Source organism: Bufo gargarizans, unplaced genomic scaffold (assembly GCF_014858855.1).
Source record: "Bufo gargarizans isolate SCDJY-AF-19 unplaced genomic scaffold, ASM1485885v1 original_scaffold_1762_pilon, whole genome shotgun sequence".
Classification (NCBI taxonomy): Eukaryota; Metazoa; Chordata; class Amphibia; order Anura; family Bufonidae; genus Bufo; species Bufo gargarizans.
The window spans coordinates 134,336-206,424 of NW_025334501.1; the positions used below are offsets into that span (position 1 = coordinate 134,336).

Below are 72,089 nucleotides of genomic sequence, written 5' to 3' on the forward strand. Positions count from 1 at the left end.
ACTGGAGACAGCATCTGGATAAAATTCAATTTTTTTGGACGTGCTGTCTCCAGTTTTTATTTTTACCTAAACATACAGATTTAGCCAGTATTACCTTGACTCTAGGTGCAGCGGTATAGTCACTTTATACGGTATAAGTTTATGATGGCAGTGTGTGGCGGCACTATATCACAACATGCAGATATAGCCAGCATTACCTTGACTCCAGACACAGCAGGATGGACACTTTATACGGTATAAGTTAATGATTGCAGTGTGTGGCGGCACTATATCACAGCATACAGATGTAGCCAGCATTATATTGACTCCAGGCGCACCAGGATGGACACTTTATACGGTATAAGTTAATGATTGCACAGTGTGGCGGCACTATATCACAACGTAAAGATATAGCCAGCATTATATTGACTCCAGGCGCAGCAGGATGGACACTTTATACAGTATAAGTTAATGATTGCAGTGTGTGGCGGCACTATATCAAAACGTAAAGATATAGCCAGCATTACCTTGACTCCAGACGCAGTAGGATGGACACTTTATATGGTATAAATTAATGATTGCAGTGTGTGGCGGCACTACATCACAGCATACAGATGTAGCCAGCATTATATTGACTCCAGGCGCACCAGCATGGTCACTAAATAAGGTGTAAGTTAATGATTGCAGTGTGTGGCGGCACTATAGCATAATATAGCAGGTGTCATCTATTCTAGAGGAAGAATCCAGGTAAGGCCTCATGCACACGACCGTTGTGTGCATCCGTGGCCGTTGTGCCGTTTTCCGTAATTTTTCACGGACCCATTGACTTTCAATGGGTCTGTGAAAAAAATCGGAAAATGCACCGTTTGGCAGCCGCATCCGTGATCCGTGTTTCCTGGCCGTGAAAAAAATAGGACCTGTCCTATTTTTTTCACGGCCAACGGTTCACGGACCCATTCAAGTCAATGGGTCCGTGAAAAATCACGGATGCACACAAGATTGTCATCCGTGTCCGTGATCCGTGTCCGTTTTTTCCTATAATTTCAATGGCAAACTTGACTTAGATTTTTTTTTCATTTTTCATGTCCGTGGATCCTCCAAAAATCACGGAAGACCCACGGACGAAAAAACGGTCACGGATCACGGACCTACGGACCCCGGACCTTAAAAAAAAACGGTCGTGTGCATGAGGCCTAAACCGGATACATTCTATCATGTCTAGTGCGGGGCCGAGGGGGCGGCGTATAACACAATGCAGACTGCACTATATTGCGGCGCACACTGTCTGACGACTCTGGACACGGCGGTCGGGCACCAGGATGATGGCGCAGGTCGTCTTGGGCTCGGCGTTCCTTTCAAATCACCAGGTCTGTTCAGGGCTCGGAGCTGCAGATGTGTCGGGCGCCTTTCTTCTCTGTCGGTGATTTATGAATAATTTGCATTGTTTTACGGTGAAATACATTCTGAATAGATAATGAAGAGCAATTAGCGGTAATTACGAGAAGTTCTGACGTTCTGCACGTGGGGATTTTAATGAGCGCTATGGGCAACTGAAAACATATACGACATGCAAAGCGAATGTACTAAGAATAACTTACCCAATATCCCCCCTCTGCACCGACAATGGCTGACTACACAGCGGCCGCTACAGGAGACATCTGGTACTACAAGGTGACCATGCCATGTAATCTGTGGTCGGGTGGAGTCCTCTAGTGCGGGATCTGCTCTCCACTGGGGGGTTCTCAAGCAGGTAACCCCCACCCCAATGACATTCAGAATGGGGCAGCCTCATTTAATGAGCCAGTTTAAGAAAGTATTCCCATCTCAAACATTGATGACATAGCTAAAGGAAATGTCATCAATATCAGAGAGGTGCGGGTCCCACCTCTGAAGCCCAATTCTATCTCCAGACTGGGCCCCTTGAAGTGAAGGGAGAACAGCCGAGCATGCATGGTCCTCGCCACCCACAGATTGTATCCTACACATGTTTATGTCCAACCAAGAGCCGCATCCCAGGGTCAGCACATCCAGGAGAGAGGTCTCCGCTCCGCGCCTCCAGTCCTCATCTGCGGCCACATTAATATTTGGCGCTGCGCCTCACAATGGAATATTGATCCGGCAGCACATTGGTAATCATGATTAACGCCGCGGCATTGATTCGAAACGTTATGATGAATGGAGTCATAATGAGAAAGACATCCTTGTTTGTACTTTAAAGGCTTCATAGATTTCTAGTAAAATTGATACATTTCATAGAGAAAGGATACAAGTTTGCACATTGTATCCCGGGTCCATTATTAAAGGGGCTTCTCTGTGTCACACTAGCGCTTGGGATCCGGCTGTTTCCGTGTTCCGGCAGGGAACAGTCTGCCGCATCTCCCAGCATAGCGGCATTGCCCGAAGCTTAAACGTCGCTGAGACTCGGCGGCAACCTGCCAAATATGCCGAAATTTGGCCAGAAGAAAATCGCTGCTCGTGTTACTGGTCTCCGGCAGAGAACACCATGCAGGAGCTCTCTCAATCCGGCAGACAGATGTGACCACAATGGCCGCCAGCCCCTTTGTCTTTAATGGGATCTGGGGGAGATCAGGCCGTTACTCGGCAAATATGACAGGATTTGACTGGACAAAAACCGGTGCGAGCCCTAATCACAACATGCCGGTCCATATACGCGTCCAACCGGTGACAGGAACAAGGGCGCCCAAAGCTCATGGATTCCTGTCCGGTCCGATCCCACAGAAGAGCTACTGCAACCGTTCCTGCAGGACACCTCTGGGGTCTGGTGGAGTCCACGCCTCAACAGATCAGTTATGGAGGCACCAGGGAGATGTACGTGATAGTTTAAAGGGGTTCTGTGGGCATTTTGTCTAATTAGTAGTTGTATCTAATTAGGGAATGAGTGAACCCGTAGAAATTCGGAACTTGACCCTGAACCCGAACCCCATTGAAGTCAATGGGGACCCAAACTTCACTTTATTATTTTCCGTTATAGCAGAAAATAATAGCATTCTTAAGACAGAATGCAAAAGAGTATGGCAATTTAGGGGTTAAAAAACAAAACAAAAGAACTCACTTCGTCCACTTGATCGCGCTGCAGAAGCTTCTTCTATCTTCACTGAACAGGACCTGCCTTATGCGTGATGACGTCACCATGTGGGAGAGCGCGGTGACATCATCCTGGGCACTTTACAGTGACGCTCCGCCTCCTGGACACTTCACAATAAATCTCCGCCTCCTGGGCACTTCACATTGATGCTCCGCCTTCTGGGCACTTCACAGTGACGCTCCATCTCCTGGGCACTTCACAGTGACGCTCCGCCTCCTGGGCACTTCACAGTGACGCTCCGCCTCCTGGGCACTTCACAGTGACACTCCGCCTCCTGGGCACTTCACAGTGACGCTCCGCCTCCTGGGCACTTCACAGTGACGCTCCGCCTCCTGGGCACTTCACAGTGACGCTCCGCCTCCTGGGCACTTTACAGTGACGCTCCGCCTCCTGGGCACTTTACAGTGACGCTCCGCCTCCTGGACACTTCACAGTGACGTTTCGTCTCCTGGACACTTGCAGAACCTGGCAGAATAAAATTTCATATTCACACTACTTCTGATAAGAAAAGCTCATAAAACTTATTTTCCCAGCTCTCCACAGCCCCCACCGAGTGCTGTCAGCAGTTTAGCATTATAAAAACTGCTGACAGAGGCTGTCCATAATATCAGAACCATGGAAATGGTGGGATATTTTCAAACTAAACCCAAGTATCGTTCATAAAATATTCCCTCGTGTTATTTATAATCTTTTTCCTATTTTCCAAGGACTGAATAATTATTTAACCCCTTGCTGACCGCTCGTTGATTATATATGTCCGGGTGGTCGGCGCATATCTTTGCAGGGACATTTTATAAAGTCCTTGCAGAGGTCGCAGCTGCTAATTGTACATATAGAAATAAAGACATTTTTGGGTTTGTCACATTAGCCTCCTTTACGTGAATGCAAAATCTCATTGCAATCCGACATGTCAGATAATAAATCTGTTTCATTCAGTGCAATTACCCGGTAAATTAGCGAGGTGCGGGCAGATGCCTCTCCCATGGTGAAGCCTCCGATTCCCGTGAAATATTTTTGTTGCAATTGTAAACGTTTATAAATATTATTTCCTAAGTGTTTCCAATTAAACAAAGCAGAATCTGTTACATTGTTACTGTTTTATTCTTTTACTTTATTAGAATTTTTATTTTTTGGGGAGCCTCAGATTGATGAAGAATGCCCCATCAGATCAGTGATTTGTCACACAGGGTCCCTAACAGTTGGGTCCTCCAAGGCTGCGTCACATAGTCGTACAGAGGAAAGGGTTATGGGGTTTATAAACGACCAGCTTCAGATTCACTCCCCACCTTCTGGGCTCACGTCCATTCATTAAACAGAGGCTCCATTGATTTTAATGGGAAGGGTGTGATGCTTTGTTTCACTGCAGGAAAACTGAACACTTGGCGTTAGATTTGCACAAAAATTACAGATGATCCATGAGGAATTGAGCAATTTAGAGGAGTATCCAAAGTGGACCGCCCCTTTAACTACAGGGAGATTCAATGCCTAAGCTGCAATACTGAAGAATCCCTTTAACACATTGGGTCTTATTGCAATCTCCTTAAAGAGCACCTGTCAGCAGGATCAACCTTATTAAACCAGAAAGACTGTCTGGTAGGGTCGATCCTGCTCAGTACAGTGACCACTGTCTTGTGAAAAATCGGTTGTAGCGTTCCCAAGTAAGGGCTCATGCAAACGACCGTATGTATTTTGCAGTCTGCAAAAATGGATCTGCAAAAAAATACGTATGACATCCATGTGCATTCCATATTTTGCGGAACGGAATCCTTGTCCGTAATGCAGACATTACTAGGGCAAGTTCTATCTTTTAGGCCTCTTGCACACAAACGTATTTTCTTTTCGTGTCCGTTCCGGTTTTTTTGTAGACCGTGAACGCGGAACCATTCATTTCAACAGGTCCGCAAAAAAACAAAAGTTACTCCGCCTGCATTCCGTTTCCATATGTCCGTATTTACGTTCCGCAAAAGAATAGAACATGTCCTATTATTGTCCGCATTACAGACAAGGATAAGACGGTTCTATCAGGGGCCGGCTGTTCTGTTCCGCAAAAGGTGGAATGCGCACGGATGTCATCCGTATTTTTCACTGTTCCTTTTTCTGCGGACCGCAAAATGCATACGGTCGTCTGCAAGAGGCCTTAGCGGAACGGATATATGGAAATACAGAAACGGAATGCGCACGGAGAACCTTACCGCAAAAAAAAAAAATGGTACGGACACGGAAAGAAAATACGTTAGTGTGCAACGGATTTTTACAAGACAGGTATTGTTTTAATCGGCAGGATCAACCCTACTAGACAATACACCTGGTTAGGGTTGTTCCTGCTGGCAGGTGCTCTTTAAATCCTTTTTTACTCGGATCCATCGTTACGTAATATTTAGCCTCCTCTTGTAGGATTTTCCAGAGCTGAAATCCCAGAATAAAATTATTTTTTTAAATTGAGTAATCAATTAAGCGGGAATCACGGCGCCGTTATAAATGTCCACTAGGAAGAGCCATAATGAAGATTAATACGACCCACGACTCAACTCTACAGTCTTCAATTTTCTCAGGACTGCCCGCAATCATAAATCAATCTCCACCGTCCTCCAAGGAATCGCTGACACCTTTCTAGCTGCAAAGCCGAACCCGGAGCGACCGCGGAGAAGGAAACGTCCGCTGCACCGAGGGGAGAGGGGCTCACAGACGGGGGGCTTCTTCTTCCTGGATCTTTTTCAGCAGACCTGTGCAAGCATCTATTTCACATTTTAGCTTCAGTCAGAAATCTTGTGCACATTTGGTGTCGTTTTCCTTCCCTCTACTGCAGGCATCTCAAACTGCGGCCCTCCAGCTGTTGTATAACTACAACCCCCATAATGCCCTGCTGTAGGCTGTTTGGGCATGCTAGGAGTTGTAGTTTTGCAACAGCTGGAGGGCCGCAGTTTGAGGATGCCTGCTCTACTGGTTCCTCCCTCCATGCCATGTCCCGGTGTGATAGAAGATCTGTATGGGGTGCTCCCACTGAGAAGCTGCAGCTACATCCCCCTCCTCCCCCTCCTCATGTCTTCCATACATTGCTTTAGAGGGATTCTCAGGGGCGGAGGAGTTATTAATCCTAAGACATATATTCACATTGGACTGCTGACGTACGGCATTAGGTCTGGTGTCATAGGGTTGATCCTGCTGACAGGTTCCCTTTTTGAAAATATATATTTTGACCACTGGGGGGGGGGGGGGGGGAGGCGGACATGAGACCTCCATGCTCATGGTCTGTGGGGGTCCCAGTTACCCTGCGGATAGGCGATGAATGTCAATTCTGGGAAAATCCCTTTAAACGATAACTCTACCCACAGGTCATCTTTCCTGAGCTGGCAGCCGTTGTGGACGCCGAGGAGACGCCCCATAATGTCTGAAACCACCAAACTCTAACAACCCTACAGATTGAATGACAGGGTGAGAATACTACACAGGAACCTGGCCCTGTCAATCAAGAAGAAGAGGGAGGGGCTGGAAGCAGTGCACGGAATAGCTTGGGCCCGCCTTCGCTGCACTTAACTGTTCATTTGCATACGGACTAAAAGTCATGTTTTTTCTCCAGAATGAATCAACGGATCACTAAATGAAAGATATCCTAACATTCAGCCGAGCGAGCCCTACAGGGCATGGATAGCAGCGAGTTTCCTAGTGACGGGTCCCTTTAAATCCTTGTGCACATTCATACTTTGATTATCCTGATTGTTTCAGTAGACGATTAAAAATGTCCTATTGCTATTGGCTACAGCTCCAATGCTGACCTATGTGTCTCCATGGTAACAGACTACAAACCTAATTCTGTGTAGTCAGATGCTGCAGCCACGCTCCCTTCCATCGGTACCCCAATGGGGTATGTTTGCATACGAGCCGCCCCCTTTCTCGGGATAGTCCGGAGGCTGCTCCTAATTATTATTCTTTCTTTGTGAGGCTCTGTTTGGGCACTACATCCCGCTAATAAAGGGGTCCTCTGCTTTGGACAATCCCTACTTGTTAGAAGGGTCGCTCCGCAGTAAGCGATCACAGCGATCACCCTGCAATAAGCGCTACATTTCTCTGCAGCGCCACCCCTGGAGTAATGAGGTCTTACATGGGGTTAATGCAGGACAGGACTTGCAGAGCGAGAGACGCTATGTGACCAAGAGATGGGGACCCTGAACGGAACAGAGGACCCCCCCCCCCCAATACGGTTTATAAAATGGGTTTAAACTCCTTTAACCAGATGTATGCCAAGAGTAATGAAAATCATAGTCACCCAGAAGAAACCATCAAAACAAACCAAGTATTACAACTCTCATCATCAGCCTGCTTAGTGACAGCGTGAACGACCCCCTCCCCAGAAAAGCTCTCGCTCCGTGTGAACGGCGGTCAATCAATATTGCGCAGCCGGAGCCTGGCACGAGAGGCGAGAAGTGCTCTCATATACGGTATAATTAGCCACTGAGCCCAACGAAAGACGTTCGGTTGATTCTGTACTTAGCCTTAAGCTGGCGGCCGATGGGGGGGGGGGGGCTTTAATTGCAGATCTGGCAGTGCAGGCACCGCCACAAAATGCTGGAAATAAGGGCCATTGGAGGCCCGATGGTATAATCCATTTGCACAGCAACAAGATTACATCACTTAGAAAATGGAACATAACATTTCAGGCGTGACACCATGCTGCACCTGGGATAATAATGCATTTCTATTCCCTGCCCCTTCTCATAGCAGCGCTAATCTCTCCATGCTGCTGGCGGTGGAGTCATACTGCCACCTGCCTCTGTACACCGACGGCAGCAGCTCACTGCCAATCTGGACTGATCTTAAATGATACAAAATACTGTAATACAAAATGATACATGTTATAAAATACTATAATACAATAGGTCTTAAAATACTAAATACTGTAACATAAAATGATACGATACAAAAATGATACAAAATACTATAATGGCTCGTTCACACAAGCGTATTTTGCGTTCCGTATACGGAACCATTCATTTCAATGGGTCCGCAAAAGATGCAGACAGCGTTCTGTGTGCTGTCCGCATCCGATGCTCCGTTCCGTGGCCCCTTTCCTATTCTTGTCCGTTTTGCGGACAAGAATAGGCATTTCTATAATGGGCCTCCTGTTCCGTTCCACACATTGCAGAAGGCGCACGGGCGGCATCCGTGTTTTGCAATTTGCAGACTGCAAAAAAACGGCACGGTCGTGTGGATGAGCCCTAACGCTGTATTGTGCTAATAAGACAGCCATGTGTTATATCATATTGCATGTTGCGTATTTTGGCTCGGGGTGCACTTACTTTTTATTTTTCAGTGCTAGAGTGTGAGAATCACTTTGTAGATACATTTATTCACTTAGCCTGCGCAAATCTTTTGAATTCACGTTACATTACAAACACAAAATGATACAAAATACTGTAATAAAAAAAATATATACAAAAAATACTATAATACAAAATGATAATAAAAGGTCATAAAATAAAATGATACAAAATGTTATAAAATTTACTGCAAGAACGGTTACTGATAAACCGTCTGCATCCGTTATGTTAAAGATAATACAAGCGGATCATATCAGTCATGAACTCCAATTAAAGTCACGGGATCCGTTTTCTATTGTGTCAGAGAAAACGGATCCGTCCCCATTGACTTGCATTGTGGGTCATGCCGGATCCGTCTTGCTCTCCGCATGCTGCGGTTTGCTCTCCGGTATGAGAACGCAACCAAACGGAACGGAATGCATTTTGGAGCATTCAGTTACGTTTTGTCCCCATTGACAATGAATGGGGACAAAACAGAAACGTTTCCCCCCCCCCGGTATTGAGACCCTAGGACGGATCTCAATACCGAAAAATATTAACCCTAGTGTGAAAGTAGCCTAAGACGGTGGCGCCCCTTTAATTAACTAATCAGTAATTGAGCAAATTGGATTTTTACAGCCCCATCTAATTGCCTTCCCCAACTTGCATATTCATCTTGGTCAAAGCAAATGAATGGACCATAGGGAGCGGGTCCACAGCTTTAGGTGGAAGCATAAATGGTTAAAAATGTGGAGATAAAGGGTTTGTACAGGATTAAAAGAAACGTTGCCTCTACTTCTAAAAACAGCGCCACGTCCGCCTGTAACCTGAATGCAAAAGATTCCAGAATTAATACTCTGACGCTAAGTGACTAAAGAGATTTACTAAGTGCGATCAGTGGCGTTGCTAGGGCTGGTGTCACCCGGTGCGGTAGAAAATGGTGTCACCCCCCCTGGGTGACACCTGACAGTGTAGGCTATATGTATATAACAAACATATTTCATATGAAAACTTACAGTTACTTGGCCCTTGGGGATCTCGGACGCCACTTCCACACTTTGGCCGGGGGCTCGGTGGAGCTGATGATGTGTTTTATCCTAATGAGAAAGATTTCATAAGTATTTGGAGAAGGGGCAGAGGGATAGCAGAGCAGGGAGAGGCTGGTGCTGCTACTAGGGGGTCATACCATGGGGGAGTAATAACACCCACCATAATGCCCCCCCCCCCCAGTAGAAATAATTCTCCTTATAATGTGTCAGTGCAAAAAATACCCCCCTGTAATGTCCCCAGTTGAGCTAATGTCCCCATAATGTGCCAGTATAAAATACCCCTATATAGTGACCCCAGTAAATGCCCCCATAGTGCTCCTCTCCCCCCTAGTGCCCCCATAATGTACCAGTATAAAATGCCCGATATATAGTGCGCCAGTAGATGCCCTCAGTGTCCCCCATAATTTGTAAGCATAAAATACCCCTTCTCAGTGCCCCGTAGTAGTCCTCTCCCCCCTTCCTCATAGTACCCAACACAATGTGTCCCAGTATAAAATGCCCCTATACAGAGCCCCCATATAAAATAACCGTTCTTTGTGGCCTCAGTAGATGCCCCTATAGTGCCACCAATAATGTGCCAGTAAGAAGTGCCCCCATAGATGTCCCCCAATAATGTGCCAGTGAAATGTGCCGTCATAGATGCCCCTTAATCATGTGCCAGTAGCCTAAGCCCCCCATCAACATGTGCCAGTAGCCATAGGCGCCCCCCCTATCATGTGCCAGTAGCCATAGGGCCCCTCTATCATGTGCCAGTAGCCATAGGGCCCCCTATCATGTGCCAGTAGCCATAGGGCCCCTCTATCATGTGCCAGTAGCCATAGGGCCCCCTATCATGTGCCAGTAGCCATAGGGCCCCCCTATCATGTGCCAGTAGCCATAGGGCCCCCCTATCATGTGCCAGTAGCCATAGGCCCACCTATCATGTGCCAGTAGCCATAGGCGGCCCCCCCTATCATGTGCCACTAGCCATAGGGCCCCTCTATCATGTGCCAGTAGCCATAGGGCCCCCTATCATGTGCCAGTAGCCATAGGGCCCCTCTATCATGTGCCAGTAGCCATAGGGCCCCCTATCATGTGCCAGTAGCCATAGGGCCCCCCTATCATGTGCCAGTAGCCATAGGGCCCCCCTATCATGTGCCAGTAGCCATAGGGCCCCCCTATCATGTGCCAGTAGCCATAGGCCCACCTATCATGTGCCAGTAGCCATAGGCGGCCCCCCCTATCATGTGCCACTAGCCATAGGGCCTCTCCTAACATGTGCCACTAGCCATCAGTATTGTACAGAAAAAAAAAAAAAAAAAAAAAAAAAAAGGAAAAAAACACTTACCTCTTTGGCAGCGATGCGATGCAGGCCTCTTCTGGCCTGTGTCCCGCGCTGTGTACGGCTCAGGGCTTAGGCGGCGCGATTACGTCATCGGCGCCGCCTGTGCCGGCCTCTGATAGCAGGGCTCCAGACTATAAAAAATACCTAGTAGCCATTGGCTCCTGAACTGAAAAATTTAGGAGCCAAATTACATTTTTAGTCGCCAAATCAAAACCGAATGAAAATTTTGGTATCGTGACAACGCTACGCCGATCAGATCGGCGTAGGGTTGTTTCAATACCAAAATTTTGATTCGCTTTCATCACCATAAAAAAGTATTGCGATACTCGATACCAAGCAAAAAAGCCACGTGCATTTCGCATTTTATGAAACGTTCGTCCCATAATAGAGCAGTCCTATCCTATTTTTTGGGGTGACAAGGTGACTAAAAAATGGCGACTGCTCACCGCATAGGAGATATTTTTTAATAATTTAATAGTTTGGACTTTTCGGACGCAGCGCTATGTAATATGTTTATTGTATATATTTTTTATATGTAAAATTGGGAAAGGGGGGATTTAAACTTAATATTTTAGGGTACTTTCACACTAGTGTTTTTCTTTTCCGGCATAGAGTTCCGTCACAGGGGCTCAATACCGGAAAATAACTGATCAGGCAGATCCCCATGCATTCTGAATGGAGAGTAATCCGTCCAGGATGCATCAGGATGTCTTCAGTTCAGTCATTTTGACTGATCAGGCAAAAGATAAAACCGCAGCATGCTACGGTTTTATCTCCGGCGGAAAAAACTGAAGACTTGCCTGAATGCCGGATCTGGCATTTTTTCCCATAGGAACGTATTAGTGCCAGATCCGGCATTCAAAATACCGGAATGCAGGATCCGTCCTTCCGGTCTGCGCATGCCGGTAAAAATGTGTAAAAAGATACAAGACGGATCCGTCTGTCTGCATGACAAGCGGAGACATGGATTCATTCTTGCAATGCATTTGTGAGATGGATCCGCATCCGGATGCATCTCATAAATGCTTTCAGTCACATCAAGATCGGCGGATCTGGCAGGCAGTTCTGACAACGGAACTGCTTGCCGCATCACACTGCCGCAAGTATGAAAGTAGCCTTAGTGTTTGTGTTTTATTTTCACTTACTATTAGCCCCCTTAGGGGCTGGAACCCTTGTCCTATTCACCCTTAGGCCCCTTTCACATGGGTGAGTTTTCTGCGCGGGTGCAATGCGTGAGGTGAACGCATTGCACCCGCACTGAATCCGGACCCATTCACTTCTATGGGGCTGTGCAGATGAGCGGTGATTTTCACGCATCACTTGTGCGCTGCATGAAAATCGCAACATGCTTTATGTTGTGCGTTTTCATGCAACGCAGACCCCATAGAAGTTAATGGGGCTGCGTGAAAATCGCATTGTATCCGCAAGCAAGTGCGGATGCGGTGCGATTTTCACGCTTGGTTGCTAAGATGAAAGTCTATTCACTGTGTTATTTTCCCTTATAACATGGTTATAAGGGAAAATAATAGCATTCTGAATGCTTAGTAGAAGGTCAATATAATAAACATTGAGTGCGCCCCCCCAGTATAATAAACATTGAGTGCGCCCCCCCAGTATAATAAACATTGAGAGCACCCCCCCAGTATAATAAACATTGAGTGCGCCCCCCAGTATAATAAACATTGAGTGCGCCCCCCAGTATAATAAACATTGAGTGCGCCCCCCCAGTATAATAAACATTGAGAGCGCCCCCCCCAGTATATCAAACATTGAGAGCGCCCCCCCAGTATAATATACATTGAGAGCGCCCCCCCAGTATATCAAACATTGAGAGCGCCCCCCCCCAGTATAATATACATTGAGAGCGCCCCCCCCCCCACAGTATAATAAACATTGAGTGCGGCCACCCCCCCAGTATAATATACATTGAGAGCGCCCCCCCCAGTATAATATACATTGAGAGCGCCCCCCCCCCCAGTATAATATACATTGAGAGCGCCCCCCCCCCAGTATAATATACATTGAGAGCGCCCCCCCCCCCAGTATAATATACATTGAGAGCGCCCCCCCCCCAGTATAATATACATTGAGAGCGCCCCCCCCAGTATAATATACATTGAGTGCGGCCACCCCCCCAGTATAATATACATTGAGAGCGCCCCCCCCCCAGTATAATATACATTGAGAGCGCCCCCCCCCAGTATAATATACATTGAGTGCGGCACCCTCCCAGTATAATATACATTGAGAGCGCCCCCCCCCAGTATAATATACATTGAGTGCGGCACCCTCCCAGTATAATATACATTGAGAGCGCCCCCCCCCCCCAGTATAATATACATTGGTGGCGCAGTGGGAAGTGCCAATGAGGGTTAAAAAAATAAATAAAAATTAACTCACCTCCTCCAATTGATCGCATAGCTGCCGGTCTCCTGTTCTATCTTCAGGACCTGTGAAAGGACCTGTGGTGACATCACTGTGGTCATCACATGGTACATCATATGATCCATCACCATGGTAATGGACCATGTGATTAGCTCAGTGACGTCACCACAGGTCCTGAAGATAGAACAGGAGACCGGCAGCTACGGGATCAATTGGAGGAGGTGAGTTCATTTTTTATTTATTTTTTTAACCCTCATTGGCACTTCCCACTGCGCCACCAATGTTAATTATACTGGGGGGGGGGGGGGGGTGCACAAAATGGTAATTATACTGGGGGGGGGGGTGCACAAAATGTTTATTATACTGGGGGGGGGGGGGCGCACTCAATGTTAATACAAATACAGGAGGCGGGTGCCGGAATGAAATAGCCGGCACCCGACCTCTATGATAGGGGGCTGCGATCAGTGGCAGTTAACCCCTCAGGTGCCGCTCACTGTCATAGAGGTCGGGTGCCGGCTATTTGATTCCGGCACCCGCCTCCTGTATTTGTATTACAGGTCAGTTTTCTTCATTGGTGGCGCAGTGGCCACAGCCCCTCCCCTCCTCCTCCCATCCCTCTTCTCATTGGCGGAGGCAGCGGCAGCAGCAGCACAGGGGGAGGGAGAGAGCCCCCCGCCCCCTCCCTGCCTCTATGGAAGTTAGTTAGGAGAACTCCGGCGGCCGGCGGGTGACACCCCATCAGACTGGTGTCACCCGGTGCGGCCCGCACCCCCCGCACCCCCCTCGCAACGCCACTGAGTGCGATCAAATATAAGACAACAGACAAGTCACACACAGAGTAATAAAAAGTATATAAACATCACTAGCCTAGGGGTCCGAGCATCCACGTTATAACACGACCAACACGATAGGGTGTACAAGAGATAGGGCCAATCAACACTTACCGTACATCCTCCCTAGGATGAAGTTCCAGGTGGAGTCCCCCCTAATGTAGGGGTGTAACCAGAGTTATACACCTCGGACCCGTCCCCCGGTGTGCATCACGTGTGTCCTGAGAGGTGTCTCTGGGGTGACTACTCAGGAATGGGGTCTTATCAACAGAATGGGGGGGGGGGGGGGGTACTACATTACAGGGGATATCCTTACACAAAGTAACTTAAACTAATATAAAAGTCAAAATTACAGGGGACGGAACCAATCAGTACTTTAAATACCCTTACAATACACTGTCCACGGGTTGTGTCAGGTACGGCAGCTCAGCCACCTTCATGTCAATGGAGCTGAACACCGGACACAACCCATGGACAGGTGAAACCATTTGTGAAGCAGGACAACCTGAACTGTAAGGCCCCTTTCACACGGGCGGGTATTCCGCGCGGATGCGATGCGTGAGGTGAACGCATTGCACCCGCACTGAATCCGGACCCATTCACTTCTATGGGGGCTGTTCACATGAGCGGTGATTTTCACGCATCACTTGTGCGTTGTGTGAAAATCGCAGCATTCTCTATTTTTTGCGTTTTTCACGTAACGCAGGCCCCATAAAAATGAATGGGGTTGCGTGAAAAAAATCGCAAGCAAGTGCGAATACGGTGCAATTTTCACGCACGGTTGCTAGGAGACGATTGGGATGGAGACCCGATCACTATTATTTTCCCTTATAACATGGTTATAAGGGAAAATAATAGCATTCTGAATACAGACTGTATAGTACAATAGCGCTGGAGGGGTTAAAAAAAATAAAATAAATTTAACTCACCTTAATCCAGTTGATCGCGCAGCCGGCATCTCGTCTGTCTCCTTTGCTGAACAGAACCTGTGGTGACGTCACTCCGGTCATCACATGGTTCATCACATGATCTTTTACCATAGTGATGGATCATGTGATGACCGGAGTGACGTCACCACAGGTCCTGTTCAGCAAAGGAGACAGAAGGAGATGCCGGCTGCGCGATCAAGTGGATTAAGGTGAGTTAAATTTATTTTATTATTTTTAACCCCTCCAGCGCTATTGTACTATGCAGTCTGTATTCAGAATGCTATTATTTTCCCTTATAACCATGTTAGAAGGGAAAATAATAGAATCTACAGAACACCGATCCCAAGCCCGAACTTCTGTGAAGAAGTCCGGGTTCGGGTACCAAACATGCGCGATTTTTCTCACGCGAGTGCAAAACGCATTACAATGTTTTGCACTCGCGCTGAAAAATCACGTGTGTTCCCGCAACGCACCCGCACCTTTTCCCACAACGCCCGTCTGAAAGAGGCCTAAGGGTGAATTCACACCTGCAGAACTGCTGTGGATGTATTGGGTCCTCCAGAGTGAAAGGCTCTGCGGAGGACACTGACCTGCACGGTAAGTGCCTATAGGTGGCACTAGAGACGACCTCCTTCCTTCTGCAGGGAGATGATTTGCATACGTTTCCCAGGGAGCATTGCTCCAGGGACTCCCGACCACCTGGGTCCTCCAGGACAATCAGCCCAAGTAGTAACAGTCCCGGCAGTTATTATACTGGGGTCATCCGATCTGTCGGCCCCCGGAATATAATGTCTCTTCATCAGTCGTGTTCGCTGCAGGATCCATGTCTCCAGCCGTCCATCCCCATCACCAAACTGTAATTAGCCGAAACGCGCGGCAAATGCCGACCAGTAAATGGTGCTGCGCAGTGAACGAGGTTGCTCTCTCTGCAACTGCCGCGCTCTCTGCACATTGATTTGACAGGGCGGGGAGTAATGATGCTTTCACTGCCTGGACCTGTCAAAGTGCAGAGGGCGTGGTAGGTGCAGAGAGAGCAGATCCTCTAGGTGTAACAGTAACGCCCCCATTGCTCCTAGAGGCTCATTTGCATATATTAAAACATCATTTTTCTCAGTCATGCGGGCACATGTGGAGGCACAAAGGGGGCTTATCTAGGGGCACTATGGCACAAAGGGGGCATCTTTGCTATGTAGGGGATTAGAATCGTAGATTAATCATGCGCCACCCCAGTGACCAGCTACGCCCTTTAAGGTGGAATTGCCCTTTAAGTCGCTCACTTTACAGATATAGAACATCTGCATAAATCCTTCATCTCCCGTCATCGCTGCTGCCTGAGCATTAGATTCCTGAATAATGGATGTGGTTATTATTTCATTGTAAACAATCTGCGTCTTGGTGAGAAATTGTATAAGTTCTCACCGTGTAGAGGCCGCGGCGGACAGATAAACCGGCAGAGACGGCAGCGTCTCCGTTCTGCGCGAGTGACATGTCAGACCTCTCTGCAGGCCTTATCACAGCCACGCATTCTAACCCGAGAGTCATTACCGCCATCGGGGGTCGCCCTTTATGGAAAAGGATCGTGTTACAGGTCATTGATGCCCGCCCCCCAGAACTTAGAAACCTCTTTAAGAATGCCATACACTAACATGCCGGGGATCCCACGAGGAACCCCCCCCCCGAGACGTCAGGCAAGGCAGGACACGGCAAAACAGGCTACGGAACATGGACACTAAAATGCAAGGTAATAGAAGCACATAACTATGACTAACGTGACGCAGAGTACCCGGACTTCACTAGAGCCACTTATGGTGGAGATAGGGTAGCTGCCACTCCAGAGCCGCACCTGTACAGTAGCAACTGGTCAGGAGGACCTATAAAGGTATCTACAGTAGTACAGGCATGACACAGCCAGAAGCAGTTACCTGCACCGCGAGCAGTGGGAGCTAAGCGGCCCCAGGCAGAGCTGCACACAGATGGCGATTCCCCCTCCGGGGAAACTTGGACCCCACTTCTGCAGGCGGAAAAACAGACATGAACAGAAGCAGAATAAACTGCCACAAACAAGAACAGTAACAGACAAGCTCTGCTAGGCTATGGACAGAACATGGCATACAAACAGAACGAAAACAACAATGCAGAGCAAGGTGGAACCGCACCAAAGTATGGCAGACAGAACCCAAAGGAACAGAACCAGGAAGACTGACCCAGAAACACACGTACACAGACAGGTTCACACCAGATACCGCAGCCAGCAACCAGCCCCTAGCAACCAGCCTCCACAGGATTTCGGCCTGCAGCCAGTACGCCAGGACGCATGCAGCCAGCCTGCTCGGCATCACACGGCACGGTGAACCGCAATGTGACATACACATTAGGTACTGTGGCTGGTAGGGGGCAGTGTGACTGGTAGGGGGCAGTGTGACTGGTAGGGGGCACTAAGACTGGTAGGGGGCACTGTGGCTGGTAGGGGGCAGTGTGACTGGTAGGGGGCACTAAGACTGGTAGGGGGCACTGTAGCTGGTAGGGGGCAGTGTGACTGGTAGGGGGCACTAAGACTGGTAGGGGGCACTAAGACTGGTAGGGGGCACTGTGGCTGGTAGGGGGCAGTGTGACTGGTAGGGGGCACTAAGACTGGTAGGGGGCACTGTGACTGGTCGGCGGCACTGTGACTGATTGGGGCACTGTGACTTGTAGGGGGCACTGTAACTGATAGGGGGCAGTGTGACTGGTAGGGGGCACTAAGACTGGTAGGGGCACTGTTACTGGTAGGGAGCACTGAGATTGGGAGGAGGGACTGTGACTGGTAGGGGGCACTGTGACTGGTAGGGGGTACTGTGGCTGGTAGGGGGCAGTGTGACTGGTAGGGGGCAGTGTGACTGGTAGGGGGCACTAAGACTGGTCGGCGGCACTGAGACTGATAGGGGCACTGTGACTGGTAGGGGCAAAGAGACTGATAGGAGGCACTGTGACTGATAGAGGGCACTGGTAGGGGGCACTGAGACTGGTAGGGGGCAGTGTGACTGGTAGGAGACAATGAGAATGGTAGGGGGCACTGTGACTGGAAGGAGGCACTGGTAGGGGGCACTGAGACTGGTAGGGGCAGTGTGACTGGTAGGGGGCACTGAGACTGGTAGGGGATACTGTGACTGGTAGGGGGCCCTGAGACTGGTAGGGGGCAGTGTGACTGGTAGGGGGCACTGTGACTTTTAGGGGGCAGTGTGACTGGTAGGGGGCACTGTGACTGATAGGGGGTAGTGTGACTGGTAGGGGGTAGTGTGACTGGTAGGGGGCACTGAGACTGGTAGGGGGCACTGAGACTGGTAGGGGGCACTGAGACTGGTGGGGGCATTGTGACTGGTAGGGGCACTGTGACTAGTAGGGGGTAGTGTGACTGGTAGGGGGCACTGTGACTGTTAGGGGGCATTGTGACTGGTAGGGTCACTGTGACTGTTAGGGAGCATTGTGACTGGTAGGGGGCACTCTACCTATGATGGGACACATCAGCTGTAATGGGGACACTGTTGCTAAGTACGCTACAGGATTAAAGTGTTTTTTGCACAGATAGATCCTCCATGATCTACATGCATATTTCATAGAAGTTACCCAAATTTGTCAATTAGATTAATTGCTTTATCGTGGCTCTACAGAAAATTATATAATATGTTACGTTGCCTAGTTTGCAATTGTATTTGCAGGCACTAGATGACGCTGGTATGCGTGCTGCCTGTATGTGGACGGTAGGTGTCGCTGGTGTCCCATGATATGTCAGCCCTATCTAGCTAGAGCTTTAGTAACTCCGATCGACTTTACTCATTTGTAACACCAGGTGTCGCTGGTGCTTAAGGATCTGTATATGAGAGCCGCTGCAGATGAGAACTGGGAGCGGGAATACTGATGTCCAACACCAGGTGTCGCTGCTGCCCCTGCAACCAGACCTCTGTATCATTAACCCCTTTAGAGCTGAGCAAAACCAAACCTCTGCATTATTAACCCCTGCAGTGCTGAGCAAAACCAGACCTCTGTATTATTAACCCCTGCAGTGCTGATCAAAACCAGACCTCTGTGTTATTAACCCCTGCAGTGACGGGTGAGACCCATAACTTTATATTAACCCCCTGCAGTGCTGATCAAAACCAGACCTCTGTATTATTAACCCCTACAGTAACGAGCGAGACCCAAAAATTATATTAACCCCTGCAGTGCAGAGCAAAACCAGACCTCTGTATTAACTCCTGCAGTGCAGGAGCGAGACCCAGACCTCTGTATCAATAGCCCCTGCTGTGCCAAGCAAGACCTAGACCTTTATATTATTAACCCCTGGAGTGTCGAGTGAGACCCAGACCCCCAATATTATTAACCCCTGCAGTGGCAAGCAAGACAGACCTCTATCTTATTAACCCCTGCAGTTCAAGAAAGACCAGACCTCTATATTAACCCCTGCACTGCAGAGCAAGACCATACCTTTTTATTATGAACCCCTGCAGTGCTGAGTGGGACACAAACCTCTATATTATTAACCCCTGCAGTGCTGAACAAAACCCAGACCACTGTATTATTAACCCCTGCAGTGCTGAGTAGTCTGGACACCACAACAAAAACCAGACTATTAGGCGAGGGCTACACGACGACATGTGTCGCGCGACATTGTTTATAATGATAGCCTATGGGGGGCGCACTGCGACATGTGACATGCTGCGACAGTCACAGAAAAATCCATTTTGGATGGATTTTTTGCGACTGTTGTGTCGCAGTCGCAGCATGTCACATATCGCAGTGCGACACCATAGGCTATCATTATAAACATTGTCGCGTGACATGTTGTAGTTGTGCCCTATGTGTCGCGTAGCCCTCGCCTTAATATTAAAACTGTTTTATTCAATGTAATTTTCAGATATATATTTTTTTAAATCTATTTTGTTTAACCCCTTAATGACTGGGCATTTTATATGATACCACATATGTATAGTTTTTCTTGTGCTCTAAGGCTGGGTTCACACCTGAGCGTTTTACAGCACGTTCCTGCGCGCTGTAAAACGCACAACAGGCAAGAACCAATGCTTCCCTATGGGAATGGTTCTCACCTGGGCGTCTTACAGCGCGTACGATCGCGCTGTAAAACGCCCGACGCTCAAACAAGTGCTTGAGCCTTTTTTTGGGCGTTTGTCGCGCGTTCCCGCACATAGATATTCGGGAACGCGCGACAATGTGTGCACGCCTGTCTCTGTATGCGCGATTGTAAACGCCCGTACAATCGCGCATACAGAGCGCTCGTTTCAGAACGCTCAGGTCTGAACCCAGCCTTATACTCAAAAAAACATAAAACTTTGGGGGAAAAAACAAATATATATATTTTTTTGCATCACCATATTTTTACCCACCCCCATTACTTTTTTATGTGTACGCACCCAGAAGCTGTGGCACCCACTGCCATCTCAGGCGGGCGCCATATTTAAACCGCCGATGTATATATTTGTAAGGTGTTCAGGAGAGGGTTAAATAATTAAAATCTTTTTTTAATTTATCTCATTATATCCCTGGTGATTCCGTCCCCGCAATGTGTCCAGAACATACAGCCTTAAAAGGGAAGGCCGGTCACTTACAAAAAAACTGCTCAAAATGATATAAAATAAAATACTTTCCTGATCCCTGACATCATGGACATGTGACCACTGCAGCCAATCGCTGACTGTAGCAGGTCACATGCCTGACATCATTGACATGTGACCACTGCAGCCAATCGCTGACTGTAGCAGGTCACATGCCTGACATCATGGACATGTGACCACTGCAGCCAATCGCTGACTGTAGCAGGTCACACCCCTGACATCATGGACATGTGACCACTGCAGCCAATCGCTGACTGTAGCAGGTCACACCCCTGACATCATGGACATGTGACCACTGCAGCCAATCGCTGACTGTAGCAGGTCACACCCCTGACATCATGGACATGTGACCACTGCAGCCAATCGCTGACTGTAGCAGGTCACATCCCTGACATCACGGACATGTGACCACCGCAGCCAATCGCTGACTGTAGCAGGTCACATGTTCATGTCGAGCAGGACCAGGAAGTACGGAGACTGGTGACAAAACTAGGAAACGTAACAGGAAAGGCGGGGATCGGTGAGATATTACTACTTTTACGATATTACACCATCCTGAGTGCTTCAAGAAAGAAAATTAAGTTTCCGGACAACCCCTTTAAGGAACTGCTCACATGACATCTTCGGCCTCCGTTAGCGGCACATGCCTGAAAAGGTCCCCGTATACAGGTATAGAGTGGGATAAATCATCCATAGGGTCTCATTGTCCCAAAAAAAAAATGCATAGCACGCAGTGAACCGTACAACGTGACCTATCCCGAGATATGTGCAGTGCCCGGGTGTCACCAGGTGTTGCTGCTCTCTGAGAGGATGGGAGGGCATGGTGATATCTATTTTAGTCTCTACAATTTGAGTCTATCATAGACTTGTATAGAGCTCCAATGCAAGTCTATGGGAATGAATAAGCAGTTTTTCCAGACGTAAAGAACAGAACTAAACCAGACGGTCAGGTCAGTGGGAGACATTTCCTAACCATGTTGTGCCAAAATAAGTCCGGAGAGTCGGGGTCTGCAGTAACCAGGGGGCTTCTTTACTGGAGGAATTCAGGTGCAAAACAATACAGGTGAGGCATAGGGCCGGCGTCTCCAGTCTCCTCCCTAGGACGAGGCATAGGGCTGGCGTCTCCAGTCTCCTCCCTAGGACGAGGCATTGGGCTGGCGTCTCCAGTCTCCTCCCTAGGACGAGGCATGGGGCTGGCGTCTCCAGTCTCCTCCCTAGGACGAGGCATAGGGCTGGCGTCTCCAGTCTCCTCCCTAGGACGAGGCATAGGGCCGGCGTCTCCAGTCTCCTCCCTAGGACGAGGCATGGGGCTGGCGTCTCCAGTCTCCTCCCTAGGACGAGGCATGGGGCCGGCGTCTCCAGTCTCCTCCCTAGGACGAGGCATAGGGCTGGCGTCTCCAGTCTCCTCCCTTGGACGAGGCATGGGGCTGGCGTCTCCAGTCTCCTCCCTAGGACGAGGCATGGGGCTGGCGTCTCCAGTCTCCTCCCTAGGACGAGGCATGGGGCCGGCGTCTCCAGTCTCCTCCCTAGGACGAGGAATAGGGCCGGCGTCTCCAGTCTCCTCCCTAGGACGAGGCATGGGGCCGGCGTCTCCAGTCTCCTCCCTAGGACGAGGCATGGGGCCGGCGTCTCCAGTCTTCTCCCTAGGACGAGGCATGGGGCTGGCGTCTCCAGTCTCCTCCCTAGGACGAGGCATGGGGCTGGCGTCTCCAGTCTCCTCCCTAGGACGAGGCATAGGGCCGGCGTCTCCAGTCTCCTCCCTAGGACGAGGCATGGGGCTGGCGTCTCCAGTCTCCTCCCTAGGACGAGGCATAGGGCCGGCGTCTCCAGTCTCCTCCCTAGGACGAGGCATGGGGCCGGCGTCTCCAGTCTCCTCCCTAGGACGAGGCATGGGGCCGGCGTCTCCAGTCTTCTCCCTAGGACGAGGCATGGGGCTGGCGTCTCCAGTCTCCTCCCTAGGACGAGGCATGGGGCTGGCGTCTCCAGTCTCCTCCCTAGGACGAGGCATAGGGCCGGCGTCTCCAGTCTCCTCCCTAGGACGAGGCATGGGGCTGGCGTCTCCAGTCTCCTCCCTAGGACGAGGCATGGGGCCGGCGTCTCCAGTCTCCTCCCTAGGACAAGGCATAGGGCTGGCGTCTCCAGTCTCCTCCCTAGGACGAGGCATAGGGCCGGCGTCTCCAGTCTCCTCCCTAGGACGAGGCATGGGGCTGGCGTCTCCAGTCTCCTCCCTAGGACGAGGCATAGGGCTGGCGTCTCCAGTCTCCTCCCTAGGACGAGGCATAGGGCCGGCGTCTCCAGTCTCCTCCCTGGCAGAGGAAAGTTCAGTGCTGAGGTCTGAGCTAGCTGTCTCTCTCTCAGAAAGCTGGCGACCAGTGGTCAGTGACAGAGTATCCCCACCTCCGCGTCTTCTTCTGGTCACTCAGCAGTCTGGCAGAGTCTCTTCTATCAAATTGGTCCCTATCTGCAGACAACTAGGGGCTCTGACTGCTCTCCCTATATACAGCTAATCTAAAACTTTCTATTGGGTGGGGTGAAGTGGAGAAGCACAGCCTAAACAGATACAATGTTACAATTTCTTTCTATCATAGAATTGTACGTCTCCAGTGCAAGTCTATGGGAATGAATAAGCAGTTTTTCCAGACATAAACAAGTCTTTAGATGTAAAGAACAGAACTAAACCAGTCGGTCAGGTCAGTGGGAGACATTTACTAACCATGTTGCGCCAAATATATTGTTTTCTCCAGAATTTTCACCATAGAGAATGCATCATGCCAGAAATGAGTTAGAAAGTTGGCGGGGCTATCAAATTGGTGCATGTTACACCTCATTTATCATCCCCTTATCAGCAGAAGTGGCTGAGATCGCTGCGGACAATGAAACCAGCTCGCACCAGTTTGATAACTCTCCTCCTGTCAGGTGAATGGATCCCTGTGGTTACAGGAGGAGCTCTTCTCAGCTGCACAACCTGATGTGATCAGCCCCTCACTCCGGTGTAAGCAGCGCTCACGGCCGCTAGGAGCCGCTGCTGGGCACACAACTACATTTCCCATGATGCCCGGAGAAAATAATGGGCGTGGCAAAGCAAGGAGACGCACGGGCGTCGCGACGTTGACGTATTCCAGAACGTTGCTGTGGTAGCGGCGGGCGCCATGTTGGGACAGACGGGAAGCGTTTAGGCGGCAGGTTCCGGTCGCTCATTGTTGTCCTCCAAGCCGGGTTTGTTGTGGAGAGCGCCGGCTTCCTCATGCCCAGGATCGGCCGGCGGCGGGCGGAGTGAGGTCACCATGCCTTTGTGAGTAGCCGGGTGGGGATAATGAGCGGGAATGACGTCATTAGCTGCTCCTGCGGGTGACCCGGCTGTGAGGTACTGGGCGCAGGCTCCCCCGGGGCCCACAGTGCTGCCGCCCCCTCACCTCTATACACACACCTAGAGCTATATACCTACCGGCTGTGGTCACCTGACTGCTCCGCCATTGTGTCCCTGCTCTCGTCCAATCACACAGCAGCTCCCATTAATACCCACAGGTATATCTGAATGTAATGCTGCCATCATGGTGTCTATGGCGACAGACTGCGCGTCTGACCGCAGAGGGTCTGTATTCACTGGTGTCGCGGCGTTAGTATGAAGGCCACTGAGGGGTTTTCATTTGTGACAATTTTCTCTTTGATCAGGTATTCCTAATGTCGGGGTCTGCATCGCTTTATGAGGGGCCCCGCCACCGATCGCATCACTTTATGATCAGGGGAGGGGTCCTGAGAATTAAAGGGGGTTCTCCGCTTTTCCTGTATTGATGACATGGCCTCGGGTTAGGTCATCAATATCAGATCTGCGTGATCCCGCGAGGACCTCCGCTGATTGGCGCGGCTTGCCGATATAACATTGATGACCTATCCTGAGGCTGTGCCATCAATATAGGAAAAGTGGAGAACCCCTTTAAGGCTACTTTCACACTCGCGTCAGAGTGGTCCGCCAATCTGCATGGAAACGGACAGCATTTGTATGCAGATCCGGATGTCATCCAGAGAAACGGATCCGTTATATATATATTTTTTCACATTACCGGTCTGCGCAAGGACAGAGACGGCATTGCAGTATTTTTAATGCCGCACCTGGCACTAATACATTTCAATGTAAACTAATGCCAGAGCCGGCATTCCGGCAAGTGATCAGTATTTTGGACGGAGATAATACTGCAGCATGCTGCGGTATTTCCTCCGTCCAAAACGCCGTTCAGTGACTGAGCTGAAGACGTCCTGATGCATCCTGAATGGATCGCTCTCCAGTCAGAATGCATGGGGATAAAACTGATCAGTTCTTTTCTGGTATTGAGCCCCTAGGATGGAACTCTATGCCGGAAAAGAATAACGCTGGTGTGAAAGTACTCCTAACTGACCACATCTCTTCATTGTGAGCATCAGTGGTGGCTGGGTGACGATAAAGTGATGGTATCAGCGGTGTGGCCCCTAAATTATCGGGACCCCCACTGATCATAAAGTAAGGGCACTTTCACACTTGCGTTTTCTTTTCTGGCACTGAGTTCCGTCCTAGGGACTCAATACTGGAAAGAAATGATCAGTTTTATCCTAATGCATTCTGAATGGAGAGCGATCAGTTCAGTCCCTCTTATGTTTTTTAGCCAGAGAAAATACCGCAGCATGCAGCAGTTTTCTCTCCGGCCAAAAATGCTGATCACTCGCCGGAATCCCGGATCCAGCATTCATTTACGTTGAAGTGTGTTAGTGCCGGATCCGGCTTTCCCGTCTAAACATGCGCAGACCTTTAAAAATGCAAAAAAAATAATACCACCTCCGTTTTTCCAGATGACACCGGAGAGACGGATCTGGTATTTCAATGCATTGGATCCGTCTGACAAATGCCGTCAGTTTGCGGCCGTATTGACGGATCCGGCAGGCAGTTCCGGCGACGGAACTGCCTGCTGGAATTTTTCCGTAAGTGTGAAAGTACTCTTAGAAGAGTTTTGAAATGGTCTCATGTAATCGCCGTTTGGAGTTCTGCTTGCTGTCAGTGAATGGTAGCTATTGTTTACACCCAGAGCCTGACAAGTGCAAGTCTCCGGACGGGAAATCTCCGAAATGCTGTTATGAGCCCTGCATCGGCTAGAAATGATCCACATGGGTTTGAGGCCTATGTATGTATGTATTTATTTATTTATAACATTTGCATTCACTGACAGCAAGCTGAAATCTAAAAATGGTGAGAAGTTGATCTCTATGCACCCATGGGTAACCCAATAAATTCATTAAGGTGTCACATCGCTGACCAGCCCAATCTTACATTGTGCATGAAGAGACCTGGCCCCACGCAGGACTGTGCAGTAGTCACAATACCTGCCAGGGGCCCGGCACGTTACCTGTGGCCCCGGGGGACAGTGTCTGTGTGGTATACTTCAATAGGGAAGTGGGTAACTTTTATTAGAAAACTGAATGGACAGTCTGTCCTGAGCAGACACTGAAGACGACTAGCTGCAAGACTGGCGGGTTTCTCAGCCTGCCTTCCTGCATGTGTTCAGTGATTCCCCGCAAGAGGCGTTAGAAGGCGCTTGTACAGTCATTGTTTTTTGGTCATGTACACATTACTCATCTCAAGATGCTGGGGCAGCCAAACAAAAAGGCCTAAAAAAACACCAGACTTAATGTTTTTGCTCAGCCTGTAATATTTCCCGCAGACTTCAGTGCATTGTCTGTTTTTTGCCTAAAAAAGCTGCTAAAAACTCAAGAAAACCCCAGTTTGTGACGGCAGCCGCTGAAGGTGCGGGGTTCTGTCAGTAGTTTAGGCTACTTTCACACTTGTGTTTTGGCTTTCCGTTTCTGAGATCCGTCATGGGCTCACAAGCGGTCACAAACGGATCAGTTTGGTCCTAATGCATTCTGAATGGAAAAGGATCAGTTTGCCTCCGTTCCATCTCCATTCCGTCTCACGAAACGGAGCAAAACGGATCTGTCCTGGCACACAATGTAAGTCAATGGGGACGGATCCGTTTTCTCTGGCACAATAGAAAACGGATCCGTCCCCCATTGACTTTCAATGGTGTTCAAGACGGATCCCTCATGGCTATGTCACAGATAAGGCTTCGTTCACATCACCGGTTAGCCTTTCCGTTCTCCTGCTCCGTTTAGGGGCAGGAGAACGGAAAGGACGGATAAGCACATAACTGACACCAAACGGAGCCTGAGGACCCCATAGACCAGGGGTCGGCAACCTTTTTTGGATGGAGTGCCGATAAAAAAAAAAAAATCAAAGTTGAAGCACTCAGTGTGCCAGACAATACAGAAAAGTCTTATAAAACAAACTGTATGTGACAAAAAACTAATAATCAGTTTACCTTACTACTCAATGCGACCCTTGTTCCTGAATTTCTTTGCAAAGACGATCCAGCTTTAGTTCATATAAGAAGACTTTTAGGTCCCTTTGGCAGTCACATATAGGCTCACTAAAGTGTCAGAAGCTTGCTGCCCATCCCCCCATTAGCAATAATATGTAGGCTCACTATCCTCCACACCCCCTAAAGTTGTCAGAAGCTTGCTACCCATCCCCCCCTCCAGCAATCACATGTAGGCTCACTATTCTCCACCCCCCCAAAGTTGTCAGAAGCTTGTTCCCCATTCCTACCAGCAATCACATGTAGGCTCACTATCCTCCACACCCCCTAAAGTTGTCAGAAGCTTGTCCCCCCATTTTCCCCAGCAGTTACATGCAGGCTCACCATTCTCCCACTCCCCAAAGTTGTCAGAAGCTTGCTCCATATTGTCCCCCCATAACCCCTAGCAGTCACATGCAGACTCACCATCCTAAACCCACCGCCAATTTAGTCACAAAGCTTCTCCCATTCTCCAAGCTCCCTATCAACTTTCCATCTGACTGCCCCATCACACCATCCCCTGCTGCCACCTGTGCCACTACTACTCCTAACCCTCTGCTGTCACCTGTGCCACTACTACTCCTAACCCTCTGCTGTCACCTATGCCACTACTACTCCTAACCCTCTGCTGTCACCTGTGCCACTACTACTCCTAACCCTCTGCTGTCACCTGTGCCACTACTACTCCTAACCCTCTGCTGTCACCTGTGCCACTACTACTCCTAACCCTCTGCTGTCACCTATGCCACTACTACTCCTAACCCTCTGCTGTCACCTGTGCCACTACTACTCCTAACCCTCTGCTGTCACCTGTGCCACTACTACTCCTAACCCTCTGCTGTCACCTATGCCACTACTACTCCTAACCCTCTGCTGTCACCTATGCCACTACTACTCCTAACCCTCTGCTGTCACCTATGCCACTACTACTCCTAACCCTCTGCTGTCACCTATGCCACTACTACTCCTAACCCTCTGCTGTCACCTGTGCCACTACTACTCCTAACCCTCTGCTGTCACCTAGTGCCACTACTACTCCTAACCCTCTGCTGTCACCTATGCCACTACTACTCCTAACCCTCTGCTGTCACCTATGCCACTACTACTCCTAACCCTCTGCTGTCACCTATGCCACTACTACTCCTAACCCTCTGCTGTCACCTGTGCCACTACTACTCCTAACCCTCTGCTGTCACCTATGCCACTACTACTCCTAACCCTCTGCTGTCACCTATGCCATTACTACTCCTGCAACAAGCAAAATTCTGGGAGTTGTAGTTTCCCAGGCGGCAGTGCCCTCTGCCAGCCGGCCACTACATCCAGTCACACACACCATAATAATGGTATCTGGTGGATGACAGTCCGCTTCCAGGCTGCACATGTGGGCTCAAGTCACTAACAGGAAGTTCCAAGGGGAGACAAACACACATCCTGCTGCACGGGAACCAATGTCACAGTCAGAACGGCCCCCTGGATACAACATACGGTTTCTCTAGTTCCGCGGCCAGGAGTTCCCAGTGGAGTCTGGTAGCTGGTTGGCACTGCGGGAAGCATGTGGGGCGAGCCTAGTAGATGCACCCGAATTTAAAAAAATTTAAAGGTGCAATGCGTCGTGGTGCGTGCCAGTCAAATATGACCTGCGTGCCATCTCTGGCACGCGTGCCGGGGGTTGCCGACCCCTGCCATAGACTATAATGGGGTCCGTTATGTTTCCGCTCAGAAGATCATTTTTAAGCGGAGACAAAAGTTGTGCATGCAGGACTTTTGTCTCCGCTTAAAAATCATCTTCTGAGCGGAAACATAATGGACCCCATTATAGTCTATGGGGTCCTCAGGCTCCGTTTGACTCGGTTTGGTGTCAGTTATGTGCTTATCCGTCCTTTCCGTTCTCCTGCCCCTAAACGGAAAGGCTAACCGGTGATGTAAACGGATCATGACGGATGCAGGCGGTTGTATTATCTGAACGGATCCGTACAAAACGCGAGTGTGGAAGTAGCCTTAGTTGTACCACGGTTTATTTAGAAACGCCGATATTGCTGAACGTTCTGCTGTCCACCATAGAAGTCTAGCAATGATCCTTCGTGGGTTTTGTGTGAAAATTCTGCAGATTTCACCCGGTTTGGAATATTCTTTTTGTGCTCTGACCCTCGGATAAAGGATGTTTTACAAGGGCAGAAAAATTGGCCGCCGCGGATCGATACGGGTTTACTTGCGTTTACAGAAGTTAGGTTTTTTCGTACATGGGATCTTTTGTGCGGTTTCCAGCAGAGGCCTGTGTGTACGTGAGGGGACGTGCGGACAACATAAAAGACGTGGTCCGTGAAGAGCGAGTGATTGTGTGGAGAGCCGTCGGGGTGCGCCCACGCGGTTCAGCCCGGCCACAGGATCTGCAGGCACTTTACTGCTAATTGTTTGAAATAGCAGCCCGGCCATTAGCGGTACCTGCTCGGCCGTACTGTATTTGGGCAGCGTAAATATTAGATTGGTGGGTATTGAAATCTTTTTAGAGGCGCAGCGTCCTCTTCGTGGTTTACTGAACACAGCTCCGTACCGTCAGTAGTGGCTGTGCCTGGTATTGCAGCTTACGACCACTTTGGCCTATGCAAGTCAATGGAGCTGATCTTCTGCCAGACATGCGAAGCCGTGCCTGGTGTATAGCTGATCGGCATCAGTGCCAGGAGTTGGATCCCCATCGGCTTATTTTAAGAATAGCCTATTGGTTTCAAAGAGCTGGGAACCCCTTTTAAATGCCTTGTGATCGCCGGTGAATAAGCAGCTGCTCACCCCGGGTGTCGCGGTATTGCGGAGGTGGTAAAGCTGAGGTTTTACGTGGTCTGATCTGCTTCTCCAGCCTGTCCCTTCCTTGGTGGGGAGTTTGGTGATTTCAGTAGCAGGGCCCCGGAGTCCCTCTGATACGGACTATCCCGACCCTAGATCGCTGTGGCCCTGTAGTCGCTGCTTGGAGGGAGGAGAACATTCTCTGCTTTTCTCAGGATTGGGGTTCTGTACTAACAATATATCGAGGATAGTCCATCTTTTTGTGGGTCTCCCGCTGGGACCCTGTCAGTCACTAGGATTATAAACTGACTGGATTGTGTATATGAGAACTCAGGACCTGTTCACATCGCCGTCTCCGCTGACAGGATTTTTCGGTAGAATGGCGCTTCACTCTTCCCATGAAATGATGGAAACTACAGAAGAACCTGACAAACTCCATTATTAGTCAGTGTGGTCTGTATCTGCCATACAGTGATCCAGCCACCGCCCTGTGTGAACAGGGCCTTACCGACAGAGCGCTGTTTATGAAAGAGGTTTTCTGGACTGGGATATTAATGACTTCTCCTCCGGGGAGGTCATCGTTGTCCTATCTATGGCGGGTCCTGGAGTCAGATCCCCAATAAGCTGTACAGTGGAGGTTCTGTCCTCTGTGTATTGACTGCGCCGGCCGCTTCATACTCCAGCGCATCCTCCGCCAGGTCTGAATGTAATAGAAACCAAATCCAACAGCTCACGATCCCTTTACCGCTGCACGGAAAAGGGGCTATCCCCACAGCAAAGTCCAATTATTTATTCCCGGCAGCGTGCTTGCTTCAACCTTGTATTTTTATTCCAGAAAAAATGTCCGGGACGCGTTTTGGCTCAGGTAGCCTTTCTCAACCGTACAATCATAATGACATAGTTTGTTACCTGTAAAATGCTACTCTATCAAGTGTTCATGACATCATCAATCAGTGTAATCCCAGACTCGGCGTTAAATATCACGTGACTGGGAATGTGTTTGTATTTCGTGAAGAAGCGCAGCTCTTCAGTTCATTAGCGCAATGTTGCCGTCTGTAAGAGAAACGCATACCGTATTAAGTATCAAAAAACACCTATAAAAATAGATTTAAAACGCCATAACCTGATAATCCCTCTTCAGACCGGATGTAATGGGTCCGACGTGTGGATCCAGAAGGCTATCCTCCCGAGTAGCAGTTTCTTAATGTCTCCTCCTCTTCGTGGACACCGAACCTGATATTGCGACTGTGAAATTGAGCGTCTGCAGTAGTGAAAGGGATTTGGTAGTAGAAGGTTCTTCTTGTGTATAGTGGATTCTGATGGTCTCCCCTGTATATAACAAGCCACACGGGCATTTCACAAGATATATTACATTTGAGGTATTACACATGTAATAACCCCTGATCTTAAAGGGCTTTCCAGTGTGTGGCTGATGACCGAACCTGCTGGGAATAAATAATTGGAAGTTCTAAATGTAAGACGGCTTCCTCGCTGTTCTAAATTTAGACCTTTTTGTTTGCCGGAAACAGGTGTAGAAAAAGGTAAATTATATGGTCTGAAGGTCCGCCCCCCCTTCCCCGCCCACACCACGCCCCCTTATTTAGACCTGGGGGGGGGGGGGTTGCAGATTGTTGTGCCGCAATGTGCGTCTGAAATACGCCTAATATATGCATATTTCAGCTTAACCCCTTAGTGACCACCCATATGTGTCTTTACTGACGTAAACAATGGAGGTTTTAGCTAAACGGCTGGCTTTAATCAACCAATACATGTACTTAAAATGGTGCATTAAAAACTATAACTTGTCCTGCAAAAAATTAGACCTCATACAAGTACATTTCTGAAAAAACAAAGTTCTAGCTCTTGGAATGCAATTTTTAAAAAATGTGCTTGGTCACTAAGGGGTTAATAAATGACCCCCTAAGTATCTAAGTCCTGGAATACCCCTTAAAACACATGGAACCCTGGAAGTTGTAGTTCTGCGGCATCCTGAGAGCCTCATGTAGGAGCGCACTGTCCTGACAGAACAAAGGTTTGGACGTGTTCACATTGAAGATACTTGACCAAAATCCCATTTTAACACACAATATATTCATTCCGATCATTTTTTGCCTGTTAAAGGGACGTTCCAGGACCGTTTTATATTGATGACCTGTCGTTGGGACAGGACACGAGTATCTGATTGGTGGGGGTCTGACTCCCTCGCCTCCACAGAACAGCTGATGTACAGTAGCTCCATCTATTGTGTAGTCGGCAGAGCACTGCTGCGTCGGTATAATGCTGCTGCGTCAGCTCTGTCCACTACACACAAGTCTGAGCTGTGCGGATCCGCTGCCACCAGACCTCGTGAAAAACTGTTGATCAGAGGGTGCAGGAGTCGGACCCTTGAAGAGTGTTTGCTCTGTAATTACAAGTATGGCGCTGACCCCCCCCCCCCCCCCCCACACACACACTTCTATGGGCGGCATAGGAAGGAGCCTTCCCATAGAAGTGAATAGGGAGGCCATATTGAGGACCGATCCTGAGTATAGGTCATCAATAGTAAACAGCGGACAGGGGTTTTCCCAACACCAGCACTTATCTCCTGTCCCTGGAGAGCAGCCATCTCCTTTATGGAAGATGCCTCCAAGGAAAAAAAGTAAATGAATCTCAGAGACAACTGACCTCAAATCACCTGGAATAGAGGGGAATGGCCAGTATGCATGATTGGCCGAGAGTGTCCTAAGAAAGCTGGTGGGTGGTCTTCTGGTATTGGTACATTTTCAGTACCCCGTCTACATGTGCAGAGTTTGATAAGAACCATTGTACCCACCCGAACCGCCTGCTTGTCTTCTGAAATCTTTTCTGTTTGAACCTTATACATTTTTTCTTCTGCTTTTTCCTTCTTTTGTTTCCAGTCCACTGACAAACCAGGGAACACCGCAGCAAGCCCAGAAGAACTTTGGCATCACCTCCCCGATCAGTTTAGCGGTTCCTAAGGAAACAGATTGCACCCTGACCCAGAAGCTCATAGAAACGTTGAAACCTTTTGGTGTGTTTGAAGAAGAGGAGGAATTACAGAGGAGGTGAGGCTCCATAAGCCTGGAGTACGGCTTCTTGTATGTAAAGGGTCTATGAACGTGCAATGGTTCCTGATGTCACAAAATAGGCAGGTCTAGTGAGAAGTCTAGAACGGACGAGGAGCGTCCCGATGCATCAGAGTGCGACCTGCAATTGTGGGTCTATATTTACTACAACATCCTGATAGAAGCTCAGGAGCGTGTAGGACCCCTGTATGTTCTCCAGTAATGGCCAACATTTAGGGTTTGCTTTTGAGATTTCCGTGTCCCTCTAACATGCAGATTAGCACAGTCTGCAGTACTATTCTATCCAGGTAACAGGAGTCCTAGATCTTACTAGAAGGGGATCTATTATAAAAGATATATCAGTCATGGATCCTTTCGAAACAGAAGCCACCACCCAATGTGAACAGAGCTCTGCACACAGCAGTCTTTTGGGGCATTTTGTTTGGGTATATAATATAATGTATTTTTTGACATGAAGCTTTTTCATTACCCTGGTTATGTTATAGGCTATGCATTTGTCTGTGTTAGATCCTTATAAAATCTTGACTCTATTCTTCTACAGAATTTTAATTTTGGGGAAACTGAACAATTTAGTTAAAGAATGGATTCGTGAAATCAGTGAACTCAAGGTAAGGTCACGCAGCAATGTCGATGAATGTGACTCACTTGCTCACACCTTATGTGTTCAGACCTGTTTAAGGAGTTCCCATTTACTTGGCTCCTCCAGAAAGGAGAGCTGGCATTTACTCTACTTTTCCTTTGCACTTGTTTTGATGCCCCCCCCCCCCCCCATTGTGTTGTGTGACATTACAAACTTTAACACTAGCTGAGATTCCATTATGATGAGCAGCTTAAAGGGGCTCTCCCATCTTGACATCTTTGGCCTAGGTGTCTGATAGGTGCAGATCTTTCCTCTGGAACTCCTATTCATCTCAGGAATGGGGCCCATCTAGATCTGCTGTAAACAAACAGGTAGCTGGGCATGCGAGGCTGTCTCTAGGAATGAGCGAACTTGTGTTTACAAGGTTCGGGGTATTTAAGAATTTCTGTTATGGATTTCGTTACCACCGCTATGGTCCATGGTAGCGGAATCCATAACAGAATTTTTTGAGAACCCAAACTTTGTACACTGAAAAAAAGAAAAGTTCACTGACCCCTAGTTGTCGCCATTCACTTCTGTGGGAGTTGAGAACAAATCCAACTAAACACACTCAACTGTTTTCGCAAATCCCATAGAAGTGATGAGAGAAACAGGGCCCTGTTTTCAAGAGTGGTGGGGGTCCCAGAGTTTGGACTAACTCCTATCAGATATTTTTGGCATAATCTGTGGATATGTTATAAATGTCCAGATGGGAATACCCCTTTAGCAAAAAGCCTACATTGGATACATAGGGGAAGTTTATCAATGTCTTCTGGTGTACAAAAGTTGCCATTTTTGTGCAAGGTACATTGTATGCAAAATGTATGGTTTGCTGCTGTTTTGCGCATTCTCCATCACTTTTGGCAAGAAAAGTTGGCATGGGAGGGTGGGGTCTCCGCAGCCCGACAGGTTTACCAGAAGTCATGCCGATAGCAGGTGTAGATTTACTGATAGAATTTACAATTTCTAATAGTGTTTCCTGTTTGTAAAATCCTCCCTCCTTTTTTTTTCCACCAGAATTTACCGCAGTCTGTAATTGAGAATGTCGGAGGCAAGATATTCACTTTTGGGTCATACAGATTGGGCGTCCACACGAAAGGTATGTAAGCTTCATCTGAAGCTGATTCCGACAATGAGTCTTCTCGACTGGAAAGTCTGAAGAGCCTAATTGCACATTTGACTTCCCATGAAAATCATTCATGTGTAATCCATCTGTTTGCAGGCGCTGATATTGATGCCTTGTGTGTGGCACCCAGACATGTCGACAGAAGCGACTTTTTTTCTTCCTTTTATGAAAAGTTGAAGCTGCAAGATGAAGTAAAGGACCTCCGTGTAAGTCCGGCCCAAATTATCCTCCAACTTTGCTTTTTAAAAACATTTCATAATGATTTCATGCTTATAAGTCTGATACATTGCTGCACATTTCCCTTTGTCCTCAAATATTCTGGGCCGTGCTTTTGGCATGACTTCATTCTTATAAAAGCATTATGGAAATAAGATGATTGGTATTATATTAAGGTCACAGTCAACTTCCCTGACCGTCTGTAGGATTTTTGTTCCCTCTGTTTTATAGGCTGTGGAAGAAGCTTTTGTACCTGTGATCAAGCTTTGCTTTGATGGAATAGAGGTATTTCTTTTTTAATTTTGTCTGCTGTATAAATAATGTTCTGTGTAAACTGCACCTCATCCCTCCCTTTGGTGAATATGCCAGGAAATTTTATTTATTTTTTTTGAACTTGTGTATAGGAAACCATAATAAACTGCAACTTTCCTATTAGTGCACCATTGCTAAAAACATTGTGGCCAATGAATGGCGTACAAAAAGGGGACTACATCAGAGGAATACGTTGTGTTTGAGCGCAGTGTGCACCGAGCCTAATAGTTTGATCATTTCATTAAAGGGGTGGGTCCATGGCATAGGCCATCAGTATCCGCTGTTCTGCAGTTCTGGAACTCCACAGCTCTGTTCACTGTGTTGCCGGGTTGCTGAATAGGAGCAGTGCTGCAGTAACCAGCTCCGTCCTCTAGTTGTAATGCTGGAGCTATTGCAGAACAGCTGATCAATATCTGTGTAAATTCAACCCTAGATACTGCAAAAAGTTGTCCGTCACCCGGAAATGTTTTTGGGTGTCACATTTTACTGCACTCTTTGTACAATATGGCAAAATCTTATTCTTGTTCCTGTTTGAGGTTTCTTCCTTTACTTGTATTTGGATTTGTTGCATATTTTTTTTTCTTTCAGATTGATATTTTATTTGCAAGACTTGCACTTCAGACAATTCCTGAAGACCTGGACCTACGAGATGATAGCCTGCTAAAGAATTTAGACATAAGATGTATACGGAGCCTTAATGGTAAATGCTCTACAGAAGAAATTGCTTTCTAAAAAAAAGCCTTTTGATAATCTTAATTCAAATATAGTATTTTTCACTCTGCAAGACACACTAGCGATCCCCGGCCCCCAAAACGGGGGGAGAACGACTGTCAGTGCGTCTTATAGACCAACATGGCCAGCAAAACACACATGTACATCGCAGGCCATGCTGTGCTGCATACCGATAGTGGCCTGTGATGTATATCGCCTGTTTTTTTTTTTTTTAAACCAAATTTTATTCATTTAGTTTGACCAGCATCAGTTACATATACAGTATACATTCTTCCCAAGTTTACAACATCGTTTTTCACAAGTATTTGAACAAGTGATATACAAAAATGTCATTCGGAAAATGTCTCATCAAAAGGGCATTCCAAAGTTAGAGCAACTAACATAATAATCCCAACATATTCAAAATCCCAACCCTCCCCCCTCCCCTAGCCTCCCATTGGTCAGATCATTATGTACCTCCATCATTCTCCTAAGTCCTAAAGATACTCGGCCACCAAATCCAAACTGAGGTCACTAGTGAGCTTACTGTTCTAGCTTACCCAATGAGCCCTTCATCTGTTCTAATAAGTACCAGGATGTTTGTTTTAAAGGATTCACGAGCAATTTAATTTCCGTAGGATCCAATACACTAATGATGAACCCCCTCCATCTGGTCATTAACTTTTGCAATGACTTCTCAGTACCCTGTTCTGCTGAAAACAATTCCCTATGCAAGCACCATTTTACTTGTATTATGACCTCCCCAATTGAGGGGGTCTCTTGCCGCAACCAACTCTTTAGTATACACCTTTTTGCTGCTAGGATACACACATGCGTAATCTGCGTTATCCTCGAGCTTTCGGCTTCATAGTGAAATAGAATTAACCCCGTGTTCATTGTGATCGTGATGCTCATTACATTTTGTAACCATTCCTTGAATTTCCCCCAAAACTCCCTTACTTTAGGACAATTCCACAATCCATGGAATAAGTTGGAATTCTCCAGCTTGCACTTTGGACAATGCGTAATCCTATTTGCCTGAACAGTGCTTTGTGTTTTATAAAACCCATAGATGGCTCTGTGAACTATCTTAAATTGTGTCTCCCGCCAAACTTCGTTAGGGGTCACTTTCCTCAGGTTTAACCACCCCTTCAAGATGTCTTCCTGTATCTCTTGATCACCCAATTCCTTACTCCATGCCTTAAACGGCTGAAGAGGTGAACTTTCTTGCCTAACACCATGCAATCTGCTCTGTATGTCTGACAGGGACAAAGGTGAAGTCATTGTGCCTCTGAGGAGATCAAAACTATTCGTGGGGAATTCCTTCCTTTGATCTATTATCCTGTATTTTAAAAAATTGTACACTTGTAGATATGCCAAATAGTGGCACGAGTTCAGATATCGCCTGTTTTTACTGACCTGGTTGTAACCTGTCTCCCGTATGTCAGTTGGCGAGAAAAGCCTGGTTGGATGATTGAACTGGTGGGTGGTTACAATGGTGGAGGAAGACGGTGTGCAGGCCTTCCTCCAGCTGCCCACGTGCCTTCTCTGCCTGGTGTACTTGGGTACCAGCTAAGGTGCCGTATGCCAACAGTGTGTAACCCTAATAAAGTGGTGCCCCCCCCCCCCATAACAGTGTGTAATACTAATAAAAATGTCCCCTATAAGTGTCAGAAGAAGCAGTGACAGGATAGGGGATGACTATTAGATTGGTGGGGGTCCTACCGCTGGGACCTCCACCGATCACGAGAACAGGGCCCCATACCCCCTGCAGCCCAAGTCAAAGGAGTGGCCGGTCAGGAATGCATACAGCCTCTCCATTAATTTCTGTGGGAATTTCAGAGATAGCGGAGTACAGTGCTCAGCTATCTTCTGAACTCCCATAGAAAGTAACGTAGCATCAACGCACATGTATGACTGGCCATCCTGTTCATTTCAGGGGGGGTGCAGGGCCCCTGTTCTCTTGGTGTGGGTCCTAATAGTCATCCCCTATTCTGTGGTTAGGGGATAACTTCAAACTCCTATAAAACTTAGGTGCTTCTTATATTGTAAAAAATACAGTATCGTACTGTTTTGTGTAACCTCGGTGTGAACAGTGTGCTACATAATCCTTTTTGAAAGGTAAATATGCAAAACTGTATTTTTCCTATGGTGTGTTAATGTTGCAGTAAGATTACATTTGAATTTGCTGGAATTACCTAATTTCTCAAACTGCCTTAACCCATTGTTATTTCTTCTCAAGGTTGCAGAGTAACCGATGAAATCCTCCATTTAGTACCCAACATCGATAATTTCAGGTTAACTTTGAGAGCAATTAAACTATGGGCCAAGCGTAAGTCAGTCAGCAAATCTTAATGTTCTATCAGTGACGCCTCCAAGAAACTCTGCTGACCCATCTGTTTTCCCTTCCGTAGGCCATAACATATACTCCAACATCTTAGGATTTCTTGGTGGTGTCTCCTGGGCTATGTTGGTGGCAAGAACATGCCAGTTGTATCCAAATGCAATAGCATCCACACTGGTCCACAAGTTTTTTCTGGTGTTTTCGAAGTGGTGAGTGTATTTTGTGCATTGTTAACATTACGTTTCAGGCATCCGTTTAACGTGTACGTCAGGACGACGGTTTTATGTAGTTTATTTATGAGGAGCTCTGTTGAGGTCTATGGAAGTATTAAATGGAAGACTATTGTTTTATAACGCAGACCGTTTGTATGTAATTTTGTCTATAGTCAATTTATCAGTGCGTCTCCTACATATACATTATTGTAGTATTGTGCTCTAATGTCTTTTATTTTTTATTTTATTTTTCTTCCTATGCAGGGAATGGCCAAATCCAGTTTTGCTGAAGCAGCCAGAAGAGTGTAATCTTAATTTACCTGTTTGGGATCCAAGGGTCAGTATATTACGTCACGTTATATCATGTTTTTATGTGTCAGCAGAATATGCTGCATTATGAAAGGACGGCAATCTTATACATCTACGGGTCTGTTCTCCTATTGACCAAAACAGCACTCCGCTGTATTCTTACTTTACTACTATAAGCCGAACGGTACAATTTTTATTTGATATTTCGGCAAATCGGAGGACTGACCTTACATGATGGATCCCACATTAAAGAGAGCCTATTAGGACATTAACTTTTAAACCAAGTGTAATGCCTTTTGCTTAGCAATCATTTGCTTCATTCTGGAGAAAAGGGAATTTTAATCCATATACAAATGAGCAATTAAGTGCACAGAGGGTGGGCCCAAGTCACTCAGTGGACCCTTGCTTCGCTGCCTTTCTCTGCCAGCCTCTCCGTCACCTACCTGATTGGCGGGGTCAGGAGAGATGATGATGCAGGAGCCTGGAAATGCTATAAAGTGATGGCATACCTTTAGGATATGCAGAGACGTCTTGAACATTGGACTTCTGACCTCTGCGACTCTCGCCGATCCTAAAGGGCTGTTTCACACGAGCGGATGCCGTGCGTGACATCCACTCCGTGAAAGAGTGCCAAGACCCGATGCGGACAGCAGAAGCATGGAGCATTAACATGACTGATAATGCTCCCTGCCTCTCTGTGATCTCTTTATCAGTCATGTTAATGCATCGGGTCTTGGCACTCTTTCACGAAGCGGATGTCACGCACGGCATCCGCTCGTGTAAAACAGCCCTAAGAGTGAAGGGGCTGCAGTGCTGGTGAAGCATGCCTTCTAGGTTTTACCTGCACAGTGGGGCGCGCTCGCTTCCACCCAGCTTGAATGGGATTGTGTGGCAGTTCCCTACACTGTAGGTAGCTGCAGATAAAACTCAAAACTGGGCACAGTGCAAAATCAATACGATGACCCCCTTCATTCTCAGGATCCACTGGCTATAAAGTGATGGTATATCTTAATATGTCATCACATTATAAGATGGGAATATGCCATAAATGACTGCTGCTCTGCAATTAAAATGCAAATATATATATATTATTTTTTTATGTGAAGGTGAATCCCAGTGACAGATACCACCTCATGCCCATCATCACGCCAGCCTACCCACAGCAGAACTCTACCTACAACGTGTCTGCGTCCACACGAATGGTCATGGTAGAAGAATTCAAGCAAGGTACGTCCAGTTTGTATGAATACCTTATGGCTCTGACACAAGGCAGTTGTATTCTCCCTTTATATCCAGAATAACCATCTGAAATTTATCAAACCATTAATATTGTTCAACTACTTCTTCCCCAGGGTTGGCCATCACAGATGAGATCTTGCTGGGTAAAGCAGATTGGTCCAAACTTTTTGATGCTCCCAACTTCTTTCAGAAATACAAGTATGTATATTATAATCTGTCTGCACTGTTTGGTGAGGGAGGACTTAAAAATAAAACTAATTTAATTTCTTTAATGAGGTATGTGTGGAGTATAATTTTTTTCAATGACATTATATACTGTTTGCCCACTAGTGACCTGTTAATAAACCAACTTATATCCTGGTGACATGCACGTGTCAACAGTCTATTTATGACGCATCAGGACTATAGGATTACATAATGACATTGTAAGTTACAGTAATTGGCCATACATACTAGAAAAAAGGTTTGCTCGTCAGTCACAGCAGGCATGTGTAGGGAGGAATAACCGTCGGCCTTTAAGCTGGCCATAGGCATGAGATATTGGGGTGGACATGAATGGCTGACGTATTCTAGCAAGCCCCTTCTCTATAATGATCAATAGGGATTCTAGGGGGTGGACCCATAACTTATCGATGACCGACCCAAAGTATAGGAATTATCTGGGAATTTGTTATTGATGACCTAGCCCCAGGATAGGTCATCAGTATCCGATCGTCAGGGGACCTACCCTCGGAACCCCCGCCGATAAGCTGTTCTAAGAGGCTGCAGCGCTCCATAAGCGCTTAGCCCTCTTCCTAGGCCAGTAATGTCACTGTATATCAGTCACGTGGCCTAGACGCAGCTTAGTCCCATTCAAGTGAATGGGGTTGAGCTGTAATACCAAGAACAGCCACTATACAATGGATGGTGCTGTGTAGAGACCAGAGCTCCAGTGAATAGTGTCCTCTTCAAATAGCTGATTGGTGGGGGTCCTGGGAGTCTCACCCCTGCCAATCTGATATTGCTGACCTATCCGGAGGTCAAATTCCTGGATAACCCCTTAATGGTATAGTTAGGCTGTAGGTACATGTATAGTACATCAGCTTATTACTAGTGCGGCATAAATAAAATCCTAGCTGCAGGTCCAGATAATAAAATACATGGCGTTGATTAAGAATGTATATAACCATTTATTTCTAATGTTATGGCCCCGGATTTACTAATCCTATGAATGGCGGCGGTCTGGACCTGCACCAGATTCATCACCGGCTGGATGATAAATGTGGAGCAAGGATAGACACGTTCATCTAGCTTTATACCACCTATTGCTTGGCTCACTTTTTGAGAGAATTTTACGCCAGAATTGTGGTGCAAGTTTGGTACAAAATGGTGGAATCTTTCCAACTAAGCCCTGCCACCTATTCAAGGGGAGGAATAGAAACCCTTGTTGCTTCAAATTTGCTCAGATTTAGGCAGATTTTAGGTGCAGGCACATTAGTAAATCTAGGCCATTGACTGTCTTGTACAAGCAGATACTGCGGTATAAGTGGACTACTCTCACTGGTATCTGTACTGGTATTGGCTCCTTGACTGGTTGAACATTTTACTTACAGACTTTTCTAAGTGAAAAGTCGAGTAACTTTGAAAAGCTGTAGGTTTTCTTCTCCATTCACACCCAAAGCAGAGGCCATGTTTACACTGATGTCATGGCTTCCATTTTTACAGACGTTGTCACCCACATGCCTGTTACTGTGTTTGACACCAGGAACCAATTATAAGACAATGGTTTGATCACTGGGAAGCCATGACAGTAGTGTGAACAGAGCCCGATACAATCCTAAGTGCAGCGATTGATTGGGAAGTTAAACAGATATGTTCCAAGTACACAATGTAGGGAAAATAATATTTCATTTTTTTCATTCCTGGCTGGGTCCAGTAGCTTACATAAAAGCATGGAAAAGCCATTTAGAAGACAAGGCACCTTCTCCCTGTTTATGCCGCACGCGTTTGATGGGAGATGCATTTGGCCTCCTGGAGAACTGTTAAAATACTGTTTTCTCTGCCTTTTTTTTCCTGCATGCCAGATTTCTTGTACTTGGTTTTGGGTTGGTTTGTGTGCGTGAGCTTCTACCGTTGTATATTTTATCTCTGTATGTTAATAGCTAATAATAAAAAAAAAAAAAAAAAAAAAAACAAAAAAAAAAAAAGGAAATAAGGTTAAAGTGTCCGTGTTTTAATTTGCCTTTTTAAACGCAGGTTGTTTATATATAATTTTTTTGTTAAGAATTTCTTGTGGAAGGTCAGTGATCAGTGCAATTGTGAATGAGGACAGGCCATCAATACCAAAATCCTGGACAACCCCTTTAAAAGAGTTATCTACCTTGCGCTGCGCTCCTGTGTGTCGGCCACTTCCGGGATCACGTGCCGTACTTTGGGTACGTGATTCTAGCCTGGAGTCAGAACCCACAGCGCAAGTGAGAGATTCATTCTCATGCAGGTTCTGACTCCTAAAGTACGGCACGTGATCCCTGAAGTGGCTGCCCGCACAGGAGCGCAGCGCAAGTTGGATAACCCTTTTAAAGTGTACCCCACATTTGAGTATCAAAACTGTCCCAGAAGTATCCTTGCTGCCTACAGAGAATAAGGGAGCACTCTGCAAAAAGCAGATTTATGCCTAGTGTGGGGCCTGAACGGTGCTGGTGATTTAAAGGGGTTTTCCAATTAACAGAATTTATCACTTATCCAAAGGATAGGTGTAAAATATATGATCGCTGGGGGACCCCCACAATCATGAGACTGGGTCCCCTCCGTGAATATGTGATCGCCACTCCATTCACTTCTTTAGAGACTGACGAGTACAGCGCTCTGCAATATCTGGCAGTCCTATAGAAGTGAATGGAGAGCACTGCTCCATTCACCCAGAGGATAACCCGTTCTTGACTGTGGGGATCCCAGCAGTGTTAAATGTGAACCCCGGGGACAGAAGTCACGTATTGCCCCCTTCAGGACCTGCTCTAGATGGAATGTGTGGAGTGTTCCTTTTTTTCGGTAGGTCTGTTTAGAAAGCTGAAATCTGACTGCTATGAGCAGCTTTTAATAAACCAATATGGCTGAAGAGACCTCCTGTTGGAATGAGATTCAATACACCAGGCTGGTGATGGGCTGGCTGATCCACTGTTTTAACCTCTGGGACCCTCCTGTCTCAGGAAAGGGCCCCTGATGTGCACTGCAGTGGCCGCACATGCCCCGTCTCTCTCCATTGCCTGCAATGAGACTTCCAAAAATATTGCAATGAATGATGGAGACGCTCATGCATGGCCACCTCTCCATTCACTGTAGCATGCACCACTGTACTGAGATGGTCGGGCCCCAGAGGTGAGACTCATTCCCATTGATTTGCCATGAATGTTCAGATGGAACAACCCCTTTAAGCCTTATTTTAGCATGTAACATTAAGGCCTTTATGGTCTGGTGAATGCCCCCATTGCAGGTCTCTTTGCCAGAAACTGAGGTGACTTCTGCCAATGCCATACTGGAGCATAAGGAAAGGGGTTTTCTGTAGTGAGACGGCCCTTTTTCTGCTGTGTAACTTGCAAATCTAATATAAGGCAAAGATGAGCTAGTACTGTATTTAATGTATCCTGTAGTCACCAGAGTAGGAAAACCTTTTTTATTTATTTTTTTCCCCTCTTAGAAATGGCGCTGTTCCAATCACATGAATGCAATACCAGACACACAGAAAAAAAATCTGACCTTAATTTCTAATCTTATTCAAGTTGCTTTAGTTATACACCGTCAGTAGAACATGGAAAGGAGCATGTAAATCCCAATTTTAAGGGGTATTCCAGTGTCAGCCAGTCACAGTCTATGTGGCCGGAGTTACGGAAATAGCCGAGTGGGCTGCACTATGCTGTTTCTGCAACTCCCATGAATGGAGCTATGGAGTCTCTCCGCTCGGTGTGCTGTGAAGTTTCCGTAGCTTTCATTGACTTCTACTGGAGTTACAGCCTGCTCAGCTCTAGGAATACCCCTTAATACCCTCTGCATTGATTGCAGATTACCACTGACAGGGTGGGTATTGGCGAGTGGTTCTAATGCGCTGCTACATACAGTGTGTCTTGTGTCGAGGGGGGTCATCTTTTTTTAATGCATTATTTTATATTCCCAGATGTAAGGATCTGATGTTTTTTATTTTTTGGATCCATTGTGGTTGGCGGACCCATATGCCTCCTGCTTGGCAAAAATTTGGGCGCCTGCTACCATGTATGACGTGGCGGGAAAGGAATGAAATCCATATGAAACTGTATGCTTGTATGAATCAGGGTTATGTCCTCTTCAGCGTGGACCTTGGTGTTGTCCACGGCTATTAGGTCGTGTTTTGTAAGTGACCTGAGAAGACAGTGGCTCTTACTTCAACATGTTTGATCTGGGTGATTGGTAGAGACAGAAGTTATTGCGCTATATTGTGAGAGACTGGTAATTAGTTTCAGCAGGAAAATGCCACTGGAGACGATCGTCTGTCCAGGTAAGGAGGTCTGCCGCTTCTGCCACAACTGTATTGTGCGCTGCCCAAATATCACAAGCAGCGGGAGATGAAGGGTTACAGACGAGAACCTAAAGACAACACTTGTGTTTGAATGCATTTTTTAGAAGTTGCCCAATTTTTTTGGGCGGGGGGTTATTTGGGCAGGTGAACTCACTGTGTTAATATCCTTGCAATAAAATAGAATTGTCTTTATCTTCAAAGGCATTATATTATTCTGCTCGCAAGTGCACCAACCGAAAAACAGCATCTTGAATGGTAAGTACGATCCAATGGTAAGTGTAGCTCTGCTTCTTTTTTACGTGTTACACATTGGTTGTAAATAATTCGGCCAACGAAAGGGGACGCCATCAGTAAGGTTTCACGTGCGCTTAAAGGGGTACTCCTATCATGTAATTTCATATAGCTAGGATATGCCATCCCTTCGTGATCATGGGGGGGTCTTATAAGTCCTGAGGATGAAGAGGCCACAGCACTGATCCAGCTCTGTATCCGCTGGCCACCCGGCTTTGAAGGACGCTGCATTCACTTGTATGAGAATGTGCTGCAGTTCTCTTTACAATGCCTGGCTGGGGGGGGGGGGGACACTTTAGGGGAGGTGCAGTGCTGAATCAGCACCCTGACACCTTCCTTCTCGGGACTGATGAATCCTGAGCCCAATTACAGTGATGGAATAGCTTGAAACATGTCACTTTATAACATGGAATGCTTTACCTTTTAAAGGCTATGTACACCTTTTGGGGGCAATTTCGTATTGCATTGAGCTAAAAAATAAAAAAAATTATATTAATCTTTATTAAACATTTTAAGCCACTGTCTTTGTGTAGCCTTGAGTTTCTCTAGGAGCAGGATCTGAATTCTGTCTGCTCCGTCAGGACAGCTCCTTATCTTTGCTCTCTGACCTTATAAACACTCCTTTATAGTTCAATTCTTATCCTACTGGTAAGCATGTGGCTTAAGGGTATATTAGACTTCCCGATAATCGCTAACAAGCAATCTGGCAGTCTAATACTGCCTCTACATGCCGGATGAACGAGCTTGTTCATTGGGCAGTCCAGATCTTTCAGCACGCCGCTGCCCTGCATGGGGATGAGCGATGGCATAGTGATCGCTCCTCACCATGTTGTGGAGGCGATCGCTGCATGTAATAGCAGTGGTGTCCTCTGCTAGCTGTCTGCCGATTGCCGGGAGGGAACGCTTCCCTCCCAACATTCGCTAGCGGCCTCGGGTTGTCTAATACACCCTATATATAAGTGTTTATGACCTTTTTAGTAATTTAGAGACTACGGTTATTAGATGACAACACGAAGTGAAAGCAGAATTCGCACAGCTAGACAGTTAACCCTTTGTGATAGAATGGCTGAATATTTTTAATAAAGACCAATTGAAAAAAAAATATTTTTTGCCCAAAATGAGTAGAATGCAATCGTAAAAAAAAAAAGCCCCGAAAGTGTACATAGCCTTTAGAGTAGGCATCCTGAAACTGCGTCCCTCCAGCTGTTTTAAAACTACAACTCCCACAATGCCCTGCTGTAGGCTGATAGCTGTAGGCTGTCCGGGCATGCTGGGAGTTGTAGTTTTGCAACAGCTGGAGGGCCGCTGTTTGAGGATGCCTGCTTTAGAGTGTAAACCATTACATAGTAAAGCTCATCATTTCAGTATTTCTGCTTGCGATCTATGAATGGCAAAATTAGAAGCAAGAGTGGCCCTGTTTTTGGAGGACCAGGGGGAGCAGATCCTTTTACCTAATGTCATAGAGCAAATATTGTCTTGTCCAATACAGTTTTCAAAACCAGTCCTATTCAGAGCACGATTAATGCCGTTACAGGGTGGGTTTAGTAGAGTCGAAGATCCGTATCCTCGTTGGAAGTCTAGAGAAGAATGAATTTATCACACTCGCTCATGTGAACCCTCAGTCATTCCCAGCTCCTGGAGAAAACCCAGAAAAGTAAGGCTGATGTACTCAGAGCCGTGATGTCTGGGGGTGTGGATCTCGTGGCTCTACCAGATTTACAAATGTTCTCCTATTACAGGGAAGAATTCCAGACCATGTGGGTTATTGGATTGGTGTTCAAAAAGATGGAAAACTCAGAAAATCTCAGCGTGGACCTTACTTACGACATCCAGGCCTTTACGGACACTGGTAACTCTTCCTGCTCTTAGACAAGGAGAGGGTGATGCGTTTTATCTTTAGATGGCTTCTTACCTTTTTTATGTTTTGGACAGTTTACAGGCAGGCAATAAACAGCAAAATGTTTGAAATGGACATGAAGATTGCAGCAATGCACGTGAAAAGGAAGCGACTGCATCAGCTCCTCCCGACACACGTATTGCCGAAAAAGAAAAAGGTAAATCCCTGATCTGAAACGTTAAGTTGTCGAGGACGTTCAGTCAGTATTATATTTTTAGGATAACTATTAATTTGTCTTTGTCAGAGGTCTGATCTCTGTGGATCTCTGCACTCTTAAAGTTTATACAGACACATCAGCATGCATACTTTGCTGGGTACTGCAGCTCAACTTAAGTGGTCTCTCTGTACATTAAAATAGTTGCCACCAGTCCAACACCATTGGTCTCTGCAGTCATGTGTCTTGTAAGCATGTGACCACTACAGCCAATCACTGCTCTAAGCGGTATCACCACTGAGACAATTAAAGGGATTGTCTGGGTTCAGAGCTGAACCCAGACATATCCCCGTTTTCACCCACTCAGCCCCTCTGATATGAGCATCAGAGCATTTTATGCTCCAATGCTCTCCCTTCCCCTGCACTGGATCACACAGGGCAAGGGCTTTTGTTTGTTTTTACACTGCTAGGCGGCAGATTCCGCCTAGCAGTGTTCATTGACGTCACCGGCACTGATGGGCGGGATTTAGCACTGCCCTAGCCATTTTACAGGCAAGGACAGCACTAAACCCCGCCCATTAGTGCCATCACTGGCTCACTGTTAGGCGGAAGCCTCTGCCTAGCTTATGCATGGAGAGCCCGGTTCATCGCCGGATCTCCAGAAAAAGCCTTTGCTCTGCGTGATTCAGCACAGGGCAAAGGACCGCGTCGGAGCCAGAAATGCATGTGAGAGGGAGAAGCGGATATCTCCGGGTTCAGCTTTGAACCTGGACAACCCCTTTAAGTGGCTGTAGCAGTCATGGGCTTAGCACATGACCTCCTACCTGAGGTCAGCAGTGACTGGATCTGTCACCACATTTCTGGACTGTTATCTGCAGTAATCCTGCACATAGAGTCCAGATCACCATTTTTTATTTTCCCTCTGCCTGCCATTCCCTGCTGAAATACACAGTCCGGACTGCTGTACTGCGCCAACACAATGGAGAGGACTCCTGTGCACATGCACAGCAGTTCTGACTCTGTATTTCAGTGCAGCTTTGAGCGCTGACAGCGAGGGAACAGGGGCAGTAGGAAAAGGAAAAATGGCAATCTGGACTCCTTATCTGTGGTAGTACTCATGTATTACTGCAGGTAATAACGAGATTGTGGTGACAGATTCCCTTAAAAACATGTATTTGTTTGAAGCGCCCCACGCCATTAGGCAAACCCTTTCGTTGACTGGACAGCCCCTCTAAGGTTGATGTGCGGCACCATACAGTCACACCTGGCACTGTGCTTGAATAAACCATAAAAGTTCAGCAGCACTTCAGGAGGTCTCCTTCAGTCTGCTCCAGTTTTTTGGAACAGTTCCGATATTTGCTAAAAGACCATGTCTGCCTTCACAACCGCTTTATTATTTTTTATATTATATTTTTTTTTTCAGCCAAGTAAATTATAGTATGTTTTTACCAAGCTGGGAACAGATAGAAGGTGCTGTGGCTGTACTTGCGTGGTTTGTTGTCTGTTACCATGGAGATGCATGGGACTGCATAGCAGCTGTGGATGCAGAACGATAGCAATGTTTTACTTAGAGTAATTGCACTTTACATAAACCTTTAATATGTCAGTGACATATCAAAGGATTAGGTTGGCGGGGGTCCGGACGCTAGGACCCCTGCTGATTACTTAAACACTGCTGAAGACGGCTGCAATAGACTTTCCTTTTAGATGCACCGATGGCCATGTTCTGTCCGTGACACCGTCTGCACATTTTCTGTCTGAGTCAGCCATCTGATTCTCTAACAACCAGTCCATTCGTCAGGGATTTCCACACTATTTGCACACTGGTATTATAACTAGCTCCGTGACAGTCCCTCTTCTGTCCCAGAGTGCAGTGTTGTTTTTACAAGACCAGTCTTTGTGTAGTTGTGTAGGATGACCCCAGTGACAATGAGTACGAAACCAGACATTGTTAGACTGAGGTCACCAAATCAGTTTCGTCCCAGTGCACACAGACCGGAGCCAGAGAGTACAACTCCTATCAGACAATTGTATTATCCGCAGTGCCCTAATATACGTCATAGCAGTCTGTAGTATGTGTATAGCCATGTTATAAAGAATAGCCTCCCCACGACCTGATCCTGCTGATGGTGCAGGTCACTGATATTCATACAAGGCCCAGTGACCTTGTGCAGCGCTTGTATCTGATAAGAAAAGTTCAGTCTTTCTGCCGATCTGAAGAAGTTTGCCTTATTTTTTGCAGCATTCAATGGAGGGCGTGAAGCTCGTCTCCCTCAATGACAGCAGCTTGGACCTATCGATGGACAGTGACAACAGTATGTCTGTGCCTTCTCCCACCAATGCTACGAAGAGTAGTCCATTGAATGCCTCAGGATTGTCCCAGGGGTAAAAGCAACATTTTCTTATATTGGCTACCCATCATACACGTTAGCCATTCCTCCGATCCCCACATGCACACTCGGCCAAGCATGCATATATTCTTGATGAAAAGAGGGGAGAAAGCAGTCGCCAAGCTTTTCTATCCCTGAGAACAAGAGAGTCAGGCATGATGAAAGCCAACTGCCCAATCCTTCTTTCCCCTGGTTATAGGTGCAGATCCCACCTCTAGGACCTGCTCCTTGACACTGGAAGCATATCTTGGCAATATGCCACCAATGTATGAGATGTGTCAGAGGCCCCCATACGCTTTAGATGGCCATGTGACATTAATGTGTATGACCAGCTTAATACATGCTCTTAATGTAGATGACGCGCAGACGATTATCTTACAACACTTGTCTGTGGTTTCCAATTAGTAGAAGCAGTCCAGCGGTACCTGTCAACTCTTCAGCCACGACCACAGCTGCTGCAGAAGTCATTGCACCTCCGAGCAATCCCGGCGATACGTCATGGGGTAGGTTTGAAAGGCTTTGTGAGGTTTACAGCCTAGGGTCTGTACAGATTTTGTTTTCTCTCATAATTTAGAGACCCATTTCTTGCAGATAACCTCAACGATAGCATTCCTTCTGATACTGCCATGCAGCCAGCTAATTCCTCGACACCGAAGCCTGTGGTGTCCAGAGTCGTGACCGCAACCCGCTTGGTGAACCAAGTCTCAAAGCCTTCAACGAACATAGCGGCAAAATTGCCCAGTCCTGTATCTTCTGGTATAAAGCGGTCTTCCTCATCACCGAAAGAGGAGAGTCCGAAGAAAACCAAAATCGAAGAGGTATTTATTGCATCAGAGCAATTCAGTTAAATCTGTAGATCTATATTAGGGAATTGCCACTCACTCAATTCCCGATCATAATCCTGCAGGGGTGAACCTTTAAATCTCCCCCTTTAAAATGTAAGAACTGGTGTAAAGGAAAACTGTCTGAAGTTGCTATGGGCAACTATCAGATTCCACCTTTCATTTTCCAAAAAAGCTTTGAAAAATGAAAGGGGGAATCTGATTGGTTGTTATGGGCAACTAAGCCAATTCGACTTTACGTCCGTTTTGATAAATCCTCCCCTAAGTGTGTTAATAATAATCACATGTGCAGGTAAAATGGCCATACTACTAGTTTCAGCCAAATACCTGCTAGTGGTGGTCCTAGAGAGGATGAGAATTCGCAGCTGATTTTCCCTCCTGCTATTGATCTGTTTTTAGAGAAGCCTGTGTATGTCTCCTGGAGGAAGAATCACAGCGATCAGCCCCAAGTAGTGATTTTGTTTTTGGGTCTTTTCATAGGATGAACTCTATGCCTGTACTGCGAATGAGGTGGAGGAATCACAGAAAGTTGAAGTGGAAGTTGTAAAGGTAAAAATAGGAGCTTATTCAGACTATGTTATAGTTATGGCGACTACATCTTAGAATGACTTACCGTAAAGATAAGGACACGTGGTGAAATCTGCATTTCTTACCTGCGGATTTTGCTCAGGATTTCACTTCATGCACATTGAAGGGAAAAAATTACTTGTTGAAAATCCACAGCATGCTAGTTCTCCCGTGCAGAATCTTTCCGCTACATGTGGAGAGTTTTCAAAAACGCATCCAAATGTATTGTACAGTATTTCGCTGCAGAGTTTCACAAATCATAAGAACGGGTGTCACCCCACATAGCCACAGAGGGCCAGAGCACCACCAGACCCCAATAACTGTAATTGGAACTGGCAACGATCCAGCCTGTAAGCATTGAAAAGGTTTTCCGATATCCGAAATTCCAAAATATCCCCCCCAGTGCCCGGGCTTCTTCTATGGATTATACTTACCGGCTCCCACTTCGCTCTGGTTCCCTGCATGGCCGCCGCTGCCTCTCCCCGTCACTTGGATCATATAAGTATAATCCATACAAGGGTCCCGGGCATTGGGGGGGATATTTTAGATATTGGAAAACCCCTTTAATACTGGAAACAGGTCGGATCCCTGCCCCATCACCCACCACCACATGATGAAATCCACCAGGCTGTTCCTCTACCAGAGCAGCCTTCTAGAAGATTTTAGCACGTGCGAGTGAAACTGGCCTTTAATGAAGTATTTTTATTTTTTTTGTTAATTTTTTTTGCAGGAGCAAGATGGAGACGTGAAATCCTCATCCCCTGTCCCCGGAGCTCTGCCATCTTCTCAGGTACCACCGGTTGTCTATTAAGCCATAGATGAGCTAGACCAGATATTTTTTTTTTTATTCTGTTCTCTTTACTTTCAACACCATCTCCTTATCTATAGTATAAATAGGATTTCTGCCAGGAACCGTCACGTCAGGAAGATGCAGTTTGAAGTCTGTATTTTATCTGGTTAAAGTTGATGAATGTTTACCTTTTGTACATATTGAACATGGAATTAATCTACATAAAATGCTGAGAAACTGTATAAATGCAGTACCCTTTTTTTTTTTCTTTTTTAACTCCTTCTACTGATCCTGAGTTACATCCTGTATTACACTCCAGAGCTGCACTCACTATTCTGCTGGTGCTGTCACTGTGTACATACATCACTTATCCTGTACTGATCCTGAGTTACATCCTGTATTATACTCCAGAGCTGCACTCACTATTCTGCTGGTGCAGTCACTGTGTACATACATTACTTATCCTGTACTGATCCTGAGTTACATTCTGTATTATCCTCCAGAGCTGCACTCACTATTCTGCTGGTGCAGTCACTGTGTACATACATTACTTATCCTGTACTGATCCTGAGTTACATTCTGTATTATCCTCCAGAGCTGCACTCACTATTCTGCTGGTGGAGTCACTGTGTACATACATACATTACTTATCCTGTACTGATCCTAAGTTACATTCTGTATTATACTCCAGAGCTGCACTCACTATTCTGCTGGTGTAGTCACTGTACATACATTACTTATCCTGTACTGATCCTAAACTGCAGCCTGTATTATACTCCAGAGCTGCATTCTCCCAGTATCCTCTGCTTGTTCATTTTTTGCACATAAGCTTTCTCTGGTGATTTGTTTTCTGGGAAATGTCATCTCTACATCAGACAACATACAGCAGTCACTGCGTCCCACTGCATTATCAAAGCTTAGCCAACCTGATGGGGGCCGTGTATGTCAAAAAGCAAGTCTTCTCTTTCCAGTGACAACCAGCAGAATAGTGAGTGCAGCTCTGGAGTATAATACAGGATGTAACTCAGGATCAGTACAGGATAAGTAATGTATATACACAGTGACTGCACCAGCAGAATAGTGAGTGCAGCTCTGGAGTATAATACAGGATGTAACTCAGGATCAGTACAGGATAAGTAATGTATGTATAGTGACTGCACCAGCAGAATAGTGAGTGCAGCTCTGGAGTATAATACAGGATGTAACTCAGGATCAGTACAGGATAAGTAATGTATGTATAGTGACTGCAACAGCAGAATAGTGAGTGCAGCTCTGCAGTATAATACAGGATGTAACTCAGGATCAGTACACGGTAAGTAATGTATGTACACAGTGACTACACCAGCAGAATAGTGAGTGCAGCTCTGGAGTATAATACAGAATGTAACTTAGGATCAGTACAGGATAAGTAATGTATGTATGTACACAGTGACTGCACCAGCAGAATAGTGAGTGCTGCTCTGGAGGATAATACAGAATGTAACTCAGGATCAGTACAGGATAAGTAATGTATGTACACAGTGATTGCAACTAGGGATGAGCGAATTTCATATTTTGAAATTCATTTTTGGTTCCTGTTGTGGTATTTACTGAATTGCCTTATGGATTCCGTTACCACAGAACATAACGCAATGCCTTTAGAGGCATTCCATTCAGGGCTCCAGATGGCGACCAAAATGGTCGCCAATGCGACTAAGAATTTACAAATGGCGACAAGACTTTTTAGTCCTGTCGCCATTTGCGACTAGACCCTCCGCGGCAGCTCTGCAGTAGAACAGCGCGGGCACAGGAGCTGATAGTTCTCTGCCCCGCCGCCGCCGCCGATGTTCTCCTCAGTCTCAGTCAGCTCCGTCACAGCACACAGACAACAGCAGAGCCACTGGCAGCAGGGAGGGGCTGGGAGGAGTGTAATCTGATCCTAGAGTGGAAGCTGCTTCTGCCAGCCCCTCCCCTCCCCGCCCACCAACCAATCAGAGCTGAGGCAAGGCAAGCACTTGCAGCTCTGAGTCACTGACAAGTACAGGGAGAAAGAATCGAATGAGTCGCAGGTGAAAAGAACTAAAGATCCGACTTGTGACTCATTCGATTCTTTCTTAGACTCCCTGCACAGTGTGCCCCCCCCCCCCCAACACCCCAGTAAAACGAAACATTGGTGGCATAGTGTGCCCCCCCCAACACCCCAGTATAAGAAACATTGGTGGCACAGTGTGCCCCCCCCCCCCCAACACCCCAGTATAAGAAACATTGGTGGCTCAGTGGGAAGTGCCAATGAGGGTTAAAAAATAACTTTAAAAAATTAACTCACCTCCTCCAGTTTATTGCGTAGCTGTCGGTCTCCTGTTCTGTCTTCAGGACCTGTGGTGATGTCACTGAGCTCATCACATGGTCCATTACCATGGTGATGTATCATGTGATGAGCACAGTGATGTCACCACAGGTCCTTTGACAGGTCCTGAAGAAAGAACAGGAGATGATCAATTGGAGGAGGTGAGTTAATTTTTATTTTTTAACCCTCATTGGCACTCCCCACTGCGCCACCAATGTTCATTATATTGAGGGGGGGGGCACACTGCGCCACCAATGTTTATTATACTGGGGTGTTGGGGGGGGGGGGGTGCACACTGCGCCACCAATGTTTATTATATTGAGGGGGGGCACACTGCGCAACCAATGTTTACTATACTAGGGTGTTGGGGGGTGCGCATTGCGCCACCAATGTTTATTATATTGAGGGGGGCACACTGCGCCACCAATGTTTATTATATTAGGAAGGCACACTGCGCCACCAATGTTTATCATACTGGGGTGTTGGGGGGCGCACTGCGCCACCAATGTTTATTATATTGACCTTCTACTCTGCATTCTGTATTAAAGAATGCTATTATTTTCCCTTATAACCATGTTATAAGGGAAAATAATACAGTGAATAGACTTTCATCCTAGCAACCATGAGTGAAAATCGCACCGCATCCGCACTTGCTTGCGGATGCTTGCGATTTTCACGTGAAAAACGCACAACATAGAGCATGCTGCGATTTTCATGCAACGCACAAGTGATGTGTGAAAATCACTGCTCATGTGCACAGCCCCATAGAAGTGAATGGGTCCGGATTTAGTGCGGGTGCATTCCGGTATTTTGAATGCCGGATCTGGCACTAATACATTCCTATGGGAAAAAATGCTGGATCCGGCATTCAGGCAAATCTTCAGTTTTTTTCGTCTGAGATAAAACCGTAGCATGTTGCGGTTTTATCTTTTGCCTGATCAGTCAAAATGACTGAACTGAAGACGTCCTGATGCATCCTGAACGGATTACTCTCTATTCAGAATGCATGGGGATATGCCTGATCAGTTCTTTTCCTGTATAGAGCCCCTGTGATGGAACTCTATGCCGGAAAAGAAAAACACTAGTGTGAAAGTACCCTAAAATATTAAGTTTAAATCCCCCCTTTCCCAATTTTACATATAAAATATATAAACAATAAATAAATAAACATATTACATAGCGCTGTCCAAACTATTAAATTATTAAAAAATGCCTCCTATGCGGTGAGCATTCGCCATTTTTTTGTCACCTTGTGCCCCAAAAAATAGGATAGGACTGTTCTATTATGGGCCGAATGTTTCATAAAATGCGAAATGCACGCGGCTTTTTTTGGTGTTGTTTTTTTTGCGCGGTATTGAGTATCGCAATACTTTTTTTATGGTGACGAAAGCGAATCAAAATTTTGGCATCAAAACAACCCTATGCCGATCTGATCGGCGTAGCGTTGTCACGATACCAAAATTTTGATTCGGTTTCGGTTTGGCGACTAAAAATTTGATTTGGCTCCTAAATTTTTCAGTTCAGGAGCCAATGGCTACTAGGTATTTTTTTTAGTCTGGAGCACTGCCATTGTTCATTCCGTCATAATAGAAGTCTATGGCCTGCTGTTATGGAATTGCTTTATGGTCCGTGGTAACGGAATCTATAACGCATTTCAGTAATTACCACGACACAAAGCGAAAACAAATTTCAAAATATGAAATCCGCTCATCCCTAACTGCAACAGCAGAACAGTGAGTGCAGCTCTGGAGTATTTATACAGTTTATATACAAAGTGACTCAGCTTTTTATGTAGATTAGTTTGGGTGAACCTGCATAATAACCTGCACAGACCTCGTTAACCAGTCTAGTTAGCTGTGAGTAGAATGCTCTTGAAGCCCCTTACATAGGATATAATGCAGTTGTCGGTAAGAGCGTTACTATTTTTCTCACCCCTTTTGATCCTGTCTTCTATCCCTAGCGATCGTCCAGTACCGATCTGTCTGATATCCCCGCACTACCGGCTAACCCTATCCCAGTTATCAAGAATTCTATAAAACTAAGACTGAACCGGTAAAACTCCCCCCAGTTTTAGTTCCTCAGGGTCCATAAACGATCTCTCCGCCAGATGAACAGTGGTCTCCTGGAAGTGCTGGAGAAGACGAGTACCGAAGCGTGGTGTTACTAAAGGAAAAAATTTAAAAATAGTTTAAATAATTGTATTGGCCTGTAAGCACCGATCTGGAAGTCCAGGTTAGTACGATGTCTGAAGCAGCAGTAACTGGTCGCCATTTACCGTAAAGGACTGAAATCTTGGGCGATCAGACTGATCACTGCATCTGTACTCAACGATAGTTCATGTATCGCTCGCAGAAATTGACAATACAACCGGCCTAAGCTCTCAGCAGACGCACTTTTATGTTTCGTTTCTTTTAACCGTAGTGAGGAACTTTTAGATGGGTTTCTTTTAATTGTCCTTTTTCGGTTTCATTCATGTGCTAGAATTTTTTGCATGTTGGATCCCAACACTGGACTCGTCATTTTGATGGGTTTTCCCCCTTGAAGAAAAAAAAATGGAAGTGAAAAGTTGATGTTTTTGTCTTACTGTCACTAGGATCATTTGTGCGAGTTCTGATGCGACAAGAGGCCAAGTTCAAGGGTATTTTTTTTTTTCCTGCCTCCTCACATAATTCACACTGGTCATATACGTTATAGCCTTCGTTTCCCGCTCATGCAATCTCTTGGGGGAGACGCGGCTTCCCGCTCACAGCAGTAGACGTGTGCCTTTGTCACATGACACACAACGGCCAATGAGAAGAGCGGCGGTTTCTTTCGGTGATATCGGGTTCTGGGTTTTTAGTTTTTTGCTGTAGTCACGCTGCAGAGTGCAGCAAAGGTAGAAACGATCAGGTACAAGTCAAGTAACTTGTCTGGTTTGGAATTCTTTGAGAACTTAAGCTGTGATTTGTCCTTTAAGCTATGTAGGGTACTGGGTGTCTGTAGGAACGTTAGGGGTTAATTAAATGAATCAGTGGGAAGTGCAAACCCGAAGCAAGTTACTCAGGGCGTGAATGCCCGTGCAGCAAGCGAACTCCCCACAAGATTTTCGGATGGTGACCTTCTCTGTACTTTTGTGACCATTTGCATCGTGCAAACTTTAAAAGGGTTTTAGCGCCACTCATGGCTGGATGCAATATCGCAGGTCATCTCCATTCAAGTGAGTACTGAACTACCAGACTAAGGGTATGGACAAGATCAGCGTGGGGGAGGGGATGCAGAAACACTTTTTTTTTTAAAGCCTGGAAAACGCCTCCTAACCTTTACAGTCTGGCATAGCTGTATATATTATTTTTACTTTAAGCCCTGTGCAATGATTACGACTTGCTTCCCCACCCAATCGTACTACATTTTGGCAGTCCCCCATGACCAGGCCTATGCGTATCCCATGTAGTTACTCCAACCACAAGGTTACAGTAGTCGTCTGTTTACTCCAGAGGATAAGCCCCCCCCCCGATTCATTGTTCGCAGCCTTCTAGAAACCTAAGATGTTCATATTGTTTTTTCTTTTCCATTCTGCCCCCACCCCCATGACAACGTTGGCCTTTTCTTTTTTTTTTTTTTTCTTTTTTTTGCCCACTTTCTGTGTTGTAACTTTTAACTCTTAGTTTCCACCGGTTCGGACTGTTGCTTCCGCATGATGTATGTATCGTCTCATGACTGGAGTTTGCTTTGTTTTTTAGTCCCCGTTCTCCTTGTATTTTTCAGAAGCTATTTTGTAAACAGATGATGTATTTCTCAATTGAAAAAAAAAATATACAAAAATAAAAAAAAATAAAAACTGCACAACCCCACAACGCTGCTCCTTATTGTGTGTGTTCAGGGGTGATCGCATTACCACAGCCCTATCAGATCATACATACCATCCATACATTGCAAGGCCACCGCAGGGGAAAACACAGCTTATGTGTCGGCCTCATGTCCCGCACCGACTGCATCCTAGTGATTTATGATAGTTTCTGTCTGATCGTGGGGCTATTGTACTGGCAGGAAATGCCTGCTCAATCACTGGTCGTAGTGGGAATCTTCTGCTGTTTTGTGTGTCGAGCTGGGGCCCATTAACGCTTGGTGAGTTAGGCCTCATGCACATAACAGGGAAAAATGCCTGTGTGGCGGCCGTTTAAGTAACTGTGGTTACGTGATCACGCATATCGTAACCACGGCGGAGCGCACAGTGATGTCATCACACACCATGTTCAATGCAAAGAAGAGACTACTGCAGCGAGATCAAGTGGATGAGGTGAGTTTTTTTTTTTTTTTTTTTCAATTCAACTAAAAAACAGCTGGGGGCCACTATGGGGGGGGGAGACAAATTAAGCTGGGGGCAGTAAAAAAAAAAACTAAAAAATAGCTACACTATGGGGGACATTATTTTAGCTGGGGGCCTACCATCCTGTGGGTGTTCTCAGAAGGGTGGGGTCTAGAAATGACTGCCAATCAAATTCATTAGTTTTTAATGGACATGAAAAAGGGATGCAGAAAATGGATGCACACACTGATGCAAAATGGCCATGAGAAAACGTACACACATTTGGTATCAACATAATCGTATGGACCCACAGGGTAACAGTAATGCGCTACTTAGGCCGCTCAGTGCAAGTCATATGTACCACAAAATGGTGTCGCTAAAAAAAAAAAATATACAATCCACCCTACAAACAACAAGCCCTGATATGGGAACATCCGAAAACTAAAAAAGTTATGGCCAGAAAAAAAAAAAAACAGTTGCCACTTGTGTTCTTGTACTCCTCCGTGGCTGAAAACACTACTCGGAGGAATATTTTTACTCTTGGAGAAAATCTAGTGTGATAGCTGGTGCAAGGACTGAAGTGACTGATCCCACCTCATTCGTCAGAGCCTTTCAGAAAGTGGGGGCCGAAATGTGATTAGTTTGGGTTAAAGGGGGTTTTCCCCACAAAAAACACATCCCCCTATTAGGATCCTTGTGTGCCATGGTTTGAATACAGCAGCGGCCCCCACTGCCTTTCCATTCAACTCTATGGGGCTGTTCTTGTGCTTGGTGTGGGCCGATCTGTCCAGGGGTTATTTATTGTCGTTACACTCCATTTAAAGGGAACCGGTCATCAATTTTCTCCTGCCCTCCCTGAGGGTGTCAGATGTGTGATTTCAGTGGTTTGCCCAGAACCTGCTGTCTCTTCTCAGGCAGCCATGACTCTCTTCTGGCACAGGCTGTGATGATTATTCGGCAGGTTCCTGCCAACCACTTACTAGCTCACGTGTGCCAAACCACTGAAATCACAGCTGCCACTACTATTTGCTGTATTCAGTGAGGGCAGGAGAATGCTGATGACAGGTGACCTTTAATGGCAGCTTCAGTTTCATGGGTTGTATCAAACAATGCGGGCAGTCACAGCCGCCATAGATTCTAATACATTGTTAAAGGGGTTCGTTAATTTCTAATAATTTGTTTTCCCTTAGTCCTAACAGCAGCACAACCGGGGTATTACTGCCCCTGTGAACAATCAGGACAGGTGGAACTTTTATTAAGTCAAAGTGGTAATTAACCAGTAGTGCCCCCTATAAAGCCCACCCCCCAACACACAGACTGCAAAATAGTAAGTATTAACTTCAACAAAAAATCTAGAGGGAGGGATATGCGTGTGCTGCTATAAGGACTAAGGGAAAACAAATTATCGTTTGGACGTAAGGGAATCGTTAATTTCTAACGATAATTTGTTTTCCCTTAGTCCTTATAGCAGCACACACATATCCCGCCCTCTAGATTTGTTGAGTTCATACTTACTATTTTGCACAGTCTGTGTGTTGGGGGGTGGGCTTTATAGGGGGCACTCCTGGTTAATTACCACTTTGACTTAATAAAAGTTCCACCTGTCCTGATTGTTCACAGGGGCAGTAATACCTCGTTTGTGCTGCTGTTAGGACTAAGGGGAAATAAATTATCGTTAAAAATTAACGATTCCCTTACGTCCAAACAGCAGCACAACCGAGGATTTAGCAAGAAGAAACCCTATGTGGGAGGGTCCGCCAGCTAAACTGAAGTCAAGACAGACCTGCCAAAGGTGGCATGTTCTGAACTTATTAGATCAAGCCAATAATGGCTTACAAATGTAGCATGGAAACTCCATGAGGCCGCAGCGCAAATGTGCTCCAGTGGTACTAGGCTTCTCTCAGCCACCGAGGTAGCAACCGCTCTCGTAGAGTAAGTGTGGGCAAAAACCGGGGGAGTTGACCCCTGAGTGACAAAAGCTACTGATTGCCTCCTTGATCTAGCTGCTTTGGAAGCTTTAAGACCTCTGTTCTCTCCGGCAAAGAGAATGAACAAATTCTCGGATCTTCAAAAGTCTTTAGTTCTTTCTAAGTATACCTTCATGCTTCTGGCAACATCTAGGGTCTGAAGCACCTGTTCTTGCTCGGATACTGGAGTTACATAGAAAACTGGTAAAGAAATACCTGGTTTACGTTGTGGACGGGAGGAACTTTAGGAACAAAGGTCGGGAGAAAATGCAGTAGGACTCTATCCGGTAAGAAGAGTGTGTATGGTCCCGCCACGGCCAAGGCCTGCAATTCTCCGATTCTCTTTGCTGATGTAATAGCCAGCAAAAACAGGTTTTCCAGGATAGGAACTTTAAATCCACGCTCTGAAGGGGCTCAAAGGGCGGAGAGCATAAACCCCTGAGCACGACTGACAGATCCCACTGAGGTGTAGGGCTCAGGATCCTGGGATGTAGTCTTTCGGCTCCCATAAGGAACCTTTTGACTAGAGGATCCTGAGAAAACGTTTCCCAAATTTGCAGACAGAGTTGAGGTATGTACCCTTAAGGTCGATGGTCTAAGACCTTTGTCTAATCTATCCTGTAGAAACCGGCATATGGACAAAACGGGGGGGATCACCAGAGGACACCATATTTAGGTCACACCACTGCTGAACAATCCTACCGATTCTGGAATAGGCTCTGTTGGTAGACTCAGCTCTAGAATGAGATAAAGTCCTCAGGACCCCTGCTGAAAACCCTCTAGATTCTAGAAGGGGGCAATCAACCTCCAGGCTGTCGGGTTGACGCTGGGTTCACACCTGAGCATTCGCGATGGAGCGCTCTGTATGCGCGATTGTACGGGTGTTTGCAATCGCGCATACAGAGACAAGTGAACGCCCATTGTCGCGCGTTCCCGAAAGTCTATGTAAGGGAACGCGCGACAAGACGCCCCAAAGAAGCTCATGTACTTCTTGGGGCGTCGGGCGTTTTACAGCGCGATCGTACGTGCTGTAAAACGCCCAGGTGAGAACCATGCTGATAGGGAAGCATTGGTTTCTCCTTGTTGAGCGTTTTACAGCGTGTAGGAACGCGCTGTAAAACGCTCAGGTGTGAACCCAGCCTGAGACTCTTCAATTCTAGGCAGGACCCAGTTAGATGAACTAGGTCCTCCCTCAGGGGAAGCTTCCAGTATTGTCCCTGGCTCATCTGCATGAGCTGGGTGAACCAAGACCTCTTTGGCCAGAAGGGTATTATGGCGATCACTGGGGTCTGGTACTGCCTGAGTTTCATCAATACTGTTGGTATCATGGAAACTGAAGGGAATATGTAGGCCAGCTTGAACCTCAACGGAATGGACAGAGCATCCACTGCCCAGGGATTGTCCCCCCTGTATAGGGAGCAAAACTTTGTTATCTTGGCGTTGAACCTTGTTGCCATAAGATCGATCTCTGGCGTTCCCCACCGTTGTGAATCTGACGGAAGACCTCCTGGCTTAGTGACCACTAGCCTGGCACCGGAAGGTTTCGACTTAGGCGATCCGCCACCACATTGAGCATTCCTCTGATGTGAACTGTGGTCAGGTGGGTAAGGTTCATCTCTGCCCAAGCTAGGATCCATCCTACTTCCTGGAGGAGAGATTGGGACCTCGTTCCTCCCTGTCGATTTATGTAAAACACTTTCATCATATTGTCCGAGCGAACCTTCACTGCTTTGCCCTGGAGTTGAGGCACGAAGTGCAGGAGTGCCAACCGGACCGCTCTCAATTCTCTTAAGTTTGATGACACTGGCTCTTTTGGGTAGTCCAAGTACCTTGTACTGGAACTTCTTCTAGATGGGCTCCCCAACCTAGAAGGGATGCATCTGTGGTCAACATGATCCACCGGGGTGGAATCAAGGACCGTTTTTTCAGCTGTTTCTACCACCCGAGGGAGCGGCCACTTCGAGGAGACAGGGAGCATTTCTTGTCCAACCCAGTAGGGTTGTGGTTCCACAGGCCTAACACTTCTTGACTGAAGAGGGTGCAATTGTGCTAGGGCCAAAGGGACTGCCTCTGCAGTTGCTGACATGTGGCCCAACATCTTCATCAAGGTTTTGATAGAAACCACACAGGGGACCATTAGAAACTCTGCGGCGCTGATTTGCCTTTTGGCGCCTCTCCGGAGTGAGGGAAAGAGTCCTCTGAGAGGAGTCTATTATAAACCCCAAAAACCTTGATGTTGCTGGCACGATCTCTGATTTCCCCCAATTTATTATCCAGCCTAACTGCTGGAGACAAGTAAGAGCTCGATGAAGATGGTTCTGCAAGACCTCTAGAGATGCGGCCTTTAGTAGCCAGTTGTCTAGGTACGGTATGATCTCTAACCCTTCTAACCTCAGGGCTGCCACTACCGCAACCACAACCTTTGCGAAGGTGTGGGGGGTAGAAGAGATTCCAAAGGACAGGACAGCAAACTGAAAATGTCTGACAGTGCCCCTGAGGGAGACAGCAAGGCGTAGGTATCTTCTGAACTCTGGATGCACAGGTATATGAAGATACACATCTTTGAGGTCTATAGTGACCCTGAGATCCCCTGGTTGCAGACTTTGTATGACTGAGCGAATGGTCTCCATCCTGAATCGCTTTTGAGTTACAAACTGGTTCACATAGCGGAGGTCTATAATCATTCGCCAACTCTCGTCCGATTCGGGAACAAGAAACACTGGTGAATACACTCCAAAGCCTATCTCTGGAGAGGGTACCTCCTGTAGCGCTTCCTTCTGTATGTAAAGAAGGATGGCCTGCTCTAAACATGCTTGTTTTAGCTGAAAAAGGAGTGAAGAGGGAGGACCTGAGAAGCTTATTCTGTACCCCTCTCATGACCTGAAGGACCCACGGGTCCAAAATTTTGTGTTCCCAATCTCCTTGGAAGTGGCGGAGACGTCCGCCTAACGGAGTGATAAAGCCAGGGGGGAAATACGGGTCTACAGTAAGGTCTGCCAGAGGAGTAGAGATGGTGTCAAAGGCTCGACTTCTTTTCTCTAGGCTCCTGGGTGCGCGGATTCCCTCTGCCGCAAAAGCCTTGTCCCCTGTGCGATCTACGGTAGGATTGGGATCCGGATCCTCTAAATTTCCTCCTTCTCCCTCTAGAGCAGGGGTGTCAAACTCAAATGCATCGGGGGCCGCATCAGCAGTTTGGTCACCCTCAAAGGGCCGGTTGTATCTGTAGGACTATGTGTCCACTCACTGTATAATCGTATCTCTAATAGTTAATGGTTACCGTATGTATATAATCTCATAAGGAGCGCTGACAGTGGCGTTGCTAGGGCTGGTGTCACCCGGTAAAGTAGAAAATGGTGTCACCCCCCCAAGCCCCCCCCCCCCCTAGTAGTTATTAACCCCTTTTAGCAGTCCCCTGCTGGGACTGCTGAAAGGGGTTAATTATAACTACTGTGGGAGCAAAAGAGGGAATAAATAACTACAGTGAAGAGGGGACTGAAAGGGGTTAATAAATACTGTTAAGGAGGGACTGCTGAAAGAGATTAATAACTACTGTGAAGGGGCTTCACAGTAGTTATTAACCCCTTTCAGCAGCCCCCTTCACAGTAGTTATTAACCCCTTTCAGCAGCCCCCTTCACAGTAGTTATTAACCCCTTTCAGCAGCCCCCTTCACAGTAGTTATTAACTCCTTTCAGCAGCCCCCTCTTCATAGTTATTTCCCCCTTTCAGCAGTCCCCCTTCACAGTAGTTATTAACCCCAGCAGTCCCCCCTTCACTGAAGGGGGACTGCTGAGTTTAATAAATACTGTGAAGGGGGACTGCTGAAAGGGGTTAACTACTGTGAAGGGGCTTCACAGTAGTTATTAACCCCTTTTTCAGCAGTCCCCCATTCACAGTATTTAGTAACCCCTTTCAGTCCCCTCTTCAGTGTAGCTAATTATTCCCCCCTTTGCTCCCACAATAGTTATAATTAACCCCTTTCAGCAGCGCCAGCCCAGTAGCCATTCACATACGGTCTTTCCCCCCTTTCAAGTTTCACAATCACCAGCCTTCACCTTTTTATTATCATTATCACTTACACCCGATACAGGAGTCGGGAGGATCAGCTGTGAGGGAGGCGGTACTTACATCTACAAGCGCTCGCCGAGAGGAGGGAGGAGGGAGGCCGGGAGGACAGGCGCTGGCAGTGTGAGTCATACAACATGCGCCCACGCCGCCTGCTTCATTCATAAAGTGGGCGGCGCAGGCGCGTGACGTATGACTCACACTGCCAGCGCCTGTCCTCCCGGCCTGCCTCCTCCCTCCTCTCGGCGAGCGATTGTAGATGTAAGTACCGCCTCCCTCACAGCTGATCCTCCCGGCTCCTGTATCGGGTGTAAGTGATAATAAAAAGGTGAAGGCTGGCGGCGGCTACGCGGGCCACATGACAAGGTCTGGCGGGCCGGATTCGGCCTGCGGGCCTTGTGTTTGACACCCGTGCTCTAGAGGATTGCTGAGGGAGACACCCTCCATTATCTTATCAAGCTCGGACCCAAATAGTCTACCTGGTTCATAAGGGAGACTGCAAAGATTGTATTTGGAGGCATTGTCTGCCTTCCAGGGTCTAAGCCTGTTGGACGAAACAACACTGATAAGCGAGAAGGAGAAGAGTGCCAAACTTCAAATCTAATGACAGAGGTGTTGAAGGCTAAATATATTATGTAGTGGTTAATAAATAAATAACATTACACACAAGGAAATAAGGAGATGAATAAAATCTAAATTGTTGATGGTAACGGCGGTAACCCAATCAATCACTGTGACCAGAAATGGACTAAACACTAGTGTGTAGATGTGCCCAATAAGGATCAAAGTGAAATGATTATGTTATTAAAACAGGCAATTAGTCGGGTCCATAAATATTGGGACATGGACACAATTCTAACATTTTTGGCTCTATACACCACCACAATGGATTTGAAATTAAACCAACAAGATGTGCTTTACCCGCAGACTGTCAGCTTTAATTTGAGGTATTTACACCCAAATCAGGTGAACGGTGCAGGAATTACAGCAGTTTGCATCTGTGCCTCCCACTTGTTAAGGGACCAGAAGTAATGGGACAATTGTCTTCTCGGCTGTCCCATGGCCGGTGTGTGTTATTCCCTCATTATCCCAATTACAATGAGCAGATACAAGGTCCAGAGGTCATTTCCAGTCTGCTATTTGTATTTGGAATCTGTTGCTGTCAACTCTCAAGATGAGATCCAAAGAGCGGTCACTATCAGTGAAGCCATCATTAGGCTGAAAAACACCACAAACCCATCAGAGAGATAGCAAAAACATTAGGCGCGGCCAAAACAACTGCTGGAACATTCTTAAAAAGAAGGAACGCAGCGGTGAGCTCAGCAACATCAAAAGACCCGGAAGACCACGGAAAACAACTGTGGTGGATGAGCAAAGAATTCTTTCCCTGGTGAAGAAAACGCCCTTCACAACAGTTGGCCAGATCAGGAACACTCTCCAGGAGGTAGGTGTATGTGTGTCAGAGTCAACAATCAGGCGAAGACTTCACCAGAGTGAATACAGAGGGTTCACCACAAGATGTAAACCATTGGTGAACCTCAAACAGGAAGGCCAGATTAGAGTTTGCCAAATGACATCTAAAAAAGCCTTCACAGTTCTGGAACCACATCCTATGGACAGATGAGACCAAGATCAACTTGTACCAGAGTGATGGGAAGAGAAGAGTATGGAGAAGGAAAGGAGCTGCTCATGGTCCTAAGCATACCACCTCATCAGTGAAGCATGGTGGTGGTAGTGTCATGGCGTGGGCATGTATGGCTGCCAATGGAACTGCTTCTCTTGTGTTTATTGATGATGTGACTGCTGACAAAAGCAGCAGGATGAAGTCTGAAGTGTTTCGGGCAATATTATCTGCTCATATTCAGCCAAATGCTTCAGAACTCATTGGACGGCGCTTCACAGTGCAGATGGACAATGACCCAAAGCATCCTGCAAAAGCAACCAAAGAGTTTAAGGGAAGAAGTGGAATGTTCTGCAATGGCCGAGTCAATCCCCGGACCTGAATCCAATTGAGCATTTCACTTGCTGAAGACAAAACTGAAGGGAAAATGTCCCAAGAACAAGCAGGAACTGAAGACAGTTGCAGTAGAGGCCGGGCAGAGCGTCACCAGGGATGAGACCAGCGTCTGGTGATGTCTATGCGTTCCAGACTTCAGGCTGTAACTGACTGCAAAGGATTTGCAACCAAGTATTAAAGAGGACCTTTCACTACTCTACAAATGAAAAACTAACTATACCTGTGGGCAGAGCGGCGCCCAGGGGTCCCCCTGCACTTACTAGTAAGTCTGGGCGCCGCTCCGTTCGCCCGGTATAGGCTCCGGTGTCTGCGCTCCCTCTGACTGATTTCTTGTAGGAGGCGGGTCCCTTGCTGCACTGCTGGCCAATCGCAGCGCACAGCTCATAGCCAGGCTATGAGCTGTGCGCTGCGATTGGCCAGCAGTGCAGCAAGGGACACGCCTCCTACAAGAAATCAGTCAGACGGAGCTGAGACACCGGAGCCTATACCGGGCGAACGGAGCGGCGCCCAGACTTACTAGTAAGTGCAGGGGGACCCCTGGGCGCCGCTCTGCCCACAGGTATAGTTAGTTTTTCATTTGTAGAGTAGTGAAAGGTCCTCTTTAAAAAGTGAAAGTTTGATTTATGATTATTATTCTGTCCCATTACAAGTGGGAGGCAAATATGCAAACTGCTGTAATTCCTGCACCGTTCACCTGATCTGGATGTAAATCCCCTCAGATTACAGCTGACAGTCTGCAGGTAAAGCCGACAGTCTGCGGGTAAAGCACATCTTGTCCATTTCATTTCAAATCCATTGTGGTGGTGTATAGAGCCAAAAATGTTACATTGTGTCCATGTCCCAATATTTATGGATCTGACTGTATATACCAAATGAAAAGTAGAAGAGCTTTCCACTCCCTTCACCTGGGGTAAGTTCCCCCCTGAGCCGGGATCGTTCGTAGAATGGTAGAGATCCAGGTAAGTAGGCCAGGTCTGCAGTGGATATGGAAAATAGCAGCCGGATCATCAACTTCATGAAATCTCTCTTTATTATAGAATAAAAATAATAGGTGGATGCTTCCAGCAGCAGAGGAGGCAGGACAATCTAGCGGGGAGTAACCGCCTGTAGTACTCACTAGACTGCATCAACGTGTTAGCGCCTCTCAGCACAAGGGTGGCTGAGAGACAGCGGAAGGGAAGCTACTTAAAGAGGACCTTTCACTCGTATACAAACTAAAAACTAACTCTATCTGCGGGCAGAGCGGCGCCCAGGGGTCCCCTGCACTTACTAGTATGCCTGGGCGCCGCTCCGTTCGCCCGGTATAGGCTCCGGTGTCTCAGCTCCCTCTGTTGTACGGGGCAGTTTTTGTATTAGGCGTGTCCCTTGCTGCAGCGCACAGCTCATAGCCAGGCTGTGGAACTGTGGGTAAGGGACTCCTTTTGTGCCGCTTCCGGTCTGACGGCGACTGGAAGTTGGAGGATCACTAGAGCCCGACGCTGAGGAGGAAGCAGACTTTTCACTGCCAGGGCTGGACCGCGAGACTTACTTTACGGCCTCCTGTCCGGAAGTGCACACTACACAGATCACCGAGGCGATGTTAGAGGCGCAGTCTGTGCGTTGGGCTTTGCAGGGGGCACTCCTGGTTAATTACCACTTTGTTTGACTTAATTAATAAAAGTTCCACCTGTCCTGATTGTTCACAGGGGCAGTAATACCCTGCTTGTACGGAAGGGAATGTCTGGGTTCAGAGGTGACCCCGGACATAAGCTCCCCTTCAGCCTGTAGGAGTGGAGCGTTGGAGCACTTCTAGCTCCGCACAGGACAAGGGCGGTTTATTTACTGCCGGTGACGTACCCGGATTTTTCTCAGAATGCTAGGCGGAGGCTTTATCATGGTTGGAGCGGTGAGTGGTGGTTTTCAAGCCACCTATAATCCACACGATCAGCGCACGCTTGAACTATCTTACACTTAAAAACCGCACCAAGTGAATCACAATAAGATATATATATATATATATATATATATATATACACACACACAACACCTCAGACATACCGGCATTATATAGGCTGTTTTTTTTACTTTTGTATAGAAAAAAAAAAATGCCACTACAACTTTTTTTAAAAAAAAATATATATGTATGTAATTTACATATATTGTGGATCAACCTTATTTATAGCTGCAATAAATGTCTAGACTGGGACAGTTTAATCTTGTCAATTGTGTTGATATTCTTTGTATTGTTAACAAGTGTTTTTTTTATATATACAGGTCCTTCAAAAAAAATTAGCATATTGTGATAAAGTTCATTATTTTCTGTAATGTACTGATAAACATTATGAAGATGTCATTTTTCAGCACGACCTGGCACCTGCTCACAGCGCCAACACCACTGGTAACTGGTTTACTGACCATGGTATTACTGGGCTCAATTGGCCTGCCAACTCTCCTGACCTGAACCCCATAGAGAATCTGTGGGATATTGGGAAGAGAAAGTTGAGAGACGCAAGACCCAACACTCTGGATGAGCTTAAGGCCTCTATCGAAGCATCCCGGGCCTCCATAACACCTCAGCAGTGCCACAGGCTGATTGCCTCCATGCCACGCCGCATTGTAGCATCCTGGGCCTCCATAACACCTCAGCAGTGCCACAGGCTGATTGCCTCCATGCCACGCCGCATTGTAGCATCCTTGGCCTCCACATCACCTCAGCAGTGCCACAGGCTGATTGCCTCCATGCCACGCCGCATTGAAGCATCCTGGGCCTCCATAACACCTCAGCAGTGCCACAGGCTGATTGCCTCCATGCCACGCCACATTGAAGCCTCCTGGGCCTCCATAACACCTCAGCAGTGCCACAGGCTGATGCCTCCATGCCACGCCGCATTGTAGCATCCTGGGCCTCCATAACACCTCAGCAGTGCCACAGGCTGATTGCCTCCATGCCACGCCGCATTGAAGCATCCTGGGCCTCCATAACACCTCAGCAGTGCCACAGGCTGATGCCTCCATGCCACGCCGCATTGAAGCATCCTGGGCCTCCATAACACCTCAGCAGTGCCACAGGCTGATGCCTCCATGCCACGCCGCATTGTAGCATCCTGGGCCTCCATAACACCTCAGCAGTGCCACAGGCTGATTGCCTCCATGCCACGCCGCAGTGAAGCCTCCTGGGCCTCCATAACACCTCAGCAGTGCCACAGGCTGATGGCCTCCATGCCACGCCGCATTGTAGCATCCTGGGCCTCCATAACACCTCAGCAGCGCCACAGGCTGATTGCCTCCATGCCACGCCGCATTGTAGCCTCCTGGGCCTCCATAACACCTCAGCAGTGCCACAGGCTGATTGCCTCCATGCCACGCCGCATTGTAGCATCCTGGGCCTCCATAACACCTCAGCAGTGCCACAGGCTGATTGCCTCCATGCCACGCCGCATTGAAGCCTCCTGGGCCTCCATAACACCTCAGCAGTGCCACAGGCTGATTGCCTCCATGCCACGCCGCATTGAAGCATCCTGGGCCTCCATAACACCTCAGCAGTGCCACAGGCTGATTGCCTCCATGCCACGCCGCATTGAAGCATCCTGGGCCTCCATAACACCTCAGCAGTGCCACAGGCTGATGGCCTCCATGCCACGCCGCATTGAAGCAGTCATTTCTGCAAAAGGATTCTCCACCAAGTATTGAGCGCAGAACTGAACATAATTATTTGAAGGTTGACTTTTTTTTGTATTAAAAACACTTTTCTTTTATTGGTCGGATGAAATATGCTAATTTTTTTAGATAGGAAATTTGGGGTTTTCATGAGCTGTGGCCAAAATCATCAATATTAAAACCATAAAAGGCTTGAACTACTTCAGTTGTGTGTAATGAATCTAAAATATATAAAAGTCTAATGTTTATCAGCACATTACAGAAAATAATGAACTTTTTCACAATATGCTAATTTTTTTTAGAAGGACCTGTATATGTAGAGAGCACCTGCCCATCATTACCTAACACTATTTTCTGTAGGCACCAATCATTCACAGATATACTTAAAACTTTTTTTCTTCCCAATTTGTAATTTGGTGAGCCGTTCATGGTCTTTGTTACTTTATGTAAGAAAATGCCCTTGGCTCTGTCCGTTGCAGGGCAAGGGGGGCTTATGGCAGGGTTCAGCTATGTTAGTGAAGGGGCCGTGCAGCCATTAAAGCCCAGCGACCACAGTGCAGTCTAAGAGCTTGCTGCAACCTGCATGGATGTGCGGTGCTTCCCCGGGTTGTGTGTTCGTAGCCCAAGGCTACTTTCACACTTGTGTTTTGTGCGCATCCGTTTGTATTATCTGTAACACGGCCAAGACAGATCCATTAAGAACTCAATTGAAAGTCAATGGGAGACAGATCAGTTTTCTATTGTGCTAGAGAAAACGGATCCATCCCCATTGACTTATTGTGTGCCAGAACAGATCCATTTGGCTCAGTTTCATCAGACTGACACCAAAACGCTGTTTGCAAAGCAGAGTGGAGACTGAACTGATCCTTTTCCATTCAGAATGCAAACTGATCCGTTTTGGACCGCTTGCGAGAGCCCTGAATGGATCTTTAACGGAAAGCCAAAACGCCAGTGTGAAAGGGAACCTGTCATCAACTTTCTGCTTGTAATATAGCAGGCTAATTAAAACTGTAAAAAACCACAGATGGGCGCACCATAGGGTAATTCTGTGGATACACAATAATGGGTAGAATAAACTGGCAAGGCTCACCTTGTGTGGTTGTGCAGATGTAGGCATGTATGACAAGCCTAGGCGTCTGGGTATGGCGGTCTGCAGCCACGGGACCACAATAGATCTTCAAATGGAGAACCAGTTACCAGGATCAAGAAGGAATCTTTTATTGCAGCGATACAACGCAGCTTCTTTGTACCTGATGAAGGGGAGTGATTCCCCAAAACGCATTGTATTGCTGCAATAAAAGATTCCTTCTTGATCCTGGTGACGGTATTTCGCGCCGTGGGACGAATATCATTTTTTGCATCAACTTTTTGCTGACCTCACCGAGGGCAGCATAAAATAGTGACAGACGTGCTGATGTCAGCGCTGTGTCACTCATGAGCTAAAAGTAAGTGGCTGCTGAGAACCAGCATCATAATCATTACAGCCGAGGCCTGGAGAAGAGTCAAATCTCCTGAAGAGTCCTGGTTATTCAAAATCTCCTGCACTCCCCGTCCATCTGCTGATGATTGTCAGTTCTCTCCTAGAGAGAAAGGGAGAAAACTAGATAGAAGACCGAGTCATCAGCAGGTGGACGGGGAGAGCAGGGATTTCTAAATGACTCTTCTCCAGGCCCAGTCTGCAATGATTGTAATGTTGGTTCTCGACAACCACTTACTTTTCATTGACAGGCCCCTGAAATCAACTCATCTGTTAGGCCGGGCAGCATAAAGTTGATGACAGGTTCCCTTTAAAGACCACCTTTGCATGCTGGGAGTTGTAGGTCCACAACAGCTGCAATGTCTCACATGCTCAGCTGTTCTTCTAACTCCCACAGAAGTGAATGGAGCATTCTGGGAGTTGTAGTTTCTGGACACCTGGAGAGGGTGCTGATCCCTACAACCCACAACTATGTAGTTCCAGTGCCACACTGGGAGACTAGCGAGGTGCGGGCTGTCATTTCCAGTACACAGCAGTGAACCACTGGCCTTCATAAATGATACACCTCTATTAAGGCACAGCAGGTCCCAACTACATAAGGGACAGGGTAGTCAATTATTGGGTCTGCTCCTTCCCCGGCCCTGCAGTCTGGTCTGGAAGTTGGTCAATGCATTCGTAAGCTTCGCTGTGAGTCTCCTAGGAATGCATATAGACCCTACAGGGGTCTGGCAGACCCGAACCGGACTGACCGCTGCTGTACCCCTTATATACATTGTGGGGCACTGGGTGATCAGACCCATCCAGTTCATACAACTAAGAGTAGTAAGCCCTAGCTTTTCTGCTATACGCTGGGTGTAACAAGTATTAATGCATCACAACTGGAATACCCCTTTAAGTCACCCGTTTTATAGTGCGTCCCAGTAAAACATTCCTCTGTCTCTGAAGGTGCACCCCCCCCCCCCCCCCTTGTGACACAGGGGGGTTGCCAGACACTGGTTTACACAAATGGACCACAACACAACAGATAG

General features: G+C 47.0%; 2 protein-coding genes across 3 annotated transcripts in view; one reads left to right on the top strand and one right to left on the bottom strand.

Annotated features, from left to right (window-relative positions):
* Window positions 1-23,626: 23,626 nt before the first annotated feature.
* PAPOLA (poly(A) polymerase alpha) lies at window positions 23,627-57,440 on the top strand. 2 transcript variants are annotated; one of them, XM_044274435.1, is made up of 22 exons: window positions 23,627-23,794; window positions 32,558-32,725; window positions 33,288-33,354; window positions 34,383-34,464; window positions 34,588-34,697; window positions 34,939-34,992; window positions 35,608-35,719; window positions 37,973-38,062; window positions 38,145-38,283; window positions 38,551-38,623; window positions 39,702-39,822; window positions 39,948-40,032; window positions 44,561-44,614; window positions 46,185-46,304; window positions 46,390-46,499; window positions 46,583-46,704; window positions 48,944-49,086; window positions 49,497-49,594; window positions 49,683-49,909; window positions 50,414-50,482; window positions 51,231-51,290; window positions 55,577-57,440. In XM_044274435.1, the coding sequence occupies exons 1-22, from the start codon at window positions 23,787-23,789 to the stop codon at window positions 55,670-55,672; spliced, it is 2,208 nt and encodes a 735-aa protein (XP_044130370.1). In that variant the 5' UTR covers window positions 23,627-23,786; the 3' UTR covers window positions 55,673-57,440. The 2 variants fall into 2 exon arrangements, with proteins under 2 accessions (XP_044130370.1, XP_044130372.1); XM_044274437.1 differs by having other exon boundaries at window positions 49,500-49,594.
* Window positions 57,441-72,086: 14,646 nt separating this feature from the next.
* RPS29 (ribosomal protein S29) overlaps window positions 72,087-72,089 on the bottom strand; it is a 4,602-nt gene continuing 4,599 nt past the window's right edge. The window contains exon 3 of the mRNA XM_044274438.1: window positions 72,087-72,089. This exon is cut by the window's right edge and continues 131 nt beyond it. The gene's annotated coding sequence lies outside the window, so the exon portion shown is untranslated.

Excerpts from the sequence above, each read along its gene's own strand:
- PAPOLA (XM_044274435.1), top strand. Across the intron at positions 38,624-39,701 it reads TACCTGTTTGGGATCCAAGG|GTGAATCCCAGTGACAGATA; the intron begins GTCAGTATATTA and ends TTTTATGTGAAG. Across the intron at positions 46,500-46,582 it reads CCAGGCCTTTACGGACACTG|TTTACAGGCAGGCAATAAAC; the intron begins GTAACTCTTCCT and ends TGTTTTGGACAG.